Source organism: Rhododendron vialii, chromosome 9a, assembly GCF_030253575.1.
Source record: "Rhododendron vialii isolate Sample 1 chromosome 9a, ASM3025357v1".
Lineage (NCBI taxonomy): Eukaryota > Viridiplantae > Streptophyta > Magnoliopsida > Ericales > Ericaceae > Rhododendron > Rhododendron vialii.
The window spans coordinates 37,227,973-37,285,085 of record NC_080565.1 but is presented as its reverse complement, the minus strand read 5'-3'; the positions used below and the strand labels follow the sequence as shown (position 1 = coordinate 37,285,085).

The window sequence follows — 57,113 nt, the reverse complement described above, 5'->3', positions numbered from 1 at the left end:
AAACACCCCTAATAGTCTACTTCTGCACGCAAAGAAATAATCGAATTCTACTTTTTGGATAATAAACAAAGGTACGTGCTACCAAGTTGTAGGAAAAAGAGGGTTAGGTTTCAAAATCCAACCAGGGTTTGAAATTACGCAGAGACCTTCAAGTTGTCTTTCATGAACATACATCATGTAAAATAGAATGAGAGACAATTAAATTGGGACGGAAAGAGTAGTTTTACTACTCAACTTTCGGTCCCAAAAGAAATGATCAAGTTGGTGGAAGTGGGTGGGAATAGAGAAATGGCCGAAAGGACGAAAGAAAAAGAGTCCAATGGAATATGGATTCCATGTTAAAAGTTGTACGAAAGAGTAAATTAAACGGTAAAAAACATTGGCCACTTGGGAGAGAGGGATAATTAAAGTTGATGTAGCCTAGGTGGGTTAGTAAAATAATAACTACGAAAAAGGTCTTTTTGGATAGTAATAAGATGAGAATTGATTTTGGTACTTACCTTTTTATTAAATGTGCTAATTTTTATTTATTTATGTAATTGCTCATATGAAATATAGCATTACGTTTTCAAGAGTAGTAGCCTAGAGGTCCATGACCTATTTTCGAGTGGTTTAATTGGGTGGTCAAGAGGTTCAAAGTTCAAGTCGTGTTAACAATGCCCTCCCAAACTTTAAAGTTGTATGTTCTACTAGCTCTTGGTGGAGCGGTAGTTGGTATGACTCGTTGATCCCCCTCCGGGCCTACTGCTGAATCTAGAGTTTCTATAGTAAAACCTATATGAGAGGGGTGTTACTCCTGGTCAACCCCTCCTCCAACATTTTGATCATTAGCAAAAAGAAAAAAGAAAAGAAGGGGAATCAATGAAGGGAGGCGCGGAGCTGTTGTCCCTTTAAGGGGTAGCATCGTGCTGTCCGGGCCGAGCAGAGCTCGCTCCGGTCTTACTCCGATGATAAAAAAAATATTCACTTTATAGAGCTCGCCAAGTAGAACAAGTGTACCATATATCAACTTGATCGGGTATCATTAAGTGCCTAAACGAAACATTTTTATCTTGAAAGAATGGACCTGAAACATTGGATCAAATCCACTAGAACCCATTATTGACAAGTTATATGTGTTCCGATCAGACACTTAATAATATCCGATCAAGTTTATTTGTGGTACACTTGTTTTACTCGATCGACGAGCTCTACGAAATGAACGTTTTCGATCATTGAAGCAAAACCGGAGCAGACTCCGCTTGATTGAGACAGCTCGCTGCTACCCCTTAAAAGGACGGCAACTCCCCCGCCTCCTCGGTGAAGGGGTAATATGCAAATCCCCTGTATATGAACAAAGACAAAAATGAAGTGCGAATATAAAAACAAGAAGAGTGCGAAAATCATATTTCCTGCCGTCCTTTTAAGAGCATCTCCAATGCACCCTCCATTCCTCTATTTCTCCATTTGAGAGGATCATTTTTGAAGGAAATACCATTCCAACCCATCCTCTATTTTCTTCTCCATTTGAGAGGATCAAGTTTGGCACTCCAAATATGGAGGATGGAGAAAAAAATGGAGGATGTCCTCCATTTCACTATTCACCCTCACCAAATCCCATTTTGTTCATCAAATTAGTTTTGATACACTAATCCTTTATAAAATTGGTACCAATCAAAAGATATGTACAATATCTTCAAAATAAGACCCATATTGAGTATTTTTTTAATGAAGTTAGAAAAATGAAAATTTGAGTTTTGGAGGGAAAGTGGGGAAGTTTGAGATTTGGAATGAGTTTTTAAAGAAATAAAAGTAGAAATAGAGTCTTGGGTTGGAGTTAGATTTCCTCCAAAATCACTTTTGCAATAAAATATATTATTTTGATACTCTCAAATGAAGAAATGAAGGCAAAAATGGAGTATTGGATTGGAGATGCTCTAAGTAGGTTGCACCAGGTAAAATTTGGGGTCATGGCCTCACTTTGATAGTTTAAGCTTTGTTCATTTAGTAGAATATATAATAAAAAAAGATTAAGGGAATTAATTTTTCACACTCCCCAAAAATTAACAATTTAGGGGTACGAAAATCAACTTTACATAAAATTTCCGTACTCCCCTTGAAAGTGGGGTTATCAATGTACGTGGGGAATGCGAAAATCACTCCCCAAGATTAATCTACCTCAATAAGTGGCATTTGCATGATTTTAGTATATATCTTAAAAAAAATGAATTGGTGGGTTAAGTTACTCAACTGGCCTTAATGTTCTTGAAGATATGCATCCTGCTGAGTGCTAACTAGAGGCGGACCCAGAGAAACGATAGTTGTGAATTTAAGTAAACTTTGTAATTTGAAAATTAATACATTTTAATGAAGGGAAAATACAAATAATGTATAGCGCGCGCGTGTGTAGTTTCACATTATTGACAACTACTAACATAAAGGGAAGTGCTTGTTTAAAAGTAGAGGGTGTGAAAATTATTTAGCATTCTAAGAAATAGTCTGACAAATATACAAACAAGGGATATTCAGAGTAGTTTTATTAGAACACAATCATAAATTTATTAAATTTAATTGAAATATGTAAAAATATTAATAATGTAATTCTACAAAATTGAGCGGGGGTCGTGCCCCTCTGGCCCCGTGCTGGTCTCCCCCTCCGTGTAACGCATGTGTTCAAACAAACGGAAGTCTAGCCAGCCGCCATCTTAGTTGGAAAATACTAGTTGGCTTTTACTCTAATTAGATTTTACCAACTTGAAAAGGAAGGAAAAATTCAGCTTAAGCAGCTCTTTAATCCCATCACCATCATTTAGTTGTGGACAAAAAGAAGTAAAATCCCAAATTAAATGACCTACTAAACAAACCTATCTAATTGAAAACCTCTCCCCTATATTAATTGGCACCACATATATTTTCTCTTGATTTTTTCTTGGCTACCAAACAGTGGAATCCTATTGGAGTATTTCCCCGGCCCCCCTACGCTTTATTAATTTCTGCACCACAGGAACATGTCCCTATCTAGTAGTAACATCATCATTTGAATAATAAACCATACGTTGTGGCGCCGGTGTGTATCCGTTCTTCTTTGGTGGCATTTAATAAATACTACAACATGGGCACATATATTTTTAGTTATATTCTTGTTTATAGAGTTTTCTTCTTCCTCTTTGTTGTTGTTGTTGATGCGAGCTTTGCCCCGGGCTATCTTGCGTGCATTTTAAACTAATTCCTATAGCTTCTCTCATAGCCCATATTACTGCTTCCATTGGGCAAATACATGAGCGTGGAGCATGATGATATTGTTCGACTTTGCATACTTTATCCTTCTAATGTTTTTCAACAAACATAGTGAAATAACTACACCGATCACAGATGTTTCTCAAATTAACTAAACAAGTAAATTCGTTATTCTTTTGTGTTTGTGGTTTTGATTGTCCAATTTGTATGCTCAAACTCGTAGTCAAGCCTCAATCCACTTTTGTGTTCGGTTAATCTATATGTGATTTTTATCTCAATTTTAATTAGGCCTCAGTATAGTAAAAGTAACATTAGGCCTCCCGAATCAGTTAGTCTATTTGGCCACATATCGACTTTCAATAAGTATATAATCACACACAAATACACAAACACATACACATACACATACACACATTCACAATGGGGATGGGTGTTACACACACTAGATACCTCCAGTGCGTATGAGCCCCCCTCTATTGTGATTGAGTGTGTATGAATGATTGTGTTTTTGTGTGTGGTCGTAACACTGTTGATCGACCTAATGGGAAAAAGAGAAGCAATCAACCAATTTCCTAAAGGGGCATTTGTGTCATTTGAGGAAGGTGGCTAGACTCAAAGATCAAAGTTGACCAGTCACGTAAATACGAGGAGAGAGAGGGGCAATTAATCTAGGACTACGTCCAAAGGGCAGTTGCAACTTGCAAGTTGGGAGAGGATCCACTTGCATGTCTCCGGTGTAAGCTTGTGCGTGATATGATCCAACCAACCCATCTTATTACTCATTTTCCTCCCTCCGACTCTTTCCTCCCATAAAACCCCAAAATTTATACTAACAAGTGGACAAAATATATATATATATATATATATATATATATATCTCTAGAAAAATTATCCAGTGCCCATCATGTCGTGCCCTAGACTTCTCTCTCCCCACCAAACATTTATACAGAGCTCATCCTAATTGTATGGGAATGGAAGGGGCTGTAGTGTATTCGCCGCACTACACCGTTTAGTGCGGCCGATCCGACCGTCCATCTCGGTACAAACAACTTGGATTTAATCTGAACTCTTATAAATCCTAGTCGTCCATTATTCGGATGAAAATTTGAGCCTTCTATTATTGAGATGGACGGCTGAATTGGCCGCACTACACGTGTAGTGCGAGAAGTGCACTACAGCATCCCCTATCCAATTGTATGGGTCGTACATTAATGTGTGATGGGGAAAAGGCTTGGGCATCATGTGGTGATGCGCTGCACAAACTCACTCAATTATCATTAATACTTTGGTGATCATGTAGTATCATAATATCTTGTAATGTGTCATCACTGTATTAGTAGAATCTACCTCATTTATCATGTAGTGGAGCACATTCTACTAATATAATTGTGACACATCACACGCTATCCCAAATGTGATACTCAGACAGAGTTACTTTAGCATTGCTCTGAATAATCTCTTCTCTCTCCTCCCCCCTCTCCCTCTAGAAAAATTATCCGGTCCCTATCACATAGTGCCTCAAACCTCTCTCTCACCACACATTCATGTGGATTTTAAGTCGACTAAGTGTATATCACACATGCATATTTGAGTAGGTGAGAGGCCTCGAACACCACGTGGCGATGCCGTTGGAGTAGTGAATAATCTTTACTCCCTCCCTCCCTCCCTCTCTCCATACATTGATACACACTAGCACATTGGATATATAATCACACGACAAGAGATCTCCTATTGCTATTCCCAGTCATCTCTTCAAACTAGATAGACAAAACCAAAAGACTAAAAGAGAAAGTAGAAATGCCTACGTCTCTTCAGCTCCAAAGAATCAACACCACCGCCGCCGCTGCCACGGCCTCCTCCTCCTCCTCCACAACCCCCTCCGCCACCGCCACCTCCGCAATGACGAATTACCTCCAAATAGTCCACCCTTCGGTCTCCGTCCCGGACGACGCGGTCCACTACCACACCCACGCGGTGGGCCCCGACCAGAGCTGCTCCGCGGTGTCCCAGGCCGTCTCCGCCCCCGTCTCCACCGTGTGGTCCGTCGTCCGTCGCTTCGACAACCCCCAGGTCTACAAGAACTTCGTCAAGAGCTGCCAAGTCATCGTCGGAGACGGCAACGTCGGCACCCTCCGCGAGGTCCACGTGGTCTCCGGGTTGCCCGCGGCCTCGAGCACCGAGCGCCTCGAGATCCTCGACGACGAGCGACACATCATCAGCTTCAGCATCGTCGGCGGGGAGCACCGGCTCAACAACTACCGGTCCGTCACCACCCTCCACCAGTCACCCGCGGGGGCGGGGACCGTCGTCATCGAGTCGTACGTCGTTGACGTGCCGCCCGGTAACACCAAGGAGGAAACGTGCGTGTTCGTCGATACGATCGTCCGTTGTAATTTGCAGTCGCTCGCCCGGATCGCCGAGGATTTGGCCAAGACCAATAACTGTAAATCGTCCTGACTTTTTTACCCTCCTACTTCTTCGTTTAATCAGATCGTCTCACATGATTTATTTACAGTAAACCCTATAGAGACCCAGAATTGAATGTGTAGTGTTACGATGATCGTGTTCGGAATATCATCTGATAGTTTTTACATAGCACATATAATAGGTTACATCCACCGTCAGATGATACTTAAATGTGAATTCCGTCACGAACAATCTGTTGTTCGTTGTGTGGATTGTTCTGTGTATGTGGAACTATTGTTTTATTGGAGGTTTATCGCGTATATCTCATCGAAACCCTGAATCGAAAATCATGGCTAGCTAGTTTGATGATTTAAATGTTCAAGGTGATAAAGTGTGGGACGTTTGTGGTTTATGCTAGTATTTATGTGCAAAATCTTTCAGTTTGACATCAAAGTTACAAGTTGAGACTGACGATAGTTTCATGGTGCATTTTATGTTATGTTTCTTGGGTTTTCAGTTTATTATACTGTACGTAATACGTACATTGCGAACTCGCCCATTTAATGAAATGTGAATGTAAAATGTTTTCGTACATTTATTGATAGGAAAAACGGCGTCTTGATGAAATTAATGACAGTCGAACTCAATGTGTTTTGTCCTTCCGTGGAAAAATGGATTGGAGGACATATGGAAGGTTGTCTATTCCAAAACAACTAATATATATGTGTGGCTATTGATCACAAGCGTTAGATTGTTTTAATCTTATTTAATTTGTAAAATCAGGATTGAGAAGTATTAAAATCAATGTTACTTAGAGTGAACTTTTAAGAAGTTCTATTTTAAAAATAATGTGCCTTAAAATCGAGATTTATTCGCAAGACTTAGATTGTTTTACTGTTATTTGTAAAATCAGGATTGAGAACAATGAGAAAGTCTTAATTAAAATAGCTGTTTTGCTATTGTTATTGTCAGCTCACTGGACTCACTGGACTGACGATAAGCATACTAAAAAATAAGGAAAACACATATTTTTGTGTATCTTTTACACTCTTTAATACACATTCACACACTTAGTATTGTCAGCCCATTGGGCTGATTTTAAAATTTTTCTTAAAAATAATATTACTTAGAAGTTCCATTTTAAAAATAATGTGTCTTAGAATCGAAATTTATAATTACCAAAAAAAAAAAACAAGATTTATGGTTTTTTCCTTAAATCCAGGAAAATAAACCGTTTGTAAGAAAAATCACACCGCATGCCAAAAATGATAGAATTTCGTTCCGTTTGTATCGAAAAAATCGGTCCACTGCTTCGTTTTGTTTTGTTTTCCCAGATAAATACTAGGGGTGGCAAATTGAACCCAGACCCATTAACAAATTCAGACCCATCAACTAGAAAATAGACCCAACCCAACCCATTTATTAGTTGGGTAAGAATGGGTTCAAACCCAGCAAACCCATTATTAGTTGGGTCATAATTGGGCATCAATTGGGTCAACTTAAATGACCCAATGGGCAATGAAAGTAACCCATCAAATTTCATCTCTTAATTGGTCTCTTTTCCAAACCCAGACCCATCAATTGGTCTCTTTTTCCTCTCTCTCTCCCCCTGCCCCTCTCTCTCTCTCTCTCTCCCCCCCCCCCCCAAACCCCCAGGCTCTTTCCCCCCCCCCCCCCCCCCCCCCGCTCTCTCTCTCTCTCTCTCCCTCCGCCCCCCGCTCTCTCTCTCTCTCCCCCAACCCCCAGGAGCATGGCCTTCTCTATCTTTTATTCAATTATTTTGTCCTAAATCACACGCGTCCAAAAATATTTTGAATGGTCCGAATTAAAAATCAATTGTAACCAGTAACAATTATTTTGACCAGTCAAAATTGAAAACACATCTCATCCATTAATTGTGCGAATGGACCCGTGAAATTGTGCTCCGCCGTGAATAAATTTCTCTCATTGTAGTCCCGCAAAGAGTTTGGATTAAAAAATTGACTTATTTTTTTGTCCTTATTCAAATTTTTTTTGCATTTTTTTTGTTTTGTGTCATATTTTTGTGACTTATTAATTTGTTTTGATGAGAGGAATCGGAAAAGTAAAAAAATTTGATCGAAACTTATAATTTTTTGAATAAAGACAAAAAAAAATCAATAAGACAAAAAAAATTACTTATTCTCGTCTTTTTGAAAAAAATTTTGAGTTTCGATCATAAATTTTTTTTACTTTTCTAATTTTTCGATCATAATTTTTAGTATATATGTAATTGGGTTAATGGGCGGGTCGGGTTTGCTTTAAAATAAATGGGTCGGGTTGGGTATAGGTAATTAGACTCATAGTTAATGGGTCTAAATGGGTCAATGACCCATTAAAGACCCAACCCACTAACAACTTACCCAATTTGACCCAAACCCGCCCGTTTGCCACCCCTAATAAATACTTATACAAGTACCAATCGATCCTATCCCCCTGCTAATATATATTTTTCCCAACAAATCCAAGTAGTTTCTAATCAATAATATTGGTACATCATTGACATTTTGGAGAGTCTAACAAATAGTAGTAAATATTTCAGCCATGTTAATAATAGAAAACTTAAAAGCCTGCAAAATTGTCCTTTGCCCAAATGGTAACACTAAAAAGTGCTAGTTGGGTCGGGTTTGCTTTAAAATAAATGGGTCGGGTTGGGTATAGGTAATTAGACTCATAGTTAATGGGTCTAAATGGGTCAATGACCCATTAAAGACCCAACCCACTAACAACTTACCCAATTTGACCCAAACCCGCCCGTTTGCCACCCCTAATAAATACTTATACAAGTACCAATCGATCCTATCCCCCTGCTAATATATATTTTTCCCAACAAATCCAAGTAGTTTCTAATCAATAATATTGGTACATCATTGACATTTTGGAGAGTCTAACAAATAGTAGTAAATATTTCAGCCATGTTAATAATAGAAAACTTAAAAGCCTGCAAAATTGTCCTTTGCCCAAATGGTAACACTAAAAAGTGCTAGTTGTTGAGATGGAGGAATCAACAACAGCTGCTTCCAACTTGACTTCTCAATTAATACTAGTAATAATAATAAACACCCAACTTGTTATGGTAACAATAACTATGCAAGTTGCACCCTAAAAGAAGAAAAATAACTATGCAAGTTGAACTTTGGTCATTAATTATAATTATTTTTTTGTCCCCTCTCTCTCTCTCTCTCTCTCTCTCTCTCTCTCTCCCTCTTCCTAATCTTCTCTCTCTATTATTTTATGATGTGTTCTGGAAGGACGTGACAAGAATTTGCAAGTTGGTTTGCAAGTGGGCAAGGGGGGGCCTTTTAATTATAGTAAAGTAATTGTTTTTAATTTCTTTGCTTAATTCCCATGACTAATCATCAATCAAGTCATACGTCATACCATGAAAATCTCCGAAAACCACCATCCAATCAGAAGTCGTACATCTCATCAGCTTATTTTAAATTTGTTGGGCTTTTCATCTCTCTTTCTCATTCTTTTTCAATTTCCTCCAATAAATAGACATGTATATATCCGTAGTTACTACTCTATCCGTCTCTAAATAACTGTCCGGCGCGCAAAATTAGGCTTTACAAAATATGCATATTTTTTATTAAAAAATTTAATTTTTTTTCATAATTTAATAGAACTCATTGCTATTTATTGATTTGTAAAAAAAAATTAATTTTTTTAACGAAACAAATGCATCTTTTTGAAGACCTAGTTTTGCGCGCCGAACACTTATTTAGGGACGGAGGGAGTAGTATAAGCTGTATATAGGTGGAAAGGCAATTTTTAGTGGCCGAAAAGGCTTTAAACACTGGAGTAAGATATGCCCTCCGTTTCAAAAAGGACGACAAATTTTAAAATTTGTGTAATTTTTCATTACTTATATCTTTTAATAGAAAACTTTGTATAATAGAACTAATTGAAAACTATCAAACAAGATCAATATTGCATATTTTTTGAGATTCATATTGAAATATATGAGGAATTGAAATTGGCACAAATATCAAAAGTTGTCATCCAATTTGGGACGGAAGTAGTACATTTTACGATCAAGCATAAACTCAGGGACGTTTTCACTAATCGATAAGTTATGAACCTCAACTTTTCGAATTTACAAAAGGATTTGCATAGAGAAATGAAAAGATGGATTTATTTTATTTTTTTGGGTAAACCAGGAACGTAAAAAAAAAAAAAAAAACTAAAAAAAAGATAGATTTAGCTAGTTCATTTTCCTCTCTTTTGCAATTGTTTCTCTTGGGATTTGGGAAGTGCTAATGGTGTGTGCGGTATACACCTTAAATCGCATTAAACTCAATAACATTTGAATCAAAATTTGCCAACATACGCAAAAAGTTTACAACATTTGCACGGAAACGCATGACTTTACAAAATACAAAAGTTTCATGACATCAAGACAAAAACTACTCATGTTAATCTCATGAATTTAAGGTTGATGTTATGGAGTTATCTCCAAATGTTAAAAACTATTATATAATGGTAATGAATTCAATATATTGGTGTTATAAATTAATTGTAGTCGAGAAATTACAAAATTTCATACCGTACATACCTAAATATGGAGTGTGTATTTGTCGCATTTTTGTCTTTCTTTTATCCAGTACAAATTAAATTTTGAGCCTCATTAAAGAACATACCCAAGAGTTCAGATCATTTTCTTGTCCATTTGTTCAGACCACGCTTTGAGTATGCATAGTTTGTTGTTTGAGTACGTGCTCTCTAAATATCTGTAGTCCCTTCTTTAATTAGACTATAATAGATTTTCGCAGATATACACGATCTTGATCGCAGCAGAAGGTTCGTCCCAAGTACTTGCCTTACTCTCTAAATCTATTGTCCATTCTTTAACTAGGCTATAATGAATTTTCGCAGATATAATTAGGATACGCGATCTTGATCGCAGCAGAAGGTTTGTCCTAAGTACTACTTGCTTTATCATTTTTATTTGTTCTTTCAGACGATAGGATGTTAGTAGAGTTAAATTACTACGGTAGACCAATGTCGTTCCGTCCGCATACTAGCACATGAATGCCCACTCCTGACCGGTTCAAACCTCATATCGTGTTGGATAGGCTTCTGTTTGGTTTTACACCGCAGGTATGTTTATCGCGTGTATTATATGAAAATTTCTCGGCGGTTAAGGATAAATTAAAAATAAAGTTTCCAATATTCTTCTTGGGCGCAAAAGTCTTATATTTGACGCAGATGATGCATACGTAATAAGTTGGATTTTCTGAACCAGCTCATAAGTTCTTGAATTTTTAAGCCCCTTTCCAGCCGAACATATTACAAGTTAGTACTAGTATTTACTAAAGGAAACATATTACATGTTGGAAAAACGTTGTGTGTTTTTTTCCTCCTCTTTTTGACTGAAAGAGCCTCATTTCACTAATTTGGAGAATAATACATTAGCTAACTAGTTGACTGGAACAACAAACAGGGAGCGCTTTAGGGTTTCTTTTAGGTTCTGAGCTTGGTCCAATGAGTGTTTTTTGGTTGGCTTCTTTCCAATCTCGGATTTGAGTATTGGATTCTCGGATTCTTGCTCAAAGATTATAAAAGAAACAAAATCGCCGATAAAAAAAACAACAAAAAGTGAAAAGAATAGAGATAAAAGAAACGCAACTTTTTTACTAGATTTTAAAGGTTTCATAATCGATCCAATTGCTTTCCAGGGGCTCTTTCCGTCATCGGGCAAGAAATGTACCTCTGCATGGCATGGCAGGATAGGAATGCACCAAAAGGGGTTAAGAGCCCAACCCAATTTGGGCCCGTTTTCCGATTGATGGGCATTGTTTGCTCTGCCGGTTTGCCCTGAGTTGAGTGTTAGAAGAAGCAAAGAGATTGTGAAAACGGAGAAGTTTTTGGGTGTCGAGCGGGCACCACACACGTGGTACCCCGTTGGCAATTCTAGCCGTCCAAACGTGTTTTGAACGGTCCGGATTTTAAAGAGAAAAAAAAGAGAAGAGAGAGAGAGTGGTCGGGTGAGGAGAGAGAGAAGAAATGTCTAAAATACGTTTGGACAGTTGAAATCGCCGACGGGTACCACCGCGTGCTACCAGCTTGGCATCCAAAAATTTCTCCTGAGAACGACCCACTTATTTAGGAATAACTTGAGCGGTGTTATTGGGCTTATATGTTTTCGAATTATGGTCCCTAATATTGAGCCCAAACTTTTAGACCTTCAGAAAATTTGCATGCTGTCGCCAAAAAAAAAAAAATTACTATGAGCACCACCTTCTTCTTTTTTCTCGAAATCCTACTATATATGTGCACCACGAATGTACACGGACCTATGGTAGCCATATTACATGATCTACCATTGGACTTGCTCTTACGTAGGTACGTAATATCGTAGTATGCGAAACGTAGACATCTAACCTCGTAAGAGAGCCTTTCAGCTATTGGGAACTTCAATAGGGTGATTGGAGTCTCTTTGTATTTTTTGAGAAAAAGAAAGATTCACAATGGTACCTAAAATTGACTATCTCTTTTCTTTTCTTTTCTTTTCATTTTTTCTTTGTTTTGACCTTAATAAGGTCATTTCATCTACACAAGGGCAATCATTTTGACTTTTGGTTTCCAAAACTTTCTATCTCGATTTCGATTATTTCAAAAAGATAGTTAAAGCAAAAGGAGCCGATCAACGTGCAACAATTGTACTCTTGGCAAGAAGTACCAAAGTAGGCCGGACAACCTAACCAGATACCTTTTTAATCGGTGGTTAAGATTAATAGGTCCAAACAGGAGATTAATTCACATCAGAATACATGACAGGTGAATATTTAAATCAACTGTTAATTTGTAGTATATATATTGTAAATGCATTATGCATGTCGATCACTTTCACCACTTTTTTAATATATATATATATATATATATATATATATATATATATATTGATGAAACAATTAACAATTAATAACGTGTCCAAATTAAGAAAGGGAAAAGAGAGCTAAAAGAGGGGATGCCATGTGAAACCAATTAAACATCCCTATTTTGGAAGCATTGGCCGGCCTCGAGCCCTCAAAGGAGAGAAATATTGGGTTAAATTTTCCGCCCTTCTCTTTCCCCTAGTCCACAAAAAGAAATCAAAATTCGAGGCTGGTAGATGAAAAATGGCCATGTCTCCTTTGTCTTGTTATGTAGTTTTCCTTTGCTTTTTATTAACATTTTCAACTGATCCGGCTATTAATTTGACTCATCTCTTCTCTACCTTCTCCCACTAAATTAATTAATTAATCATCCATTGTAGCTTCATGCACTAACCCCGAGTTTAGTCACCTTTCTAGCTAAAAACTCACTTTATGGACATAATTATATATAGGATTAACATATTGGCCAAAATATTGGTGCACTAGCATGGGGGATTAACCAATGGCATGCAGTTCTCGATCATGAATAAACAACAAGATCTTGATGGAAGATTGAAGGCGGCTAATTTCTGTCAAATAATATTAACAAAATGACAAAAGCGAAATAACTTTTGAGGATTTGTATGGGTTAAAAAAAAGGAAAAAACTAACAAGATTTTTGAAGACATTTTAACCAGGGAGTGGTTTTTTTTTTTTCTGGCACATCCTAGTGTTCCAATTCTTAGCTTAAAAATAAATAGAACACTATACGAACACATTGTATCATGTGGAGGAGAAAATAAAATGTGTCTGTCTGTCTGTCTGTCTGTTGGTTGGCTAGAGAGAGAGAAATTTATATTTTTTTTCAGAGTCTGAATGTAAAAGAATAATGCGGTATTTCAATACTGGCCGGAAACAACATATATTAATGAGTTTTCTGTCTCTCAAAAGTTTACAGATAGTAGCATCACTCCACAGGTAAAACATAGGAGTATGAATAATTCCTAATGTAGTACTGTACATCATTAAGCTACCAAAGAAATTTTTAGGAGTTGGAGTACTGGGCTTGTGATAGGAGTCCGCGCAGTGATACGTAGTTATCCAATAATTAATCACAGGCCTCAGCAAGTCTTTGGTCGGGGGGTTTCTACTTCCATCGATCAGCTAAAAAGTCTCGTATTGCAGGCTAGTGCGTTGGCTTTGTCCCGACTTTAACTAAGTCACGTGTTTGCGGGCGGAAAAATTACTCCGTATTACTCCAGTAAAAAGTAAAAAGAGCCGCAACTCATGAATCGGACCTGTTGACTAGCTTGGCCGGAAAAGCTTTGACACTAGCTAGAAAGAAAGTGGATGCGGAATCTTTTCTAAAGTCGTATTCTGCTTTTTTTTTTCTTTCATGTGAAAACGTTACTGTAATATTGATTAGACATTTAATTGCACAGGGAGATGGTTTTAGAAAAAACATTAACGTGCTAAGTACTATACTAGCTACTTTTTAATTATACAGCAGTTAGAATTTGTCGTCGTATTAGCTTCCATGATCCTTCCCAGAGCTTTCTTAATCCCACGTGAACCAAGTAGAAAGAATTGGAAATGCTCATTGGATTAGATTAGATTGCATGTCCTGATCATAATCTTGAAGATTTGGGAGTCTGTTAATCACCACTTAATTATTGCACTAGCCTAGTAGCTTCATAATGCACGGACCAAACAGGAGAATGTTGGGATCGAAAAGCAGGGGGCGGAGGGACAGACATTGAGATGAGCGTGGGTAGCCGACCACACTGGCTGCTAAGTTTTCGTAGAGATAGGTATGATTTTTACCTCATTTTTACTGATTTGACCCCACTTTAAATTTATTTTTGCCCTAGCTCATATAAGGGTTTTGTACTTGGGGAAAAAAACGAGTCAAAATAGAATCTCCACCCACAAAATTCCCAGACATAGCGTTAGTTTTGTTCATTCCTCAAAACAAATCAAGGGTTTCGTTTGGAGGTGGAGCATTTTCTGCTGTAAAGATTGTAAAGAGTAGACTTCGAAATTGTAGGTGTGACTAATGGCCGGATATATGATAGTTTGGTTGTGTATATAGAGAAAGATGTTTTTGAAACCATTACAAATGAGGCTATCGTCCATTGTTTTCAAAGTATGAAAAGTCGTAGAGATCAATTGTAAATTGAAGCTGCATTTTGTTATTAATATATATCTACTTTTCGATTAACTTGTTAATTAATTCTAATTGTTTCTTTCAATTAGCAACTAGAAAAGGGGAAAATGACGGCTCATGACGTGTTTTGATAATTAATACCCACCAAAGACATGCTGAGAATATTTGTTAATGCTAAAAATGTCATTGGCGGGTATTAATCATCAAAACACGCCATTGGCCGTCATTTCCCTCTAGAAAAGTGAATTGGTTCAAATTTTTGACACCACTTATCGAAAATCCTGATTTTGCCGAAAAGGATCCAATGACTGTTTGCCACGAGGTGGCCGTCGGTTGGCGGAGAATGAACAAAATTAATGGAAAAAAAAATCATCTGGAGCAAGAAAAGTTGTGCTGTATATACAATGTTTGCAGAAATTAGTGCATGTTTGATACGAGGATGGATCAGCAGCCACAAGATTGGACTAGTTCAAGCTAATTATTCTCCGCTTGATGTGCAATTGTTCGGATGCATGGGATTGTATATATCTTATTGCTCTAACTTTGTAGTCCGTCTAGATGTGTAATACCGGACTACCGATCGTAGCCCCGATATGGAGCTTGTTAATCCTAAAACTATTGATCGATCTCACCTCAATGTTGATCACGCACACTCCTTATCTCATGCCCAACCAAATATTGGAGGAAGAGATTAATCCGGTTTTGCTTAAGAACGTCTCTGGTCAATTATGTAGAAGTCGTAATCCCTCCTTATCGTAAAAAGCGATAACGACTATGTCACTATGCTTTTCAATCCTCACACGTGACTCTTCTCAAGCCGTCACATAGCGTAGTCCGGCCAGCAATCAAACACAGCCATGCATGTAGTGACATAGTAAATCTTAGTTGATGTTATTATATAATGCTTACTAGCCGCTCAATCTACGTACGCATTATGTCATGATGAGGAGTGCAAAATTTACCACAAACGTGTAGAGAGCTTGTAATTCTTGAACTGGGATAGGAGATACTTAAAAAGAGCTCTTCAATCCAGTTGCTAGCTAGTGTCAAATGGACAAATGGTGGTTGGCTAAAAATTTTACTTGTTTTTTCTTGCTCTCTCACACATGGCCAAATGGTTGGCAAAAATTTGATCATGTTTGATAAACACCCAATAATGCATATTCTTAGTGCTTAAGTCCTTAGTTTTATCGCTTTATGTTTAGTTAAATTAGTACTTTATTTGATATTGCGCGTATGGTAGTTTATTTCATTTTGTAGGAAAATCGCGTAACAAGAGGGTTTTAAAGCTTAAATCCAAGCCGGAGGCATCCAAGACACAAAATGATCAAGAATGGAGCCACCGGGGCCCAAGAACGAAGAGTCGAAGACCCGTCAGGTAGCCAAGATCATTGGAAGCCAAGCCGGAAGTTGAAAATTCAAGAATTTCGAAGCCGGTATCGATACAAAGAGTGTTGTATCGATACCCGTGTGCAAGCAGATCCCAGTCAGTTCGTAGACTTTGGGTATCGATACAACATTACTTGTATCGATACCGAGTGGCTACGACGGCCCAGTCAAAGCTGCCCGGTATCGATACACCCAATGGTGTATTATTGGGTGTATCGATACCGAAGGTCTACGTGGCAAGTTTTTAGGTCGTTTCTGAGATATTTTGTGAGAGAAAGTGGAGTTGTATAAATACCTCTTTATGTCACAAATATCCAAAAAACACACTCATTTCCAGATCTAGGATAGATTTTACTTACTTGTTGCTTACTCTTACTCTTGCTATTGTTATTGCTTAAATCCTGCATTTTCTACCTTAGATAATTGTAATTAGTTGTTTTACTCTTCATTAAAATTGTAGCTACACTCTTGATCTATCTTAATCTCTAGTTTAATTTGAATTTCATTATGCTTTTAATAATTAGCTTTATTGATTCAATTCCTAGCATGAATGAGTAGTTAATTAGGCTTGGCCATGGATTGATTAGCACTCCATGACTTAGGTTGATCATGTTTTTCTCAATAAATCTTCAAGTTAGTTGGAAATCAATGTAGTTCGTATTTGTCTATTAAATCTTGGCGGTGTTAATCTCTTTGATCATGCACTCGCAAGAGTAAGTCTACTTGCCACGCATTGATGCTTGGAGCTATGTCATCCTTTGCGTTTGCTAAATGACTACTAGAACTCTCTTGGTGTTTCGACTCCTTTTCTAGTAAATGGGCTTAAGGATAAATTTTTCGGATTGGGAGATCATTGACGCATATCTCAACCCGAGTAATTCGAGAGAAAAAGTTATTGACTCAAGTTATGAGTGTTAAAATCTCCTAGACCTAGCCGCTTTGTTAAATTATTTTCAAAGCTGTAATGATATTCCCTTGTGTACGATACTCGGACTTCCAGACTATTATGCTTCAAATAACGTATTAGCCCTACACTTAAAGTGATCATATATTTTAATATATCAACGGACAAAGCAATGTCCTAAATTTCACGTAGGCCATCTTCTGCGGATTCAGAATTTATTTATGATATATGGGGTCAAAAGTTTAAACAACAGCAATTTATAGCATATTAAGAGCCTATTGTTGGGAATATCAGATATCGGATGCAAAATATAATTTTTCTTATTGAGAAATCAAGTGAAGTGGGGTCAAGTGACCCCCACTGGCCACTTGTCTCGCTCAGCTATTGAGACCGTGCAGGGCTGTAGTTTGACCTATTAATTAGAGCTAGAAATCTAGAGGGATATAATAGTCAACAAAATAAGTCTAGCAATTTAACAATTTAGTATTTTGAGATGACCACACTAGTCTTTTTTCATGGGAGATAATGCTGTAAGAGAAGCTTCATTTGTTTATTAATTTGGAACAGAAAAAGAAAAAGCTATTTAACTCCATGAGCCGAGCCACATGCTAATGTTGACTTCGCGTACGTATTACACCCTTGTTTTCTCACTCATCCTTCGCTTTATTGCGATTAACGTTTGTCAATGCTTATTGGCTCGTGAAAAAAAAATGGCCTAGGATCGAATTTTTTTAAATCTGAGTAATTGATTTCCGAAACAGACGATAAGATATTGAGCGGTGAAACAGAGCGGTAGACATAAAACCATTATTTTAGAAAACATTAATTGACGTGCTACTTTTTATATATGTATATATATTGCAGTTAGAAGTTACAGTACTAAGAAGAAACCATGTCGTGTCCAAATGGAGACTCTCTCCCAGGAGAGTAGTCCTGAATTGTTACATTGCTACTAGGAGAGGCAAAACCGAGGTACTGATGGAGGAGATTGTTATGACAGAGAAAGTACGAGCCGTCGTCATCTGGGTCGTCCATCAGGCGCTGATCATGATGATCGCTGATCATCGGGACAGCCGGTTCTTGTGATTGCATCTGGAAGCAGAGGATCTCTGCTTGAGCCACTGCCAACTGCATTTGAAGCTGGGACACCTGCTTTTGCAAGTAGGAAATCGCCCCTACGCAGCCATAGACAGGGTCTCTCATCCTTGCGTTCGCTTCGTATACTAAACTGCTCACTGCATCTGCTCTCTGATTAGCCGGAAGCTCCTTCAATCACAAAGCACATAAACTTGACTTTATTTTTGTGTACACTTTCTTTGGTTATATAAAACATTGGTCTGGACACGAGAGAGAGAGAGAGAGAGAGAGAGAGAGAGAGAGAGAGAGAGAGAGACCTGCAGCATTTTGGCAACGTTGCTAGCACCAAAGACCTTGTGGACAATGGCAAACTTGTAGGGGTCATCGGGAGGGAAGTAAGGAGCAAAGATGCAGCAGTCCTTGGCGCAGCGACGTCGCAGCAACTTGCAAGAAGCACAAGGGGAAATGTTTCCACCCATTTCCTCGTCAGAAGAATTAGTCCCCGAGAAATTAAAAGTGGGGGTAGCTAAGAAAAAGGATGAGAGAGAGGGGAGGAGAGAGAAGATGATTAAGAAAACACAACTATGGAGTTGTGGAGAATGGACTCCAGTGTGGATATTTATAGTACGAAAGTAGGCATAAGGTATGTGGGAACTAACCCTAGGGGTTCGTCAAGTTATGTTGGACTGCGACTTGAGGGTTTGCTATTTTTTAAGGTCTCAAGTTTGATTCTGATTTTCTGATTAGCAATATTCTTAGGGTTAACTTGCCTGTAAAAGTGTGAAAGGACTATGAAACAGACGATGGAAATTCTTCCGAGGTGGTCCGGGATGTACAGTCTGAATTTCAAAGAAAGAAGAAAAGGTTATGGGGGAACTTGAAGTGGACATTAGTTCAACAACTTGTTACACATTTAGGAAACTGCCAAAATAAAAAAATATTTTGGTTTGACTAATCATAATAGAATCTAACATGAGAAACATCTTTAGTTATAAACTAAAGTACCATTGAGTTTTGAAAAACATTTGGAATCATTTGGGCAGAGTGTTGTGCAATGGACCCAAGGGCAAGCTACGTACAGTTGTAGGGGGGGCTCAAGTCTTCAATAGACTGATCAAAATAAAAACTTGTTCATTTTGAAAGAATTACCACTGGTCTTCTGTAGGATTAGGGTAACATCCCAACTTAATTAGTTTAAAGTTTTTTTTTTTTGCAGAATGTGTGAAACTAAATGTTGGTGCAACGATGATAGCACGAGACAATATTGTCAATCAATGAAACATTTTCCACTACAACGAAAGACACGAGATGTCCACTACTGAAGCACTTCCCAGCATGTCCCGTGCTGTTGGTCTTGTGATTTGGCTTACAATTCGAATTCGAACGTAAATGCAGTTTCGGTTTAAGTACTTCTTATACTAGTGAAAAATGAAAGATGGTATTATTTTGCTTTTTATTTTCCAGCCGGTGACATCACAGAAGATGGTGGTACCCAACATTGGTATCTGATCGGCCCCCAAGGCAAGCTACAAAGGATGGGGATATCTTAATCAACAATGCTACTCACACAACAATCCAAACACAATAATTTATACAACCTCTCACATACATGTGGGACTCACGCATAGTAATGTGTGTGGAGCCCACATGTATATGAGAGGTTGTGTAAGTTGTTGTGTTTGGATCGTTGTGTGAATATCATTTTTGTATCCCAATAGAGGTGTGCACCGTGTCGTATTCGTGTCATGCGTTTAGGATTTTGTGTCGTGTTAGCGGCTCGTGTCTAAGATTCTCACCCTACGATATCTAGCACTTAATTAGGAAGGTGATTATGATTACCGGATTCTTTGAGAAGTTTGAGGATACATATAGTAGTGACCAAGGGAACAAAAAACAGACATCTTTCAAAACCTTAGAAGAAATCAAAAAAGAGACCGCGCGAGGTCCAATGCAATCATTAAATGAGCAGCGTCGTGGTCACATGAAAGTAGACTCATTATCGAGATGTTTAATCGGTCCTTAATTATGTGCTGTTTAATTTGTGACTAAAATTAAATGGTTAGGACATTACCTTGGTAATCTCGCTGGATTCGCTTTGGTAAAATAATAATTACCACTCCATAGTTGAAAAATGTAACACCTCTCTTTTCCAACTTTATCTTCTATTCTCTCCGTCCTTGTTTGTTGGTTCATTTTTCGACATGCGTATCGTTTTTAAATTGTTCGTACCTTTTAATTTATAATGGGTTTCAAGATTTTCAACATCTTCCAAATAAGATTCATATTGCATATTTTTAGAGATTCGTATTGAAACATATATACAATTTTTTAAGGTGTACATAATAAAGTGGACAAACAAACACGGACGGAGGTAGCATTTTTTTTTTTTTTCCTTTACTTGGTTAAAGGAATACAAGGATGACGAATTATAGTTAATGTGCCATAAAATTGGATCAAAGTTGGTGTTTTTCTTTTGCCACCTTTAGTTTTTTCTGAAGGGAAGGACTCTCCAACTATAGGTTCTGCTAGGTTAACTTTGTCATCAGATAAGTCATTGAACTGGTCAATCAAACAATCATCATCGGATTGAGAGACGAGGTATCTTTCTTCTCGTACGAATTGATTTCGTATTGAAAATGACATAACAAATCCTCATATCTTGAAGATATGTAAGTATATTCTGAATCTGTTTTAGAATACGGTTCTTTCTTCAACACCTAATTGGAGACCTTCGTATAAGTGTCTCCAATAATCAAAAGCCGAGAAGCCATTGGTTTCGAGTTTAACCAAGTCAATTGGCAATTCAATTTTGTTTCAATTGAGGAATATTGTAGAAGTTATTTTAACTTTTTAAGTACTCTGCCATTTTCCTCTGTGTTTGGTGACAAGTTGGGCCGGAAATTGATGGGCCAAGCAAGTTAAATTTACGAATACTTGAGCTATTTTAGCTTTGGACTTTTCGTTAGACATTCTCAAGCATAAACGTGGGCTTGGACAGCGTGATCCAAGTTTAAATTTATTCCATCCACGCTATAAACTGAATTATTTGTAATCCCTCTCCACCAAAAAAAGAAAAAAGAGGGTTTCTATGGAACCAACTCTATGCTGCAATCATATATTTGGACACGAGAAACAGAAAGTCTACGCCCTACCGTTTTCTCCATCGCTCTCAATTTCACCATCCGAAAGTGTTTTGAATTCTAAAATGATTTTTTTTTTTAAATTCAGACCATTGATTACCGAGACGGATGGTGAGAAGTTGAGCGGTGAATTTCAAGCAGTGAAACAGAGCAGTCGGCGTAGCACCGGCACCGCTGCACGAGATAAAAGGAGGGTACGATCCACACTTGAGACAGATAAGCATTGCTCGTGAAATCCCGAATAATTTTCATTTTGGGGGAAGGGAATTACGCTCCGGTCAATTAGAATTACATTTGGCGTGATTTTCGTTACAACCGTCTATCTATAATAAAATACAAGGGTGTGAGCCTCCACACAAACACAAGGTTGATTCAATAGATGAAATTCATTTGATACAAGGGTTGAGGTGCTACTTCTCATATCCAAGACAAGTGCCCATGCACTTTCGGGTAATTACCCAGTTGCCACCGTTCTAAAACCAGATGATGCAAAATCAAATCCTCCCCCTTCGTCTTCTTCTTCAGTTGCGCCCCAATATATGTTGTACGTAGTAATTAGATTTGCATCGAACTGATTACGTACCAGCGCTTCTAGGAAAAAATCGGCCTTGAGTTCGTTTGAACCTTATCCGGAGAAATTCCACTTTTTTTCGCCACTCCGTTTCTTCTGATATAGATTTAGGGGCTCTTTGATAGAATCCGTTCGAACCACGTTCGGAGAAATTTCTCTTTATGATTTAATCTCCCTCATCTTTTCCACCGTCGCCGCTGAGTTTCCAGTCGTCTTAGTTGCGGTTGACGCACCTTCCATCAAAGAGCCCGTTGAACCACATTCAGAGAAATTCCACTTTATGATTTAATCTTACTCATCTTTTCCACCGCCGCTGCCAAATTTCCAGTCTTCTTATTTGCAGTCGACGCATCTTCCATCGAAGACACCTTTGTAATTTGTAATTTGTCTTTTTCAGAAGCATCTTTGATTTTTTTCATCTTCTATTTTTTGAACAGTTTGTTACTCAGATCTCTACATGAGACAAAAACCAAAGAAGTTGTTAGCCCAAAGGTTTCTATGGAATACCTTATTGATTTTGATGATAACAAAATATATTTTTATTGAAAAGAAATATAATTAATATTGTGATATTTGGTACTCAACTGAATTCATGTTTATTTTGTAGAATTTGGTTGAAGTAAACATGGGAAAATTCTTCACCAATATTCCTATCTTCAATGGTCAAGTTTTGAATTAAAAGGAAAAAGATTAAGGACAAGTCTTCTCCTAATTTTTAATTGGCTACAAGAGATTTTGTAGAAAGCAAATGCTAATCAAGGAGGAAGATTGAAGATTATTTGGGAGCTTCATTATCTCTAACGGCTAGTTGATGGGCTAAGTAAGTGGAAGATTGATTTCTAGATTGAAGAAGCAAACAAGTCAAGTGGAAGAAATCATTGTCTGCCTAAAAGGTATGATGACTACCTAAATTGTTCCTAACGGCTAGTTGGAATTTGGATGGAAGAATTAATGGTGGAGATAAATTAGGAGGAAAGAAATCAAGTTTTTCCATCGGCTATTTTGGTTCTTGAAAGATAAATACAAGAAAAGAAGGAAGACACGAGAGGGAGAGAACTCTTGAAGAAAAACTGTCGTGAGCTATCACTTGCAAATCAGTCAATCAACTCAACTTTTCATCTTGATATCTATACACTTGTGTGTGAGACAGTTCTTATTTTGATCTTCATTGTGAAAGGGATTGTACACCCTTATTCATACTATTGTGAGTGATTACTTTTTGTGAGTGATTTTGGAGAGAAAATCACTTGGTGGTTAGGTGTTACTAGCACCGGAGTCAAAACTAGTTGGGTTAGGTGTGACTAGCACCGGAGTCAAAATTAGTCGGAGCGATTGGGGATAGATTGCTCGTTGTAAAGGTTGTCTAGCACCCGCGAAGCTAGAAGGATTGTAACTATTGGAGATAGTGCAGCAAATCCTGAGTTGGACACTTGGGGAGTGGACTAGGCCGTGAAGTTGCGAACCGAACCACTATAAATCCTTGCGTTCGATTCTTTCTTCCCTACTCTCTTTACTTTCAGTTTTGCATATCTATATTGCATGAGTAAATTGATATATTATTGAATAATGAGTTGTGGTAGAATATCTTGAATAATTAGTCAATTAGTTTTTAAATTCCTCGTTATATTTGAGATACCCAATTCTCCCCCTCTTGGGTTGCTATTTGGACCAACAGAAGTGATTATGGTCGTCATTTGGATGGTAAACCATTATACGTTGAGATTCGTCTTAGATTTCTTTGCCCATTTCCTGCATCTTTTTTTTTTTTTACATTTTTAGAAGTCGTCAATTTGATAAGTATATATGGTGGACGATTTCTACACTTCTATTTCTTTAATTCTATTTTTTCGTGGCTTAAGGTGAAGTTTGGCCATTAACTACCTTTCTTAGATGCCTGCAAAATGGTCCATGGCCAAGTAGTGCCATTATCACCACGTGTTTGATAAAACGCCACACCGAAATTGTACGGATAATGCAGTAGGCATGTGTGGATATCATTGACATGGTACGATGGTCGATTCATTGATGACCTTTATTATTTACGCTAATGATAAGGAAACCGGCGGAGGAGGCACCGACTGGACGGTCGATCTGAGACATATATACATATATATACAAAAAAATGGGGTCTTTGGATTGAGCATCTACACGCATTGGATGCCGTAAATTCTCGCGTAAGGCCCACTTGATTTTTGTTTTAGAATTTTTGAACGGCTTGGATCAACCGTCCGATCGCCGAAGTGGACCCGGCGCGGCCGTCGATTCCTCTGTCGGTTTCTCTAGCACTCTCCTAGTATTATTTATACTCCAAGGCTCTAAGGCCCCGTTCCAGAAACCTTCTTAAAAAATAAGCAGTTTATTTCACATTTTCAAACTAAAAAATAATATAAATGAAAAATAATTTTTAAATTTTTTTTGCATCATATAAAAGATTTTATCGAGATCTTTCAAACAAGATCCATATTGCTTATTTTTAGATTTCAATAAGTCTATAATTTTTTATCTTGAAATTGCTTTCTTAAAAAATAAGGACTTAAAATCCGTTCTGGAACGGGGCCTAAGTCCTAAAACCATGCCGAAGAAAGACATTTGCATGACTTGAATTTTGATAGTGAAATTTTAGTTATAGCTTAATTTGCTTAAAAGTAACAACTTCCTACCTCTTCAATGCAATTTGGTATTTGATGTGACATGAATCATTATAGTAGTGCCCCATACAAACATAAGTTGTTAGAAGAGTTGAAATTCATTTAATCCAAAGGTTGAGAAGGAACTTGCAAATGTAATGCAAGTGCCCACATTTTTTGTAGTAATTACGCAAATGCCACCGATTTTTCAATTCCAAAACCCTACTAGCTAGCAAGTCCGTCCAACCGGGGTGCATAGTGTTATAGGTACGGACAAGCATTAATTCCAATATATAAAATAAGAGCACCATTTGGTGTGGACGTCCTTTTGAGGCTGACTCGCATTTTCACTTTCCTAAATTTGACAAATTAAATCTTAATTTCCATATGGACTTCGTTAACACCACGTAAAATAAACTGTGGGGTTAAAACAGTAAAATTGAATTCCTATTTACACTACCCACATTTTCCCAGTTGGGGGGATTCAAACTGTCTTCTCCCTTCTTTTGTTCTCTCTCGCTTTGCCATCTCCATCCGGGGATCCTGTAGTGTGGGGTGCTCTACAGGCACTGTAAGGTGCATTTGGGCTGTTCATTTCGGTAATGGACGGTTCGAATTTTAATCCAAACAATGGATGAATCGGATCAATAGAAGTTTAGATTAAATCCGAGCCGTTGGTGCCAAAATGAACGGCCGAATTAGCTGCCCTACAAGCCCTCTAGTGCGAGCCGCACTGCAGAAAATATGTTCCACCAATATGGATCTTCGTTAACTGCTTTTTTTGTGGTACTCCTATTGTCGGCACAAAATGTGGAAGTTCCACCAATATGGATCTCCGTTAACTGCTTTTTTTGTGGTACTCCTATGGTCGGCACAAAATATGTTCCACTTTCTAAAAAAACCGTAACTTCTAGAAAATAAGGTAATTTCAAGATCAAAAATTATGTGTTTATGCGAATAATTTTTCTACCAATATAGATCTTATTTAATAGATCTCATTGAGATATTTTAAACAGTGCAAAAAAATTTAAAAAATCATTTCTCATTTTCATTATATTTTAGTTCAAAAAACCTTTTTTTTGAAAAAGAAGGTTTAGTAAAAAACAGAACAGACTTGAATCATTATGTCAATGTCTAAGGAAAGTCTTTTTTTTTTTTTTCCTGTCATACGGTATATACATCAGCGAGGTGTTAATATGTTAAGTCAACAGGAAATTCAGAGATTATTCATAACCTTGAACCTTAAACTTGCTCCCCGTAGGAGTCGAACTCGGATCCCACTGTAAAGAGAAATGAGACAAACAATTTGACAAATTCAGTTTCTCAAGGAATAGTCCAATTAGCTTGTCATCCTTTGAACAATGAGCCCACAATAGATACCAACTGCCTCAAGCTAAGAGACAGGATCTTCTATGTTGAAAATTTATGTGCCGAAAAATTTTCAACCATTAAATTATGTGAATTTTTTTTCCCCGAGACAGAAGTGATCAGACCCTTCAAGCAAGTTGCCATTCCACGAGACAACCAGAAACATCTCCCGTATGTGCCACGAGCATGCCACGCGCCCTCTTCGGTCACTCAAATCTCAGCCTTTGGCGTGTCATCCCCTTAAACGGCCCACAGTCGTGACACTCGCCTCATTTTGCTGATCATTTTTATCTCTGTTATAAAATAAAAGAGTATGAGAACAAATTGTTATAATGATTTGGATTCATTTGATTCAAAGGCTGTAGTGCATCCTTCCACTTTCCGATTAAGTGCTCGTGATTTTTACCTAAATCACACAACTGTCTCCTTCCAACTAAGATGGGTTAACACTAGTTAGGAAAATAAATCATGTGGTGATGTCTCAACTCCTTTCTTTTACAACACATGGACTAATTTACCACTCCAACATAGGGGCTGTTCTTTTAAAAAAACCACTGGCTTTTTCGCCAAAAATGAGTCAAATAAAGTCACATAAAGACAAAAATAAGTCAATAAGTCACTTTTTTCGTTTTTATTCAAAAAATATTGGATTTCGATCAAAATTTTATACTTTTTGGATTCCTCTCGTCATGAGGATGCAATAATCCCCAAAAAAATGAAGATAAGCCAAGTGAAACAAAAAAAATTTGAATAAGGACAAAAAATAAGCCAAAAGTGGCTTATTTGTCCAAACACCCCCATAATGATGCTAAACATTTACGTACTACTACGAATTTACGGAGAAAACTAATTCTACACAATCACGAGTGTTTCCGGTAGTGAAAAATTTGTAAAATTTTATTTATAATTGAAAAGTTGTTTGGTATTTTTGGCAGTGATTAAGTTGTTGATAAATGTCAAGTTATTTTCGATGGTGAATAAATTGTTGATAGATTTGTGAGTAGAGTTACTATAGCAAAAACAGTTTTTGTTGAGAACTTTATTAGTGAAAACGAGATAGTAAAATATTAAAAAAAATTTGTTAGTAAAAACGAGTTGGTAAAATGCATCAAATTTTTAATAGTTTTTGTTAGTGGAAATGGGACCTCAGTAATCAGTATGCTTAAATTTGATTATGTGTCGGCCAAACTTTCTTTAGAATTTTATGTGATCATGTTTTCGCAATTTAACTATGTACCATACTGACTGTGTGATTGCTAATCCATTGGAATGTCGCAAAATCATACTGTAAGACTTCTCAATAATTTTGCATCAATAGGTAAGTCTTATTTTTTAATTTTCAAGCATTATTCGACACCATTCACAATAGAAAAATGCCAATTACAAGGTAGGAAAAAGTCAAAAAAAAAAAAGTTACAATTCTTTTTATCTGTAATAATGTCATGAAAAACGTTAAAAATGAATCAAGAATTGTATTTTTCGCATTCTTCTCGTCTTGTTGACACCCCATTATTGCATAACCTTTCACAATCAGTCAATCACATCTCATTTTATTTCTGAAACACCAAATGCAGAAAATCATGGATCAATCACAATAACCTTACATGCCACACTATACTGCTCCGAAAATCATTGAATAAATTTTCCCGAGTATACCTTCTTATAGCTCATCGACACCACACACCCTTCCTAATTCCACTCTGCCCATTTCCCCCCTGCTCTCTTCACCGCTTCTTGATCCTCCCCGTTCTCTCTCTCTCTCTCTCTCTCTCTCTCTCTCTACACAACCATGCTGCTCAAAACTGCTCCGGCATTCGCTCTCTTGAACACCGAGGGTGACAATCGGCCACCCTCTGGAATTTCTCAATCGAAGGGCGGAAATGGGTTAGTGGTTGTGTGCGCGTCCAAGGGTTCTTCTTCGTCTTCGAACAGTCGGTCGGTGACGGGTGTGGTGTTTGAGCCGTTCGAAGAGGTGAAGAAGGAGTTGATGCTCGTCCCTAATGTCCCTCAAGCTTCTCTCGCTCGCCAGAAGTATGCCGATCACTGTGAAGCCGCCATCAATGAGCAGATCAAGTGGGTTTTGATTACTCTGCTGTAAATCGATTTATTTATGTTGGAGTGGGTATATGTTTTTATGGTTCCCGTAAAGATTGCTGTTGTAGGCTATCTCAAAAGGCTAATCCTTTCAATTGCTTAATTCTGAAATCAATCACTCCCAACGGATTTTCTTCAAAACTTCTTTCTTTTTCAACATTATTTTTTAAATAACTTGGATGTCCGAGCCAGTTTGCTCGCACTTCGACTAAGTCCGGGCCCTGAAGTTAACACCGGGCAAATCCTCCCTTTGCTCCAAGGTTTGGAATGTTTGGCCAGATTTGAACATGCAACCTCATAGCCAAGCACTTCTCTGCTTTCTATGCTCCCTTGGGCAATTAAAACCCAGCATTGTTTTGGTGGAAAACTGAATGCTCCAGTGGGTCCTATGTTAAACACTTCATCAAATGGTTTTTTGAATGGTTCAAGGTTATCCGCTTCCTTTATTTTATGGGGTAAACATAGGTTGTCCTTCAATTGGGTATTGTTTCGTGGAAGAATTAGAGCTTATCTTTTTGCCATTTTCTGATCAGAATTAAAAACAATAAAAGTTTCGCTGAAGGGTTGGAGATGCGCATATTTCGTACTTTTGAATGATGTAGAGTGCTCTTTTTCTTGATCTCAGGGTACTTTGATTACATTTCATCTATAGGGAAAATGATAAGTACACACCCACGAAGTACACCTCCAACCACACCTCTCACACGTATTCACATATGTGTGAACCCCACAACTATTAATGTCGACCCCATACATATGTGTGTGGGGTGTGGTTGGAGGTGTGCTTGGTGGGTGTGTATGTAACATTGCTCAGATATTAGTCGTAGGGGCTCTGGTTTCTGGATTTGTACACTTTTCTGAACTGTTGTTTTTGTGGTAATTGACAGTGTGGAGTACAATGTTTCTTATGTGTACCATGCTATGTTTGCCTACTTTGATAGAGACAACGTAGCTCTTAAGGGTCTTGCAAGGTAATCATTCCATCAGTTCTTGATTTCCACGCGGGGTTTTCCTCTATGTTCTGGTAGAATGGGAATCTGACTTGTAGTTTGTGATTTTTTGTTGTAGGTTTTTCCAGGAATCAAGCGAAGAGGAAAGAGAGCACGCGGAGAAGTTGATGGAGTATCAGGTGTGATTTGTGATTATTGTTTTGGTGTTTCTCAATTCGTTTGGAAAAATTGGAGTAGGTTTTGTTTCGCAGCTGAGTCCTGATATTTACCGTCCTATCAATTTCAGAACAAACGTGGTGGGAAAGTGAAACTGCAATCCATTCAGATGCCATTGTCCGAGTTTGATCACGTTGAGAAAGGAGATGCATTGTATGGTAGGTTTTAATGCTCTTTTTGCAATATGATGCGAATTAAACATGCTTTTCTGCAGCTTTTACGCATATAGTTATATCCAGATGTTCATCTTCTTGGTCTTAGATTGGTTTTTGTAACTGAGTATCTTATGGAAATTAGAAACATATAGAGAGACAAACTTCCAGGAGGTCATTATTCTGTTAAAAAGAGATCAATTTAGCGTTAGATTATAATATGTATAGGTCACAAAGTTTGGTCCATTCTTTAAGTTGCTGTCTCGTGCCTAGCCTTGTTCCTCTCTATGTCCCTTTGGAGACATGAATGTGGTTGAACTTCAAGCGGCAGTATTTGTCTGTGTTCTGATAAAGTAAGAAGCTTTCATTTGGGCATATGTGCAAATTCTTCCATATGGACTTCCTTGGTATACCTATGTTAGTTTGTAGTGTTCTAACTGCTGATGGGCTTCCCACATTAGTTCTTTCTGGTTATTGCTCTGTATATATTGGTGTTACTAATGCTGAATGAACAAGAAGCCAAGAAGTTGGTTCTCGCAAAGGGCAAGATTATTTTGTTTGTTTGTTCGCGACTTCGCGTGCATTCATTCTCCTCACACATGAACTCTTATTCTAAGCATTATTCAGAATCTGTTCAGTTTATTTGATTAGAACTAATTCCTCTATTTTGTTGATATAGCAATGGAGCTTGCGCTGTCTTTGGAGAAGTTGACAAACGAAAAACTTTTGAACTTGCACGCCGTAAGACATTTTTTGTCTTTCTTCATTGTTCGTTAACTTTAATTCTTTTTAGAGACTTCCATATTTTAGCAACTCAATATAAATCTTGGAGAAAATGTCCTTTGAAATTCCATTCCTTAAGCCTCGTCGTAAAGTTTGATCCTTTTAATCCATACTGTTTGGATTTCTTATCTATCTAGATGTTTTAAGGAGAGGCTTCTTGTTAACGGTACTAACAAACGCTGTGACAACAGGTGGCTAGCCGGAACAATGATGTGCAGTTGGCCGATTTTGTTGAAAGCGAATTTCTAAAGGAGCAGGTGAACTACTATTTCCCACATGTAGAAATTACTTCTGAAATGTATGTAGCATTCTTCTGGTTTTGGGGTTCAATCTTTTTCTGTTTATTAGGTGGAAGCCATTAAGAAGATCGCAGAATATGTCGCTCAGCTGAGAAGAGTGGGCAAAGGACATGGTATGACCTCGAACTCCTCCCCTCAACATCGAATCCACTTTTCACGCTTTTTTTTTTCTTTGACCTGTTATACTGCATGTGTTACTTTTTTTCTCTATCGTTCTCTGAAACCCGGTTCTTATTCCTGGGATTTCAGGAGTCTGGCACTTTGATCAGATGCTCCTCCGCGGGGAAGATGAAGTTATTGCATGATGGTGAATCTGGTCTTGTTCTATGTTGCTGTTTATGGGGGTTTTCACTTTGCAGTGTTTTGTGGTTTCGGATTTCCAACTAGAGATTTTTGTGTTAAAGGTTAGATACAGGAAGTTATGTTGACGGTAGAATCTGGGACCAGTTTGGGCATCTACGTAATATATCAATTTCAGTCACAAGTGCTTGAGCTATCAGTTATCCATGCTTAAAAATGTTACTATATATTCCATGCTGTGTGGAGGAAATCGCGTCTGCATACCCACCCTTGTTATTGTGGTTCATTGTGCTGGTTGAACCTTGGCAATCTAGATACTATGACTCAAATCTGCATTTCTCTCCACAATTTGATTGCTTTGAGTAGTTGCGATGGACCGGTGGCGCGAAGCCACTCTGCGGTCAATTTGATGTTGCTTTGGTAATTCGCCCCGGTTGGGACCATAAGGCTGTGGTGTATGAAGTTGGGTTGTTTTGCAGCGCTGCCCTTTTCGGTGATTCTAATCGTCCCATAATGAAGTTTAACAATCTTTGCCTTGGGCTGTTTGTTTGATCGTATTTGAGTACTGGATTGTACTATGTATTATCTCAATGAAGTTTAACAATCTTTGCCTTGGGCTGTTTGTTTGATCGTATTTGAGTATTGGATTGTACTATGTGTTATCTCGTTATAGTCCTGTAATCCATTTTAAAGGCGCTGACATTTGACCTTGACCTGACACTGACCACATGTTCATAATAGGGTGCAGACTTATTGTGATTTGAATTCACACTAGCCACTTGTTTAGAATAAGGTGCAGGCACTTGTCTATAATAGGGTGCAGACTTATTGTGAGTTGACTTGACACTGGCTACTTGTCCATAATAGAGTGCAGACTTATTGTGATTTGAATTGACACTGGCCACTTGTCCAGAATAGGATGCAGACTTATTGTGATTTGAATTCACACTGGCCACTTGTTCAGAATATGGTGCAGACTAATTGTGATTTGACTTGACACTAGCCACTTATCCAGAATATGGTGCAGATTTATTGTGATTTGAATTCACACTGGCCACTTGTTTAGAATAAGGTGCATACTTATTGTGATATGACTTGACCCTAGCCACTTGTTCATAATAGGGTGCAGACTTATTATGATTTGAATTCACACTGGTTACTTGTTCAGAAAAGGGTGTAGACTTATTGTGATTTGACTTGACACTGGCCACTTGTCCCTAATAGGGTGCAGTCTTATTGTAATGGCCACTTGTCCAATAATAGGGTGCAGACATTATGATTTGACTTGACACTAGTCATTTGTCCATAATAGGGTGCAGACTTATTGTGATTTAAATTCACACTGACCACTTGTTCAAAATAGGGTGCAGATTTTTTTGTTTAAAAAATCCTTCAAAAGCCAAACCACAATCTTCAAACGAACAAGGTCTTGGGAACTTTTATACTCACGGGGTGAGCAGAGGGGCATATTTCATGTAACAGTTTTGTATCCCTGTCCTCTCACAATGTCGGCTTTCACAGGGTGAGCTACTAGTGGGAGAAGAATAACTTTTTTTTTGGGAGGGGGTTTTAAATTAACCATTTTAAGAAAGCAAATAAACCATAATCTCAAGGGGAGGTCCAAACCCCCAAACATAAACCAAAGCAACACCTAGCTATCTAAGAAAGCAAACTCAATCAAAGACAGGAAACAGCAACAACAAATTACAAGGAATTAACTAAAAGACCCTAGGTCCTAACTAGCAGCAGAGTAGCATTATCAGTCTTTCAAACTTCTGTAAGAGTTTAAGCAAAAGAAAGAAATAGAATTTTGACAGAAATACTGAAATAGTATCAATTCTCTCTCCAAAATTTTGACAGCCGTTACCGTTTGGATTGAATGGGTTGGATTTGGTTAGTTTGGGGATGAAATTGATAATTTTGATAGTTTAGAGACGATGTAGAAAAAATAGTGATAGTTTCAGGGATTAAAAAAAACTCTAAATTCATATACCCGCGCACTTTCTTTTCTTTTCTTTTTTGATAAAAGCGCACTTCCAATTCTCTCTATTTCCTTCTGTTCGGTGGTTTTTGATTCCCACCGATCCCATCTAGAGAGAGAGAGAGAGAGAGAGAGGGTGGAGAAGGCGGCCATGGCGATTGTTCTGCTTCTGTTTTTATTTGCACTCGTTCGCTCAAACGCCGAAGAAGCTTTCGACGTTAGGAAACATCTCTCCACCGTCTCCAGGTTTTCTGATTTCTCTCTCTGAATTTCCTTCGTCGCGTCGTGTACTGCTTAATAGTTGAACGCTGAATTCAAGTTCTAGGGATTGGTCTTGGTTTTTTGTCAACACTTACAACCCCTTTGGATTCAGGGATTTGATAAGAAAAGAAAACAAAGGATCAGAGGTTCTTGCCAAATCACTCACGTGGACTGGAACGTAAAAATAATGCATTTTTGTTGGAAAAAAATTCAAACCTTTTGCCATTAGTTATTACTAAATATCAATGAGTTCTTTTATTTTATCATAAAAAGTTTGAATTATTGTTGATAAAAATGCGTTTTTCCAAGTTCTCGTGACCGTACAATCTTTTTGTGACGGAGTGTGTATTTTTTATCACACCCTTACTCACAGTCCAAAGGGGCTGTTAGGAAGTATTTAGCTGAATTTTCTATAAATTTAAGGAAAATGATTATCACACACTCTTTTTTGTCTTTTAGTGGAATAATTCCGTAGAAAATTTACGCTGGAATACAAGAAATGGGGTGCATGTATCAAAATGGGGAATGTGAAAATCATTGGCCAAATTTAAGCAATAATCCCATCTGTTGATGCTCAATTTCACCATGTAGTGACTTACCCGAATGAAAAAAAAAATTCACCATGTAGTGGCGCCATTTTAATTCAACTTTGCCTTAGCTTGAAAAACGTAACCAACAATTTGAAACAATAAAGCTATGAGTACATATGAGTATGTACATATCATGTACATATGAGTTTTGTGGAGCCGACCTTGGGATCCACAAAAATGATTCGAACCGCCCATTATTTTAAAACATTTTTTTATGGAGCCCTGTAAAAAATCAGCTCAATCCAATATCGGTAAGGATTTTTTATGAATTTGTAAGATGGAAACTACTTAATTGCTCAGTTTTGTCCATACGCATCCGGAAAAATCCTTACCGATATCGGATTGAGCTTATTTTTTTACGGAGCCCTGTAAAAAATCAGCTTAATCCGATATGGGTAAGGATTTTTTATGAATTTGTAAGGTCGAAAACTGCTCCGTTTTGTCCATACGCATTCCGGAAAAATCCTTACCGATATCGGATTGAGCTGATTTTTTACAAGGCTTCATAAAAAAAATATTCTAAAAATAATGGGCGGTTCGGATCATTTTTGTAGGACTCCGGGTGGGCCTCACAAAATCTATATGTACATGGTATGTACAAAGCATATGTACCTATAGCAGTACTATGTGAATGCAAAAACTACAAATGAAACTAAGAATGATAGTTTTTCCCCCCCTTTTTTGGCATTTGTGTTACTATACATCCTTATTCAAGGGGGGCGCTAGCGATGAAGTTGATGTAATTAATCTCCTTTGAGGATGTTTTTTATTTGATCAATGGAATTGCTCTCTCTCGCTTTCTATCTCATTTCTGATTTCTTTGATGAGTAGGTATGAAGTTGTAAAGGACATATCTGACAATTCGTTTGTGCCTTCTAACATTCCAGACCAATGTACTCCTATCCATCTAAATCTGCTGGTAATTCTCATTTACTAGGGCAAACTGTCGTTGCAACCGATTGATATTGTCAAATACTGCGACTCTGGATATTCAAAACTGGAAAGTGATTGTGCCATCATTTTCGAAATAAGCGATGCAATATGAAATTTGATTGCATATTGATCTGGGATGAATTTTATTGTAGCAGTGACATATATGCATGCCTTGTTTAGGTAATTTAATGTAAAATGCTGAACTACCTTGTACATAAACTATGTAACTTTCAATTGATACTTACCATTTGTACATTTCTTGATATGGATGCTGAGCTACATAATATAATCCAAAAGACTCAGACTCGTTCTAAGTTTTCTGTGTTTGCTCTACTCCCTTTCTTGTGAACGTGTTTAGGCCTTAAATTTGTAGATGTCAAGCTGAGGAACATTAATTAGAGCCTCACCATTTCGATTCTGGGTCCCGCCATGCTCTTTCACAAGACCCGCCAGCTATTGCACAAAAGCAAGAGGTAGCCAAGGGCTAGAACCGGAGAGTAGATACGCTTGGTGAGTGACGAGTGTTGATATGTGTTATTCGAGCCTTATGGAAAAGGCTCCTTTGGTGCCTCTAGGAATTATTATCAGTAAATCCTTAAGGAAAGAAACAAAAGCAAAGAACAATGAAATGTCGTAAAAAAGGAAAACAGAAAACTTTTCTTTTAAGACAAGCTACGACAGAACCATGAGGAGAGAGGAATAATAATAATAATAATAATAAAGAGGCTGCAATAAATCACCCCTCCCCCCCTACCCCCACATGCGTGATTAAACAGTTGGAGGTTGTACACAGTACATATATTTCCTCCTATCCTGAAGTAGAAGCAGCTTGTGTGTCAAATTGTGTCACTTGCTAGAATCATATTCTTAGCCAGGATATATGTTCTATGGGCTCATCAAAAAAAGTGCACACGCTTGTTCTAGATTCTTGGAAATTGAGAATTAGCCAAAACTTAAACAGAAAGCTGGAAACTTTTCTGCTATGGTAGTTTTCGTTGCTTTTACTTAGTTTGACTTGCAATACACTGTTATGGTGAGGGTTAAAGTGAATTGGCTTTCCATTAATGACAGTGTTTGTATCCCAGGCAAGGCATGGAACGCGTGCTCCTACCAAAAGAAGAATAAAAGAAATGGATGATTTAGATAAGCGTATTGAAGTACTTCTACAGGATGCAAAAGAGAAGGAGTCAGATTTGCAGAAAGTTCCTGCCTTACTTTGGGGGTGGAAATTTCCTTGGAAAGGGAAGTTCAAGGGTGGAGAATTAATTAGGGAAGGAGAAGAAGAACTGTATCATCTTGCAATCAGAATCAGAGAAAAGTTTCCACAGCTGTTTAATGAGGATTACCACCCGGACGTGTATCCAATAAAGGCAACCCAGGTTGGCACACATTTCTCTCCCTCTTTTATTCACTTGTGCGAAGGGATGACTATTGAGCTGGTTCTTACTCATTGACATAAATGCTGTTGGGTCAAGCTTCCACTGATCTTTTTTGGATCAGTTACAAGGCTTTTTGCGTCGCACTAATGTCATATTTTACTTTCTTGTTGCTATTAGAATTCGCTAGTTTTATTCATCTCATTTCCTTTGACATGCATTATATGATAGATTCCGCGGGCATCAGCTAGTGCTGTAGCATTTGGCATGGGGTTGTTTAGCGGGAGAGGAAATCTTGGACCTGGGCATCATCGAGCTTTTGCAGTATCCAGTGAAAGCCGTGCAAGCGATATTTGCCTGAGATTCCACGATTGTTGTCAGAGATACAAGGTACAGAAGTGAACCTTTCTTTCTCTCTACACAGCTCAACAGTATTACATTATCACGTACACGTATATAGAAAAACATTTGCTCTTCTTCTCAAGGACCCAAATAAATCCACCAGTCTTGATTGCATCACATCTTCATACGTTTTTCTATTCTACAACGACGACTTCACTTCTTCATTGCAGATCCTCCATAATTAATTTGCACTTGCTATGTATCTTAGCATGGAGTTTGAAAGAACATTCAGGGAACAACTCCATCAACAATTTCTAGCTGTGAATACTACCAGATGCATCCAAAGTTTATTTTGATGTGCACAGCTTATAAACTTCGTGCAACTTACTTTTGGTTGCTGTCTAGTTGCAAGCTTGCTGGTTCATATATCTTTTTCCTTTTTATCTCTTCGAGCTCTGTATACAGGATCTAAATAATTTGAGGAGCCAACTAATGGATAAGCTTGAGAAACCTATCTTTGTCTCAATTATGAATGCATTAGTGAGGCTTTATGTGCTCAATTTTGCATCAAAGGGTCCTTCTTTGTTTTTATTGCTTAGATCACTGGATGCAGGACTTCAGGAAAAGTCAGGAGCCCACTGTTCATAAGCTTAAGGAACCTATCTTGGATGAAATCACCAATGCCTTAGTGCAGCGTTATGGACTGAATTTTACAAGACAGGATATGTCTTCTCTCTGGTTTTTGTGCAAGGAGGTGATTATTAGTACCCTCTTACATCTTCATATCTCGTTTCTTTTTTTACTTCTGTACAAGTTATTGTAATCTATGTGGATATCTGAGTGAGATCCGTTTCCAGTCGTTCATTTAAACTTTTATCTTATAGGAAGCATCCTTATTGAATATAACTGATCAAGCTTGTGCTTTGTTCACCCCATCTGAGGTATGTATATTTGTCGCTTATTTACCTATCATGATATCTACTATCCACTTCTGCATAGGTTGTCCACTTAAATATGCAAATTATGTACGTTGCTAGTCCTATTGTTTGTATCTTGGCTCTTGCTAACTTTCCAAATATAAACATTTTAGGTTCTTTTGCTGGAGTGGGCAGATGATGTGGAAATGTTCATATTAAAGGGTTATGGTAATGCACTAAACTACCGGATGGGAGTGCCACTGCTTGAAGACGTTGTTCAGGCCATGGAACAAGCAATTAAGGCTAAAGAAGGTTAGAGTCGTTAGATACTCTCTTGGAGAACTTGGACTATTAGTTGGCTAACATTGACCTTGGTTTAACTAATATAACCTCTTTAGCAACTAGAAACTATGTGATGTCATTCTGGGAATTTTACCTCTGGGTCATATGATTCTTCTCGTTGACTTTTCAGTTCCCATGAATCTTATCATTGTCGAATTGCAGTTGTGTTTAATTGATTTTTATTGGGTCTAATATGTCAATACTAGGAATAAAAATTCCCCCAGCATGGCGTCTATTACAAAACTTATCTGAGTTATTGTGTTTCAAACTTCTTGTTACAAGTCTTCAAGTTGAAAGCTGGGAAAAAAAGAATAGAAAGGATACATTGTTCTACTATTTTGCATATGTGTGCATCGCCCAATACAGAATGATGCTTTAATGTTATTGTAGTTGTTCAAAACTGGTACCTTCTCTTACTGCAGAAGAACGTGCTCCTGGTAGTTATGAAAATGCAAGACTGAGGTTTGCTCACGCTGAGACTCTGGTTCCATTCTCATGTCTGATTGGTCTCTTTCTTGAGGGATCTGGTGAGTGCTTCCAGTCTTATAATTGGGTCTCTACTATTGGGGCTATACATGCATGCAATTCTTTGTTTCCTTACGTTTAAAGGATTTTCTTTCTTTTGATACTTTTCAAATACATGTATATTGTCTTCTATACCAGAAATGCCCATTATGTTTCTGCTGCTTCTAAAAAAATTCTGTTTTTTTATGCTGCCCTAAGTACATTATCGCTGTATATTTCAGAGTTTGAGAAAATACAGAAGGAACAACCCTTGGAACTCCCTCCAAAGCCTCCTCAGAGAAGAAACTGGACGGGCAGTACAGTGGCGCCTTTTGCTGGGAATAATATGCTAGTACTTTATAGTTGTCCAACTGAGTCTTCAAGCAAGTACTTTGTGCAAGTACTTCATAATGAACATCCGGTTCCAATGCCAGTAAGCATTTGTTATCCATTTTTTGCAAAATGCTGTAGATTTCTGTCCTCACAAGTCATCTCTCTCTATTTTTGTTTAGTTTCTTCAATAGATGCTATTTGGTAGTGCATATTGTGTTTAGCATCAGTTTGATTTTGGCTTCGTTTTGCTTTCAAAGTTTGTTCAAGGGGCTCCCTAGAATAGATTGTAGATGGTTGTGATTAGAAATAGCTCACTCAGGTGGAATTTACTCATTCATCTCCGAAGCTATTAGCTAGTATTTTTATACTGTTTCTGGAATATTCATATCCAGCTGTGATGGAACTTGCTACACCCTAGCAAGCTTTCATCTCCGAAGCTATTTGCTAGTATTTTTATACTGTTTCCGGAATATTCATATCCAACTGTGATGGAACTTGCTACACCCTAGCAAGCTTTTTTTATGCTTTATTGTGCCTCTCCTCTACATGTTTCAAGTTTTTAATTATGTGTTGTATTTTCCTGTATAGGGATGTGGTAATTCTGATTTCTGTCCATTTGAAGTTTTCAAGGTATCAAATTTCTATTCCTGCAAATTTACCTGCTTTATTGATAGCATTCCTCAATTTTTTTTTTGGCTGAGAAACCTTGTCTGTATCCAGGAAAGAATAGTTGCTCCTCATTTAAAGCATGACTACAACACACTCTGTGATCTGAAGATAGAAGAACCAGGGCGGATGTTGCTCACCAGTAAGTTATGGCAAATCTTTCGGTGGCTATTCCCACAAAGAAGCAATGACACACAGTCTGCCAAACAAGAGCTATAGTTCATTTTTGTACGTAACAGTGACAATTCTTATGTTACTTTCCTCGCGCCAATGATTCTTGGCTTAAATTTCAGATTTAGGAAGTGGCTCCTTACCGGGTTTCGTTTTCTTTAAAGCCCATAGTTTATACAACTGGTTACTCGGGATACAGTGCTAAATATTCTAACTTTAGGGTATCTGAGATGAGATTTTGTATTGTCCTTTTATGTTTTCAGAGACCTGGAAGTTGTAAGTTCTGGGTAGGATGTAGCTATAACTGTTCTATATACAGCGCTACTGGATATTGCATGCCCTCTGGTGGGACTTGGAACAATGTTTGCCTTGGGGCTTAACTAGGGGATAGATGTACATGGCCCAGCAGCCTGTGGTTCTTAGTCTAAGGCTGTGTTTGGAATTTGGATGATGGAACTCCTATTTTGCAAATCGGCATTGGTAGATTTCATTGGTCAATGCTACCAGACTTGTACGTTTTCTGAAAAATGATCAAAACTTCTATTTTCACCTCATTTGAACTCATGATGTAAAAGTAAAACACCCCAAGACTAATAAGCAAACCAAATAGCTCCAGTTCGAGCTCGTGTTTGCTCGTTTTGAGATTGATTTATTTCATAAACAAATCAAGTTCGAATATTTGTTTTAAAACTTGTTAAATCTCAAACTAAGTTGGAACAAGCTATTATTCGGCTCGTTCGACTTATGGTATTTAGAAAATTCATATTATTTGGCATTGGTTCGATTAAAGCCCGTTTGGAATTGACTAGTTTCATAAACAAGTTACATATTATTCGGCATTGATTTGATTAAAGCCCGTTTGAAATTGACTAGTTTCATAAACAAGTTACAGTTGCATATAATTTTTAAACTCTGTTAAGTTTTCAAATTAAACTATAAAACTTAGTCAATTAACTGTTCGGTTCGTTTATTAGCCATATATAGTATATACCCTTCATGAAGCGGTTATCATGCTTAAACTTACCACTCGACCAACTCTTGGATTGTCATACCCTAACACACCTTTCATGAAGTGGTTATCATGCTTCAACTTACCACTCGACCAACTCTTGGATTGTCATTAGCTTTTTTCATAAAGGGTTGAAGGGTAATACCGTAATAGTCGAGAAAAATGTTATTCATAGTGCAAAATATATGCCAAAAGTGACTTTTGTGGTCCTATCACTAATTAATCAACATTAAATATGAGCTTGATTTTTTTACATCATCATTTCTCATTCCTCTTCCTTCAACAAATTCAAATTCCAAAGGTAGAAATAAAGGCCATTGTTCTATAGTTCCTCCTCCCCATCACAACCAGTACTTTTCCCATACAATAGCATAAAGCAGACAGTACGAAGCGACAAGAATCTGATCAAAGTGTATCATCAAATAAAAGTATGCAAAAATAAACTTTCTTTCCTTTTATATTTATTTCCAAAGAAGACTACAGTTCCTTGTACTCTAAGGTTCAATCAAAAATGAGATTGGACGTGGACAAAATTCAACTATTGGTCATAAAAAATCAGCTTCTCATTTGATGGATTTCAGGATTTACGATGAGAAAAACACATTCCATTGGTTCTAGCAAATCAGGTTGTCACTTAGTGAAGCTTGGCCGTTCGATCAGGTGAAACGATCATACAGGCCTGCCCTGGTCGATTGGCTAACATGTTGGAGCTTCAACATGTCCTTGTATGTACTGAGTGGCTTCACATGCACGAAATATCCCACCGGGCTGAGTGCTTTAGAAGGGAACCCACTTCACAAGTTTGATGCTCTCTTTTCCTGGATTGGGATCTCAGATAAAAGCAGATCATAGAGCCCAAAACCTGCAGCAACAAAAACGGATGAAAAAAAGGAACATTGACCCCGATAACATGGAGAGCAATCATAAGTAATGTGTAATCCTAACAAGCAGAACTCTAAAAGAAACCTAGATGCATCAAAAACACCGGTATTGATGATAATACGGGATCTGTGATGTCTTTCTATTTCTTTCTTTCATTTTGAAGAGCAGTTTAGCCTTTGAATATCATCCAGTATCATAATTTGTTATTACAGTTGAGAAGCCACTGATATGCCAGGAGATTGATAAGAGAACTTATACGAGACAAAAATAAGCCACCGTCCAATTTTAAGTGTAATAATGTAGCCAAAGACGGTTCTATATGAAACAAAGAGAATGCCCTTTACTTGGGGAGATAAAGCAAAACATGAAGAAAGGTTTTTTTTTACGACGGTTTGACCCTTTTTTGATATGTAATTCAAAGATGCATTAGGAAAGTGTACCAAAATTTATTCAGGGTCTAGCTTTAACCCTTCACCAAGTGTGCTTCAGCAAGAGAAGAATTCAGGTCTTCTCGAGATTGTGATCTCCTGCTTTGAAGATGCATTTGACTTCTGTGAGGAGTCCAAAAGGAAGCCATGGCACTATTGTCATATTGTATCTGCCCCAAGTTACTAGAGGAAAAACTGTGCGACACACTGCTAGTTGACGGGTACAAGGAAGACTCTGTGAGCTGGAAGCCGCTGCCGCTGAAATCTAGTCCCATGCCAAACGGTCTCTGTTGGGCATCTGCAATGGTCGGACTAAGTGGCATCTTTACTTTTCCATCCCCTGAAAAATTGACATTGCCTAAAAATGTATCACAATTATCACTCAAAAGCACCACATAAATAACAAGAAGGATCAATAAAGAAAAAAGGATTCCTTGATGGGCCTTGTTAACCAAGCCAATAGGCAGTGGTTAAGATGAGAATAATACCACCAAATATCTCGATGCACTTATGACCTATCACAAAGTATTTTACAAATATCAATTCACTTGTCATGGATTTGGGTATACTTTTTACACACTTATTGAGGTTATCTACCCCAATTGCGTGAGATAATTATTCAGTGGTCTTGGAGCACCGCCATGGTGCTCCAACACCACACATTTCTATGGATTCCATATCCTTAGCTGTCGGTCTCACATGAATGTGTGATGTTGAATTGTGTGGGGGCACCACGTGGCTGTGACCCAAGAACACCCCCATAATTTTTCCCTTGGGTGGTGGAAGGTTAGAATCTCCCCTAATGGATTACAAGCAAAAAATGACACATTGCAAGCAATTTCAAGAATGGCTTCAATCTTTTCCCACAATTCATTCATTTGAAAACTAGTCACCACTTCCCAGACATCACAGTAAGCTATATCATAACTATGGTAAGCAAGGCCTCAAATCCTGTGTCGTGACTCCTGTCTAATTTAAACTCTCTTTTTTCTACTTAGTCACGGTTCCAACTTCCAATCACCAAAGAAACTATAGTCATACTAGAAAAGCTCATCTGAAAAGAAGCAAGCAAATTTAGTTGTCTAAATATGTGTTCATGTCAGAACAAAATGCTGTAATTCACAAATCTTGATATCCATGGCAATCACAACAAATGAGACCAGAAGTAAACACTCTTAAGGTTCTGGTCTCGCTTGTCAGGTGGATTTTACCTTCCATCCCACAGATTGTCAGCAAAGCCACATAAACTTCCAACCATGACCATTACTACCATACTCATGGAAATATGAGGAAATTCCTCCATAGGGAATTGTAAAAAAGAGTCAGAAAATGGAACTTGTATTCCACTTAAAAATGGGACAAAAAATCTTTACAACGATAAAAAGTCAGAAAAATAAAAGCAAAAATGGTATGATTTCATTGCCTGGAAAATATGTTACAACGGCAAATATCCATATTGTTTTAGCATAAGTCACGGGTATTTTAAAGTATACCTGAACTTAATAGACCCCAGCGCCGAATCCTGAGAGGAGCTGGGATATTGAGAACAGACGCAGATGATGCACTGTTACACCTGGAGAGCGGGAGATAAGGTGTACAGAAAAATCTTGGCATCCAATTTCCAACACACAATAATGCACAAATCAGGGCAAAAAGTGAAGCAAACAAAATGGCAAAAAGAACGACTGGCTTTATCCTCATCTGGAGTATTTCATAACTGCGAACCTCTGCTCTAGTTGAAAATTCCTTCCCAGCTTCCAATAGGGCAACCCCAAGGGTCCAAGTAATACTTCCAGAACCAATAATGATTTGGTTATCAGTAATGTGCAATCCCTCTCTCAATAGAAGCACAGTGTATGGAGCCCTAAAGCAGTACTGTTCTATAAAAGGCTGAGGCACAACGCTATTCTTTGCTGTTTCCCAAGACTTCTCGCAAAACTCCTGACCCTTCTCCAAAACATCATCGAGGGTGGCATCAGAACTCAAGTTAAAAAACCGATACACCACAAAAAACCCAGACATTCCATAAAACTGGCCATAAGGACGAGGCAGATTATTGGAAAGAGCACAAGGCTGCAAATCACAATCAATTCCTGGATTTAGATTTGACCATTCAGACAAGTTGACGGCGATTCTCGCAAGTGTCCGGCATTCTTCCCATTTTGGAGCACCAATAAGATGGATTAGTGTTCCAGGCTTCCCTCCTTTGACTAATCCTTTTCCACCACTCAGAGGACTCTCACCACCTTGGTAAATAGAACTGCACTCAGTACAAAAGTACTGCTCTTTGTAACCAGATTGTAGGCAAGGGTGCTTAATTTCAACATTTCCAGTAGCCAGATCTGCCTTACTGACACTAGGAAGCCTTTTGAGAAGATGAACCACAGACTTGTCAAAAGCATCATTCAAGCCGTAGCCCGAAAGTGAATAAGCACTGAGATGATGATTGACTGGACCAATGCTCATCTTTAAACTAGTGTCCCTGTGCACTTTTTCCTTACTCTCAAAAGTAACTTGCAAGGAAGAGCCACCTAAGTCAAGTGCACCAAATGTTGCTTTTTTGGGGATAGACCCCAGGACACCAGTGTGATAGTTCAAGGCTATCCATCCATAATACGCCTCTTCCATGCCACTAATAGTCTTAATCCATTCTCTCTGACAGAAGAAGGGAGAATTCCTCAAAATGGACAAAGCATTTTTAAGAAGCCATTGTGACTCTGAACTTGGCAGCCTGCGGACCCCTGCCGTAGCATAAAGGAACAGAGAAGTGGTCTTATGTGCGTGTTTAGGAATTTGTTTTTCCGCCCACTGAATTAGTGGTTTTATTGCTCCCTTCAAGCCAGATACATTGTGCACCAATTTGTCAAACCCTGGTTCAGTCTCCATTCGGTTGTAAGCACGCCCACTATGCGAACTTTTTTTTCTCTGAAAACCTTCTGGTAATGATGTTAATAGAATAGGGAGATTCCCATCTTTTTTGTGATTTATGGTTGCCCGATATACATAAACCCGAGTCCCTGTGCTACCACAGTCAAGCACAACATAGAATTTGGATGTTTGAGACCAACTGGAATAATAGAACTGTATCGCATATATAACAGCAGCACATAAAAAAAGGCACAGTAGGACCATAAGCACACGCATCCACTTCTTTCGCACATGAGGGCTTCCTGGTGATGGTTTCTCTTTGGAAAAACTCGACCCACCATTTCCACTGTGTAAGATGTGAGGCTGCCTTGCATGTACCAAACTCGCATCACTTCCGGATTCAAAATCACCTCCATGTGGATCCAGTCTGTGGTAAGAAGAGAAATCTTGGAGAGAAGAGGATGGTCGCAGATTATTCTTCAGCCCGGTCTTGGACAAACCATAACCTTTAACAGAATTTGCTGGAGGCGACAATCCAGATGATACATATGGCAAGGTTGATGACTTTGGGGCTGACAAACGAGTTGCTGCAGCAGATAAGATTTCCACAATTCTACTAAACACCATTCTTACACAAGTTTACAACTGGTGTACCGAGTAATTTTTCTTCCTCAGCATTTTGATTCATAGATATGTAGAGAGACTTCACATCTTCATATGACACAAATGAGTTCATTAAAGGAGTACCCAATTTTCCATTCGTGGCATGCACATAACTAATTGCAGTAGCAAGTAATTATGTTTTCATGGAGCCTGCAGAAACCATATGATGAAACAATAAGGCACACAACACAAATTTCAGTCATGTTAACAAGTCTCTCTACATTGTTTGACCGTTAAATAATTAGAGCTCTAGATACCCACAATTTTGTATGAAAACTTTTCAGTTTGATATTTGTGGAAGGGGAAAATCATTCACATGCCCCCCTCCCCTACCCAACCACCAAAAAAAAATAAAAAATGAAACAATAAAACAGAAGTTCAGCATCTAGAAATTGAACTGGCCTGGCCTTAAAATGTTTTTTAGAAACTCGCACTCAGTCGAGTTTTGATGATATTTACAAAATTCAGGAACAAATTGATTATTGTACTTGCGCTGGGGAAGTACATAACCACGATCCATTGTACCAAACATGCCCCCAAAAAACTCATTTATCAATGCTGTGACATAAAAGAAACTAATTGCAGATATAACATATTGACGTCTCGTAATATGTAGTCTTGTCTCGTCACAGGGTAACATAATGGATCGATTCACTACTCTCTACAACATATTCCAAAGCCTTTAACAAGTGGACTGCATTTTACACTACAAGCATAACCTACATTATGAAATTGGGTACCCTTTGCTCTACTCAGTACTCTCAGTCCCGGGTTTATATCAGCAGAAGAATGAAATAACCCACACTTACAACCACGAAACCCAAGCCACCCACCACACTGATTCCAAAGGACGACTAAGACTCCTTTTCCACTGATCACACAGACCTCTACATTTACATGTGTATATCAGTTTTTCTGCATCTTTTTTTCCTTTTTTTCGGCGGAGGAGGAGATTTCAGTGAGCGAATATAACAAATAGAAACTGTACACTCAGGTTCGAAACCGCACTGGTGCTATCAACTCTTTTAGGGCCAGTTCATACAAAGCAATAGCTCCGAATTTAATTGGACTCCCCGCAATTGGGTGGTGGGATAGGACCCCCAGAAATCAGAATTAGTCGAAGTTCGTGTAAGCTGGACACCTGGGCTATCAAAAAATAGAAACTGTACAAAATTACAATTTTTATCCGCCCCATCATCAAAATTTATGTACCGATTTCTCGCCTAACAGCACCACAGCCACAGTAAAGCAAATTAGTCACATTTCGCCACACTATCACGAGTCTGCAAATTACAGTGAAATTTAACAAGAATTTACTGCACGGATCGCCAATTCAGTGAGCGTTAACTAGTGATCATTAAGTTACAGGCGGAATTCAAAATCCGTGATAAACATTAATTAGAAGGGAAGAGAAAAGCGCATGAACTTACAGGAAAAGAAAAAACGAGCCGTTCGGGCGAGGGCTTAAGCGGGGGGGTTAGGTTAGGTTAGAACGAGAGTAGGTGAGAGAAAGATCACGCGAGGCAACAATGGAGTCTGGACCATCTCGACTCGGTCGTCAACCGGGACTGAGACTTGCCGTAACCGTTTCGACTCAGTGTGGATCGGGAATGCGGGTGCGGAACAAACTCCGAATTCCGCGTTGAACTCCTCCTCTCTCTCTCTCTCTCTCTAGTTTTTTGTATCTATCTACTTGGTGCGCCGATGTTCCGTTGTAATAACGCAGGGTTTGAAACTTTCTTTTCGTCGCCGTTTTCTCTAATTTGGTTTTACTAGTATTAGCGTAGCGGTGAAGGTTTCAAACCACACGTCGTGTTTTTTTTTTTGGGAAATATAAACAAAATCTGTTTGTTTGCTTTTCTTACTTCATACTTTCCGTGGACTATTTTGAGTGTCGGAAAACTATAAAGTTCGTGAGTTTGATTCGCTGCACCGAAGAGAACTTGAAAGTTCAAGTCGTTGCATCTTCGGAAAAGAACGTCATTTAGCCCCGTACAAGAGGGGGTGTATTCTTCTTAAGGAGGGCGCCATCACGTGCCTCGACCACCTCACAAACTATTTTTATCTTTTCTCTAATTAATATTTACTCTTACCTAACCTACCAATCACATCCTAACTACAACCCACACATATGTGTGTGTCCAATCCCACAGTTAAATATGCGGGACCCACACATGTGTAAGAGGGACGTGATTGGTACGTGCGTATGTAGAATTCCTGTTTTTTTTAAAGATGGATGTCCGGGCCAACTCAAGCACACTTCGATTACTTTTTGAGATCTTAAAGTTAACAACCAAACAAACCCAGGTTTGTAATGTTTGGCATTCGAAGATTCGTACTTGCAATCTTATCTGGAATAAAAGTTTTTTTTAGTTGTTTTTCCGTACCCACTTGACAATTAGGGCTGTAAACGAGTTGGGTCGAGTCAGCTTTGTCGAGCTCAAACTTAACTTGTTTACTAAACGGGTCAAAAATTTGAGCTCGAGTCTTAACTAGCCGAACGAAGCCATTCACTAAACGAGCCGAAACGAGCTCGCGACCTGCTGGATTCGTTTACAGCCCTACGGACAAATGGTTGAACAAAATCTGTTTGTTGAGTGACCACCACGGTGGTGGGGTACAGCCAAAAATGGGGCGGAAGTTAGTGCTTGTGCCACTAGCGTGGGTGTGGGAGCCTCTTTAAAACTCCCTGTTTGGTTCCAATTTCCAATAGCAGTCCAGAAATTGTTGGTGTATGTTCATTGGATTAACGGATATTTCAGATTAAATATGTATTCTTTGATGAACGGATCGATGAAATTAGTCGTGATTATTTTACTAAATGACGGAACTAAAAAAAGTAGTACTGTACTTAATAGTTTTGTCTAAAACAAACTATCCGAGAGGATCTACAATGGGCTCCATATTAATGCATGTCACACATCGTTGCGACTCGGAATTTTGTAGGGCGGAGTGTCTTACAGGGATTACAGTGCACTACACAGTCGTTAATATCATCAACCAACGGTCCAAATTGAAAATAAATTTTTTACCGATAAAAAGATTATTTATTAATGGTCAAAGTTTAAAAACTCATCGCAACCTTTCATTGCCGAAATCAACGGCCCACGTGCCACATTACAATCCCGGTAGGGCAGACCGCCCTACAGAATTTCCCAATCCACGTCGTTGTTGATTTGGTAGATAGATTATCATAGTCTAAGTAAGAGGGGTTGCTTTAGTTTATTCACTAATATGGGACAATCATTTTCTTATGTTGGGACGGCGATATTAAACTTTTTTGTTACCTAGTTTCATAGGTATTGTATTCCCTCCATTTCTTTTTGAGTGTCATGTTTCGTAATTCCAACTTATTAAAAAGACATCATCATTACATATTTCACATCAAATTTTATCTCCACTTTCTCTATTTACCCTCTATGAAAATATCATCATTACATTTTTACTCACTAATTTTTCAAAATGGAATCTATTTTTAGGGGTAAAATGAAAAATTCATCAACTTTTACCTACTAACTTTACAAAATGAACACTTATTAAGGGACAACTAAAAATAAAATATTAAACTCTAAAAAAGGGACGGAGCCACGGAGGGAATAGTTTGACATGAATATTTGGCAAATAATGAGTCTATTGAAAAAGGCGACGCCTTCTTTTGGATCTAGGGATTTGGTAAGAAATGATAGAAAGAATAATTTCTCATTTGGTCAAATAGATGAGAGATGACGAGGAATGGGTCAGTGCAATGTTTATTTTGTTTCTGACTAGTATATTACTTTTGATGATAAATCAAAATTATTATTATTTTTTCCTTGCGAAATCACTCAATTTGCTGTAAGTTTATTAATACCGCCTTGAGGTATTATGAAATATAGTCCTGGTCAGGGGTGTTATGAAATATAGTCCTAGTCACCCCTCTTTTTGTCTTAGAAATTACAGATGATTCCTTCCAAATAACACCATTAACTAACTATGCGAAGTTACTCTCTCTTTGCCTTTTTTCACTTCCACCCCACACAACTAACTCCGTTTACCAAATCATTGTACCTTCCTAGCACCCACCATAATGAACTACTATGACTTTTATCCAATTTTTTGAAAAAAAAATCCATAATTTAGCACTTTTAGCACAAAAACCAGAGCTAAAAGTTCCAAATTTCAATATTTTCAAAAATACTTGGGTAAAAATTGTAATTTTTTACTTTTTCCAATTCTCTCCGTCTAGACAAACCAACGTTCAACAAGTTTGATGCAAAACTAATAAATGAAAAATAATTAAATAATGACAAATTTAAAAAAAAATCTAGGCTTATTTTGGGAAACTAGGCCACTCTCTCGAATCCAACCCTAATTCTTTGATTGATGAAACTAACTTATAGAATACCTACCACTTAAGTTTCCCATGCACTCCTTGTATGAAAGTGCTGATCCCACTTAAGCTTAGATTTGGATTTGGATTTGAATTTGGGGATCACTTTTGTCCGAGATGGGTAAATCTGTTACTAGTAAGTAGTAACCATGACGGAGGATTAGCAAAGGGTGTCAACTGTAATGTAAATTGGAACCTCGGGGAAAAAGATGCACTCCGAAAACATCAGGGGAGGTAATTGTAGTTTTTCATAATTACCGAAAAACACATTTCGCATCAACCCTATCACGAATCATTTTAGAACCCTAATCCAAGAAACCCTGCAGCTTGACTGCCTCTCAGTAGTGCCCTCACACTTCCATCAAACTCTCTCTCTCTCTCCAAAACCCTAGACCTTCCAATCCCCTGGCCATGGCGACGAACACCCCCAACCTCGAGTGCCGCATGTACGAAGCCAAGTACCCGGAGGTGGACACGTCGGTAATGATACAAGTGAAGAACATCGCCGACATGGGCGCGTACGTGTCTCTCCTCGAGTACAACAACATCGAGGGCATGATCCTCTTCTCCGAGCTCTCGCGGCGCCGTATTCGCAGCGTCAGCAGCCTCATCAAGGTCGGCCGCATCGAGCCCGTCATGGTCCTTCGTGTCGACAAGGAGAAGGGATACATCGATCTCAGCAAGCGGAGGGTTTCCGAGGAGGACATTCAGGGTTGTGAGGAGAGGTACAATAAGAGCAAGCTTGTCCACTCGATTATGCGCCACGTGGCCGAGACTATGAAGCTCGATCTCGAGGTACCGAACAATCGTCAAATATTTGAAAGTTCGTCTCAAGTTTTATGTATGGGTATATGATGCAGTTATTGAATTCATTTCTGTTGATTACGTTGAAATTTTGAGGTACTGAACGGTTAAGGTTTGGATTTATTAACAATCGAATGGGACTAGAGTACATTACTCAGAAATGCAATCTAGGGTTTGGATTATTACGAGGACTCGTGTTATATTATATTCCGAGGGATTTCCTTGCTCATGAAGTCATGATTATGGTTTAGGATTGTCAAACAATGTTCTAAAAGAAATTACTAGGCTGAATAGAGGCGCCTAGCTCCTAGGCCGTCTAGTTGGGGACTCACCGGGGCCTAGAATTAGTTGGTTTTCCTATTTTTTTTAGAAAAATTTTGTTGAATTTTAGAAATGATGGTTTCAGACTATTTCAGAACCAATACTTCAAACTACTCATTTAGAAAATATCTTAGTCTTTGAGGAATCAAGACTTTGGCCTCTATGTATTCTTCTCAGTTTTTTGTTTGAGGTATTCTTAAGAAAACAATGGGAAGCAAGAGGCCTTACTTATATCATCGTAGAGCTAAATTTTGGATATTGGGCATACCAAAGGGTTATAGTTGTGAGCTAGAATGAACTTGCAATTGCCTATGCTGATGTTTCAAGTTCATTTTCGCTCTTCTAGTGCATTTGGATTGACAACATGGAGAAAGGGAAATTGATGGTGATATACTCTCTTGCGATTGGAATGAAAGCAAGGAAACAACGGGATTTGGAGCCAAAGGAGAAGTTCCTCATCGCTTGAAGTCACTATGCTTTACTCTCATAGGTTGGAAGAAAGGGAAATTCGAGAGAAAGAAAAGGGAATTGATGGACCGATGAATTTACCCCTTGTCTTTTGCATCAATGATATCTCTTTGTACACTTTCAAACAGCATGGTAAAGATCCATTCCTTTATTTACTTCCTCCGATTTCCTAAACAATATGAGGAGCTACTGCCCTTCACCCACGGCTACCCATTTGTTTGTTCCTTGCTCTGTCGAAGATCTTATTTTCTCCCACTCATTTCCCACACAATGGATCAGAAATCATACTTTAGTATTATCTCATGCCATCCGTGCTAGACAATTTTTGTAAGATGAAGGGGTCAAAGTACTTCTTAGCAAGATAAGAGTTCCAGGTAGTATTATCTTTCCAATTAAAAGATGCCTTAGTGTACACTGTTATGGAATGGAGTGGAAATGCTGGTTTGGGAATGGGTGTTCTGTGTCATCTCAAGTCTGGTTATGGAGTTGTTTGGTGGACTGTTTGAATACCAGATCCCTGACTTAATCACTTTTCCATGGGGTCTATGGTATTTGGAGCAAAAACAGGAGTTTCTACAGTTGACATATTGTCCACTTGGACTAAGTTTTCACCAGCTGATATTGTCAGTTGCGAGTTCCCTATTGTATTTTCCAGTATTTGGTTTTGTGGATCTTAACTATTCTCATTGTCTGATTAATGTTTGGGAGCCAATTTTTTTTTAATAGATTTTGAATGGTGGATTGAAGATTGTAAATTTTGGATTACAATGAGAATTTGTCAAAGAGTTTGGATGATGTGCAAACTAGATTTTGTAGAAGGGTTATGTAAGTGAAAGTATAGTCAGAATCCAAAGCTAGATTTTGTAGAAGGGTTATGTAAGTGAAAGTATAGTCAGAATGCAAAGCTTTTCAGATGTGATTTTTGGATTCTGCATTCTCTAGTTCATTTCTCTCATGCAGTTTGACATAATTTATTCCATAATCAGCTCCAAGCACTCGAAATCTTAAATTGAGAAATGGAAAAGACGAGGCTCCCAAACAGGTAATGCCAGATGCTGCTTGTGGCTGGTGTACTTGGACTTTGGGTAATGCTTAGTTATGTTACGTGTAGTCAGTTCATGTTTTAAGGGGAATTGGATGCTGTTTTGCAAATTGCATTCTCCTATATCTTCTTATGTCTTCTTTTTTTGTGTGTGTGTGTGTGCGCAAATTGCATGTTTCTTTTGGATAATAAATATCTTGCTTCTTGTCACATACATTTTACATATCCTGCAATCAACCGCATATCAAATGCTAATGTATATGCTGACTCTAGTCAGTGCTGATTTTGGTCGTCTTCCACACATATGGCCACTTGTAAAAGCAAATTATATTTGACAGGATCTGTACATTCATGTTGGCTGGCCGTTGTACCGAAAATATGGTCATGCTTTTGAGGTAAGACTGTCTACTATTTTTCTTACAGCATTATTGTTTCCTTAACTAGCAATAAGGAACCTACACCTGTTAGTTTGTTTCCGTTTGTGCAGGCATTCAAGTTAATTGTCAATGATCCTGATTCAGTTCTTAATTCCCTCACCCGTGAAGTTAAAGAAATTGGTCCTGATGGACAGGAGGTAACCTTTGTTTGCCCAAGGTCTCCCGAGTCAGATTCTTTTTATTGGTACTAGTGCTATTTACCTTGTCCTCATTCTATAGGTGACTAAGGTGGTTCCTGCTATGTCAGAAGAAGTTAAAGATGCTTTAATTAAGAACATCAGAAGAAGAATGACTCCACAACCTCTGAAGATTCGGGCTGATATAGAGATGAAATGTTTCCAATTTGATGGCGTTCTTCACATTAAGGTCTTGCTTTCCTCCTCTTCCATCATATTTTCTCTGATCAGCTTATTCATCAAAGAATCGTGATCATATATTTAAATTTCAATTGAAGATTTGTCTTCATCTTTTCTCTGTCTGACTATTCAGGAAGCCATGCGGAAAGCTGAAGCAGCTGGGAATAAAGATTGCCCAGTAAAAATTAAACTGGTTGCCCCTCCATCGTATGTTCTTAATACTCAGACGCTTGACAAGGTAACAAACAATCCTCGCAAAAAAACCTCTCTTTGTCAACTGAATTGAGGCCTTTATTGACATTTGTGCCTGAATGGTGTGCTGCACCAATTGAAATGTTGTTTGCTTGCATCATATGCAACCCTTAAATCTTTGTTTAGGGGAAGTTTGAGTGGTAATTTCCTTTTTAGAAGTCTGTGCTTATTATGTCATGCTAGACTAGGAAATATAGACTTCTACAAGGTCTGAGAATCGACGACTGTTTTGACAAGTTTTTTCTTTTTTTTTTTGGTCTAGTGTAGTATGTTCCAAAAAAAATTCAAGTCTGGTTTTGCTCTCATGAAGCTTGAATTTTATTACTTTATACTGGCTAGCCCTGTATTTGAGAATCCCACTCTCCCTTTTGTGTATTGTAGGTAACTAGCTTCAAGAATTTTTTTTCTTATTTGAGTTTGATATGCTATTGGGAAAACCTGAGCAAACATTTTGTTAGGATGAGTTAGCACTTACCATCAAATGATGTTTCTCTATCTGCATACTTCAAATTTTGCGGGGATTCTAGTAGGTGGACTTGCGGAGTGTATTTTAGTCATCTCGTTCATACGGAATTCGCCTTTTAACGAGGGGGTATTTCATGCATCGGATGTATATCAGCCTCTTCTTTTCAGTTCGCTTTCCATTATTGTTGGGCGTGAGCCAATGACCTTCTAGGTTGGATATGAAACTGATATGGAGTTTGGCAATGTTCTCAGTTTTGTTTTGCTATGTTTTTTGGTTTGTCAGGAACAAGGCATAGCTATTCTTAATAAAGCTATAGCAGCTTGCTCTGAAGAAATAGAGCGTCACAAGGGAAAACTTACTGTGAAGGAAGCAGCTAGAGCAGTAAGAATCAGTTCCACTCATTCAAAACTAATCATGATAGCTATTTTCCCCCCCTCCGTAGCTCGAGTCTGGTCAATCTTTCTCTACTGCCTTAGAACTGTCTTTAAAATTTTGCCTCAGTTTTCCTTTCTAGCGAACGGATAATCTCTCTCTCTCTCTCTCTCTCTCTCTCTCTCTCTCTCTCTCTCTCATGTGGTGATGGACATTGGTTCAGGTGAGTGAACGGGAGGATAAACTACTTGCGGAACAGATGGCTAAGCTCACACGTGAAAATGAGGAGGTTAGTGGCGATGAAGACAGTGAGGAGGAAGAAGATACTGGGATGGGAGATGTCGATTTGGAAAGCTCGGGCACTGGGATAACAGATTGAAGATTCAGTTTTTGTCCTGTATTAGGTTAAGGTGAAATTTTTTTTCCGACCCTGTGCGGCTGAACTGGTGTATCATAAAACCTATATGGAAAGTACCGGATATTGGTCCTGTGACCTATGGTGAGCTGTTTTCTCCTTTCACCAATGTTTTTATTGAATCTTTTGCTGTTTTGAGGATAGTTTTGGTACACGCTCATCAGTTTCTCCCTTCCTTTCTCTGATATGTATGTATCTACATTTTAGTCATGCCTTTTATTTGTTGCGTATTTGTGTCGTATGCAATGTAATTAGCGTATGATTCTAGCCGGTGTATCTTTTCCGCTTGAGATGGGTTGGGGCTTGGAGATGAAGCAATCAGATCAGTCAAGTTAGGGCTCGTTTGTTCAGCTACTAGTAGCTCAACCAAACCATCTAAGTTCATCCCAAAAATGAAGAAAACTCAAACCATCTTATTTGCTTTTTGTTTGAATTACTACTATATGGCGTACGAATTCCGATACACACTCGTGAATTTATTTTTGTGATTATCGCCCAAAGGGCATCTCTGAAGGGGAGTCATTTTGGGAGGTAAAGCCGTGTTTTGGCTTCAAGATCAAAATTCTCTCCTCCAAAGGGGAAGTCATTTTGGGAGCCAAAAAATGGCTTGGCCGTGAAAATTGCCTGAACCATTTGTTGCAATGGTTGTGATCTAATGACTCTGGAGATTAATTCAATGGATGTCTTATGTGAGTGAGATCCATTGGCTGCAAGTGGTGGAGGCCAAATAATGGCTTTAGCAGTGTTGGAGGATTTTGGCAAATTTTAATCAGACAACACTTTGTCAGACCAAAAATTGGCTAATAAATTCAGATCATCCACCAACCAACTACCTAGACGTTTATACTAGCATGACCTAAGAGCATGTACACCAGTCATTAGTTGAAAAAACTCGTGAACAATGCACATTTTTTCGGTTTATCTACTCATATATCTTTCAATACTGCACCAACACTATCTATTTAACTTATTCATCTCTTTTAACATTACACAAACACTATCTATTTAACTTATTTTTTATTAAAATATTATTACTTTCAAAGAGAGAGGGAGTGAGTGAGAGAGAAGAGGGACAATGCTATGGGTGAGAGTGGGAGGGAGGAGAGACAAACTAATTGTTTAAAGGATAGTTGACGAATTGTGCTTAGGTATTCATCTGCTATACATGCTCTAAGAGCAACACGTAGCAGCATCGGTAGCTAAAGTAATGAGGCAAATCATAAAAAAAGTGCAGTAGTCGCCTAGTTACGTGTGTATCTATTACTATACTAGTACATATTGCTATCGTTCATCGACACTTGTAGCGCTCTACCGTTCCAAAGCTAAAGGTTTAAAAAATAACCTTTTAACCTTTGGATCCACTCTCGTAACAACTTAGGTATCCGTGTATCTATTATCACACTTCTCCCTACATTTACTTTGGGTGTTCTGTTTATTATGTAATGGACTTTAATGTAAAAGTCTAGGTTAGAATAGTAGCATGCTGTACGAAGACAGGTGAAGTAATAATATGCACCATGTACTGAATAGTAATAACTAATTATGTATAGGTACTGTTTGTATAATGCAGCGGATGATGTAAGCAGCTTTCTTACGCTTATAAAAGGAGGACTTTCCCGTAATGTAATCCAAGTCAGTTCAGGTGAATGCAATTCAGTGTTTTCTAGTAACATATCCTGTGTCTCTCTTTGATCCTAACTTATTTTGTATTTGTATCCATTTCGTGTTTGTAAACTCTTCTCCCTCCATTTTTCGGACATGACATGCACTTAAAAGCATTTATTTTTATGAGAGAGAGAGTGATAGATAGTATTGCTGCAGGAAAAAGTCACTAGGTAAACCGTAAAAGCGACCTTTTGACTAGTTATTTTACCTATCGTTGTTGCGGTTGCTCTAAATTTCATGTAAATTACTGATAGACCTTATAAGATTAAAGTTTAAATAAAAAACCCAAGTCTCTTTTCTTTCAGGTAAGAACTAAGGCCCCGTTTGATAAACGGATTGGAGGTTGGGATTGGATTGCTAAGGTGATGGTATTAGTAATTTTTTGTTTGGTTTCCAAAATTGATCCGGATTGGTAGTCCCATGGGATGAACAATCCGGTCCATAGGAGGTATTAGCAATACCCCGTGGGACTTGGTATTCGTAATCCAATCCCAACCCCTTCTCATTACCAATTTCTTCTATCAATCTAATCTCATCTCAAACAAACATGATATTAATAATCTCATCATCTAATTTTATCTCAAATAAACATATTCATTATCAATCCCTTCTCATTAACAATCCCTTCTCATTATCAATCCTAATCCTAATCACGAATCTCATCCATCTATCACTTTTATCAAATGGGGCCTAAGAAGCGAATGTTGAGGGGTAGAAATGGCCGGGCTACCTACTATAAATTGAAGCCCAAACCCGGCCCATGGGCTAACCCAATTGCCGGGCTAGCGGGCCAAAAAAAGGGCAGGCCACCGGGCGGGCTTAAATTTTCTTGGGCAAGGGAAAAAAGAAAGGATTTTGTGGGATTTGGGGCTATTGGGCGGGCCCGTGGGCGGGCTTTTGGACTGGTACCACGGGCGGGCTCGCGGGCCGGGCCTACTGGTGGGCCGAGTAAAAATTCATAGGCCCGAGCCCGCCCATGACAAACTATGGGCCGGGCCAGGCCGCCTGTTTCACGGCCTCGGGCCGGGTAAAAGCCCGATGGGCCGGGCGGGCTTAGGGCGGGCCTTCGGGCCAAATGATGACCCTTAGGTACTGTTTGTATAATGCAGCAGATGATGTAAGCAGCCTCCTTACGCCTATAAAAGGAGGACTTCCCCGTAATGTACTCCAAGTCAGTTCAGGTGAATGCAATTCAGTGTTTTCTAGTAACATATCCTGTGTCTTTCTTTGATCCTAATCTACTTTGTATTTGTACCCATTTCGTGTCCGTAAACTCTTCTCCCTCCATTTTTCGGACATAACATGCACTTATTAAAAGCATTTATTTTTATGAGAGAGATAGA

General features: G+C 38.3%; 6 protein-coding genes and 1 long non-coding RNA gene across 9 annotated transcripts; 4 read left to right on the top strand and 3 right to left on the bottom strand.

Annotated features, from left to right (window-relative positions):
- Positions 1-4,926: 4,926 nt before the first annotated feature.
- LOC131301589 (abscisic acid receptor PYL4) lies at positions 4,927-5,955 on the top strand. Its single transcript, XM_058327952.1, has one exon. The coding sequence runs from the start codon at positions 5,014-5,016 to the stop codon at positions 5,671-5,673; it is 660 nt and encodes a 219-aa protein (XP_058183935.1). The 5' UTR covers positions 4,927-5,013; the 3' UTR covers positions 5,674-5,955.
- An 11,884-nt stretch (positions 5,956-17,839) lies between these two features.
- LOC131299863 (LOB domain-containing protein 12-like) lies at positions 17,840-18,683 on the bottom strand. The gene is made up of 2 exons (XM_058325437.1): positions 18,355-18,683; positions 17,840-18,226 (listed from the first exon to the last, which is right to left on the bottom strand). Exons 1-2 carry the CDS (start codon positions 18,514-18,516, stop codon positions 17,840-17,842), a joined length of 549 nt encoding a protein of 182 aa, XP_058181420.1. The 5' UTR covers positions 18,517-18,683.
- Positions 18,684-27,248: 8,565 nt separating this feature from the next.
- On the top strand, positions 27,249-30,733 carry LOC131301436 (ferritin-2, chloroplastic-like). The gene is made up of 8 exons (XM_058327735.1): positions 27,249-27,816; positions 28,725-28,808; positions 28,906-28,966; positions 29,074-29,161; positions 29,835-29,896; positions 30,130-30,195; positions 30,287-30,350; positions 30,487-30,733. Exons 1-8 carry the CDS (start codon positions 27,533-27,535, stop codon positions 30,540-30,542), a joined length of 765 nt encoding a protein of 254 aa, XP_058183718.1. The 5' UTR covers positions 27,249-27,532; the 3' UTR covers positions 30,543-30,733.
- Positions 30,734-30,883: 150 nt separating this feature from the next.
- On the bottom strand, positions 30,884-31,511 carry LOC131301437 (uncharacterized). The gene is made up of 3 exons (XR_009191280.1): positions 31,378-31,511; positions 31,191-31,245; positions 30,884-31,112 (listed from the first exon to the last, which is right to left on the bottom strand). It is a non-coding gene; the product is annotated as an uncharacterized LOC131301437 (long non-coding RNA).
- A 1,027-nt stretch (positions 31,512-32,538) lies between these two features.
- Positions 32,539-39,314, top strand: LOC131301491 (uncharacterized). 3 transcript variants are annotated; one of them, XM_058327830.1, is made up of 11 exons: positions 32,539-32,764; positions 34,201-34,288; positions 35,388-35,681; positions 35,910-36,068; positions 36,634-36,774; positions 36,905-36,961; positions 37,111-37,249; positions 37,702-37,806; positions 38,026-38,216; positions 38,705-38,746; positions 38,837-39,314. In XM_058327830.1, exons 1-11 carry the CDS (start codon positions 32,670-32,672, stop codon positions 38,999-39,001), a joined length of 1,476 nt encoding a protein of 491 aa, XP_058183813.1. In that variant the 5' UTR covers positions 32,539-32,669; the 3' UTR covers positions 39,002-39,314. The 3 variants fall into 3 exon arrangements, with proteins under 3 accessions (XP_058183813.1, XP_058183815.1, XP_058183814.1); XM_058327831.1 differs by having other exon boundaries at positions 32,703-32,764; positions 35,374-35,681; XM_058327832.1 differs by lacking the exon at positions 34,201-34,288 and having other exon boundaries at positions 32,621-32,764.
- Positions 39,315-40,385: 1,071 nt separating this feature from the next.
- Positions 40,386-46,522, bottom strand: LOC131300871 (probable apyrase 7). The gene is made up of 4 exons (XM_058326881.1): positions 46,234-46,522; positions 42,766-44,953; positions 41,285-41,612; positions 40,386-40,824 (listed from the first exon to the last, which is right to left on the bottom strand). Exons 2-3 carry the CDS (start codon positions 44,765-44,767, stop codon positions 41,308-41,310), a joined length of 2,307 nt encoding a protein of 768 aa, XP_058182864.1. The 5' UTR covers positions 44,768-44,953; positions 46,234-46,522; the 3' UTR covers positions 40,386-40,824; positions 41,285-41,307.
- Positions 46,523-49,459: 2,937 nt separating this feature from the next.
- Positions 49,460-54,315, top strand: LOC131300615 (eukaryotic translation initiation factor 2 subunit alpha homolog). The gene is made up of 7 exons (XM_058326543.1): positions 49,460-49,967; positions 52,146-52,202; positions 52,295-52,381; positions 52,464-52,610; positions 52,734-52,838; positions 53,601-53,699; positions 53,914-54,315. Exons 1-7 carry the CDS (start codon positions 49,584-49,586, stop codon positions 54,067-54,069), a joined length of 1,035 nt encoding a protein of 344 aa, XP_058182526.1. The 5' UTR covers positions 49,460-49,583; the 3' UTR covers positions 54,070-54,315.
- Positions 54,316-57,113: the final 2,798 nt, after the last annotated feature.

Excerpts from the sequence above, each read along its gene's own strand:
- LOC131301491 (XM_058327830.1), top strand. The coding sequence starts at position 32,670 with ATGGCGATTGTTCTGCTTCTGTTTTTATTTGCACTCGTTCGCTCAAAC. Across the intron at positions 35,682-35,909 it reads ATCCAATAAAGGCAACCCAG|ATTCCGCGGGCATCAGCTAG; the intron begins GTTGGCACACAT and ends ATTATATGATAG. Across the intron at positions 36,962-37,110 it reads CTTTGTTCACCCCATCTGAG|GTTCTTTTGCTGGAGTGGGC; the intron begins GTATGTATATTT and ends TAAACATTTTAG.
- LOC131301589 (XM_058327952.1), top strand. The coding sequence starts at position 5,014 with ATGCCTACGTCTCTTCAGCTCCAAAGAATCAACACCACCGCCGCCGCT.
- LOC131300615 (XM_058326543.1), top strand. The coding sequence starts at position 49,584 with ATGGCGACGAACACCCCCAACCTCGAGTGCCGCATGTACGAAGCCAAG. Across the intron at positions 52,203-52,294 it reads AATATGGTCATGCTTTTGAG|GCATTCAAGTTAATTGTCAA; the intron begins GTAAGACTGTCT and ends CCGTTTGTGCAG. Across the intron at positions 52,611-52,733 it reads ATGGCGTTCTTCACATTAAG|GAAGCCATGCGGAAAGCTGA; the intron begins GTCTTGCTTTCC and ends CTGACTATTCAG.
- LOC131300871 (XM_058326881.1), bottom strand. The coding sequence starts at position 44,767 with ATGGTGTTTAGTAGAATTGTGGAAATCTTATCTGCTGCAGCAACTCGT. Across the intron at positions 41,613-42,765 it reads CTGGGGTCTATTAAGTTCAG|GGGATGGAAAAGTAAAGATG; the intron begins GTATACTTTAAA and ends TCAATTTTTCAG.
- LOC131301436 (XM_058327735.1), top strand. The coding sequence starts at position 27,533 with ATGCTGCTCAAAACTGCTCCGGCATTCGCTCTCTTGAACACCGAGGGT. Across the intron at positions 27,817-28,724 it reads GCCATCAATGAGCAGATCAA|TGTGGAGTACAATGTTTCTT; the intron begins GTGGGTTTTGAT and ends GGTAATTGACAG. Across the intron at positions 29,897-30,129 it reads AACTTTTGAACTTGCACGCC|GTGGCTAGCCGGAACAATGA; the intron begins GTAAGACATTTT and ends CTGTGACAACAG.
- LOC131299863 (XM_058325437.1), bottom strand. The coding sequence starts at position 18,516 with ATGGGTGGAAACATTTCCCCTTGTGCTTCTTGCAAGTTGCTGCGACGT. Across the intron at positions 18,227-18,354 it reads ACGTTGCCAAAATGCTGCAG|GAGCTTCCGGCTAATCAGAG; the intron begins GTCTCTCTCTCT and ends TTGTGATTGAAG.